The sequence below is a fragment of the Agelaius phoeniceus genome, chromosome 2 (assembly GCF_051311805.1).
Source record: "Agelaius phoeniceus isolate bAgePho1 chromosome 2, bAgePho1.hap1, whole genome shotgun sequence".
Classification (NCBI taxonomy): Eukaryota; Metazoa; Chordata; class Aves; order Passeriformes; family Icteridae; genus Agelaius; species Agelaius phoeniceus.
Window position 1 is genome coordinate 98,088,198 of NC_135266.1, and position 72,089 is coordinate 98,160,286.

General features: G+C 42.7%; 1 protein-coding gene across 1 annotated transcript; it reads right to left on the reverse strand.

Annotated features, from left to right (window-relative positions):
* Positions 1 to 11,888: 11,888 nt before the first annotated feature.
* Positions 11,889 to 42,101, reverse strand: CD96 (CD96 molecule). The gene is given in 10 exon segments (XM_054628365.2): positions 11,889 to 12,088; positions 13,109 to 13,232; positions 19,011 to 19,082; positions 19,960 to 20,004; positions 21,797 to 21,850; positions 23,020 to 23,196; positions 23,581 to 23,671; positions 25,547 to 25,602; positions 37,952 to 38,377; positions 41,937 to 42,101. Coding segments are annotated over 10 exon segments (1,212 nt in total). The 5' UTR covers positions 41,995 to 42,101; the 3' UTR covers positions 11,889 to 11,979.
* Between the last annotated feature and the right edge of the window lie 29,988 nt (positions 42,102 to 72,089).

The following is a 72,089-nucleotide window of genomic DNA, read 5'->3' on the forward strand; positions in this document are numbered from 1 at the left end:
ACTTGTCCTAAGCTCTGGGGATGCCACGGGGTGTGGTATTCCCATCGAATGCCCAGTGCCTCTGCCATCTACTTAATAATCTTTGAAGTAAAATGAGCCCCTTTATCTGAGTCTATGTAATTCACCACCCCGTATCGGGGCACAATTTCTTCCAGCAATTTCCTGGACACTGTCTGAGCCGTTGCCCTTGGACTGGGGTAAGCTTCCACCCAATGGGTGAATTTGTCCACTATTACAAGCACAAATTTGAACCTTCCCACCTTGGGTAATTCAGTAAAATCAACTTGAATTCTCTCAAAAGGTCGGTACGCAAAGGGGCAACTCCCCAGGATTGCCTGTCTTCCCTTAGTTCTGTTAATTTTCTGGCAGATCAGGCATCCCTCTACCTCTTGTTTGGCCAATTCATAAATTCCTCTGCACCCAAAAAATTTCAAAAACTGTTCAGCCAGGGCCTGAGCCCCCCAATGTGTTCGCTGGTGCAGTCTCCTCAAAATTCTCCTGGGAAAACCTTTAACGACTAGTTGTCTCCCATCCAGTAGTTTCCACTTACCTTCCTCCACTTTTCCCCCAATCTTCTCATAACTTTCAATCTCCTTTGGGGAGGGTTGAGGAGGGTCGTTGGGGACCTCAATCCCTTTGATCTCTGGTGTACTTACCAAGATCAGTGACACGGTTTTGGCCTCCTGGTCTGCCAAGTTGTTTCCCCGGGTCCGGAACTACATCCCTGCCTGATGTCCCTTCACATGGACAACTGAAATTTCCTCCAGCTCCCTTATCGCTTACAGAATTTGCCGGATCAATTCCCCGTGCATCAGTCCCCATCCCCATGTGTTGATCAGCCCCCTTTCTTCCGAATTTTCCCAAAGGTGTTAACCACCCTATAGGCATACCTAGAGTCTGTAAAATTGTTCCCTTCTTTCCCTTCAGTCCTTTCAAGGCTGTCAGAACTGCGTACAATTTGCAAGCCTGTGCTGACCAACCTGCGTTCAGGGGGCCTGCTTCTATCACTTTCCCTGTTCGCCCATGCACGACTGCATAACCTGATTTCCTTTTCCCTTCGATCACTCTGCTCGAGCCATCTACAAACCATTTTTCCCCTTCATCTAATTCCTCTTCTTCCAAATCTGCTCTTATCTTTGTCTGCAATTCGACTGCTTCCACACAATCGTGGATGAGTTTGTCCAAAGCTTCCCCAAACAAAAACTGAGCCAGGTTTTGTGCGGTTGTTGTCCACAATTCCAAGTCCTGTGAGTGAATCAAAATGGCTTCATACTTCAGCAATCTAGCATCCGTGAGCCATTTGTCTGCCCTTTGTTGTAGTATATCCCACACATTGTGTGGTGAAAATACTACCAAAAGTACTCCGAAAGTTACTTTCTTAGCTTCCTCCACCAACAATGCTACAGCTACAATCGCTTGCAAGCACGTGGGCCAGCCCCTGCTTACAGGGTCCAAAAGCCTAGACAAGTAACCAACCGGTTTCCTGACCCCTGCCCAGTCCTGCATCAGCACATCACGTGCTGTGTGATTGCTCACATCCACAAACAACTGGAATGGCCGTCTCACATTGGGGAGTCTCAGCACTGGTTCTGCTGTGAGTGCTTCCCTGACTCCCCTAAATTCTTCATCCTTTTCTGTCCATTTGATTCTGTCCGTGGTGAGTTTTTCATACAAAAACTTCACCTTCTCACTGTATCCTTCAATCCACTGCTGGCAATATCCCAACAACCCCAGGAATTGCCTTACTTCTCTTTTTGTCCATGGGGGTGGTAGGGCAATAATCCCTGCCACCCTTTCAGGATCCAACTTCTTTTTCCCTTTGGTTAACCAATGTCCCAAATATCTGACCTTGGGCTTTGTGAACTGCAGCTTTGACACAGACACCTTCAATCCTTTTTCCCCTAAAAAAGTTCAAAAGTTCAATGGTACTTGTCCTCACATCCTCCTCCCTCAGACCTGCAATCAACAAATCACCTACGTATTGTAGCAATTTTGTTCCCTCCGTTGGTACAAAATTGTAGACAGCTTTTTGAATAATTGGTTAGCTGAGAAAGGACATTTCGATGTGATACCGATGGATAAGGATAGGGGAAACAAGCTGGAGATTATGTAACCGGTGCCCAATCACTGACAAAGGTCACAGTGACCTTCTCTGAAACGGGAAGACAGGAGAGAAAATCGCTTGCCAGAAAATGTAGATATCTTAAGTAGAGAAGCTAGAAGAATGCAAACATAGAAGCAAAATAATTATTAGAAGATAGAAGTAAGTTTAGTTGATCCAAGTGTGCTTTAACCAATAATGAGCTCAGCTTTTGTAATATGTATAAGCTTCATTAACACCAATGTAAATATGTGTGAGTTTTCAATAAACTTCGAGATTTGCCATTCACGCATATCGTGTGCTGCATTTCTCCCGCCATTCACGACACAAAATGACTCAGCACTTGTTTGAGTGCTTGCCCAAAAAGGTTTGGAGAATCAATGAAGCCCTGAGGCAGCAATGTCCATCTGAGCTGCTGCTTTCTGTTTGTTTCTGGGTCTTCCCACTGGGACACAAAGTAATCTCTGCTGTCCTTCACTAAAGGACAGGTCCAGAAAGCATCTTTCAAATCGATCACACTGTACCACGTGTCCTCAGGAGAGATGTTAGTTGACAGGGTGTAAGGATTCGAGACCGTGGGGAGCAGTGTCTTTATCCTTTGATTCATAGCCCTTAGATCCTGCACTAGCCTGTAGCTACCATCTGTCTTTCGCACTGCCAAAATCGGGGTGTTGTGCTGGGACATGCACGGCTCCAGTGTTCCTTTCTTTAGCAATTCATCAATCACTGGTTTCAGTCCCGTCCTCCCTTCCATGGGGATGGGGTACTGTTTGACCCGAATGGGGTCTTCTGGCCTTTCAATTTCAATGTGGATTGGCTCTGTGTCCAATCTCCCGGTCTCCCCCTGGGCATACCACACCCTTGGATTAATTTTTTCCTCATCCTGGGTGGTGAGTTTATACAATCTCACCTTGAGCTAGGAATCTTGCACTGCTAAACCAATTTCCAATGCCACCATCAAATCCTGTCCCAGCAAATTAAAGTCTGCATCTTTTATCAATAATATATTTCCTATACACTTTTTAGTTTCTGTCTCTATTTCGACATTCTTTATGATCGGAACCTTAAAAGGTTCCCCTTTTCCTCCAATTACCATCATTGCATCATTGCTCAGAGAGCAACCTCTCTGTTGCACCGTGGTCTGCTCAGCTCCAGAATCCACTAAAAACCATATTTCCTGACTGTGGGGTCCCACTCTCAATTTTATCAAGGGCTCCCTCAGTGTTCCAGACCCCAAACTGAAAAGCCCCTGACACCCCTAATCTACCTGAAACATAGTCTGATCCTTGACCTTGTTGGGACAATTCCTCTGGATGTGCCCCTTTTGCTTGCAGTAGTAGCACTCAAAGTCCTTTTTCTGGTTGTTTGAGCCCTTTCCTTGGGAAGGGTTTTGTTTCTTTGCTGGTGCCATTTTCACCGAGTCTCTGATCTGTTCCTGTTTCTGTCCCTCCCTCACTGCAGCCACTAGCACTTTGCCTGAATCTTTTGCTTTTCTTCATCTCTTCTCATGTAGATTTTCTGGGCTTCTTGGAGCAATTCCTGCAGTTTCCTGTTCTGCCATCCATCTATCATTTCCAATTTCTTCCTTATGTCTTCCCATGATTTCGCCACAAATGGGATCTTCAGCAAGACTGCCCCAATCGGAGATTCAGGGTCTGTCCCGGAATACATTCTCAGGCTCTTTCGGAGCCTTTCCAGCCATTCCGTGGGGGTTTCGTCTTTTCCCTGACATTTCCTGAGTACTTTGCTCATATTTTGTCCCTTTGGTACTGCTTCCCTGATACCTTGTATTATCATATTTCTCAAGTTTATCATTTTCTGCCTCCTTTCCTCCATCTGGGCATTCCAAGATGGCTTTTGGTCCTGCCACTTCTGATCTCCTCGCTCCCCCTGGGGATTCCTGTGCTCCAAATCCTTGATCACAGCTTGTCTGATCATTTCCCTCTCCTTGTTGTTGAACAGTGACCTCAGGATTGCATTGAGATCCTCTTACAGGTAGGTGCTGGTTCCTAGAAATTCATCTAGCCTTTCTGCCACCCCCAAAGGATCGTCCATCAGCTTCCCCATCTCTTTCTTGAAAGCCCTCAGGTCCCCAGTGTTGATTGGCACATGTACAAAGCTGATAACTCCTGGAGCCGTCGGTACTTCCCGTAAAGGGAAGAGACCAGGCTTTTCCTCCTCATCATCACTAACTCCAGTGGTTGCCCTCCTCATTCTCTGCCTCATTCAATGGGCTGGAGGAGAGTTTGCTTTCTTTGGGGGAAATACCTGTTTCTCCTCAGTCTTGGGAAGGGTCGGTGGCTGTGGCTGCTCACATGGGAGCGAAGGCACCATTGCCTGCTCTCGTGGGAGAGAAGGCGCCGTGGCCAGCTCCGGTGGGAGTGGTGGCACCAGAGCCTGTCTCTGCGGGATCGATTCCTCTGGAGGCAGTGTGGGCACCTGAAATACCTGGTCTGGCGCAGGCTAGGGCGGAGGGACAAGGTGTGGTGGTGGAAGGTTTTCCAGCAGTTCCCATGCCTTGCCCCAGTTTGCGGAGTGTCTGAGGGCTCTGACCAAGTACAACCCTGAACAAGCATATTTCCACATCTCAGCATACTCAATTTCCTCAAAATCCTGTGGGCGGTGATCAACTACGTGGTTGTACAGGGATTCGAATGTCCATATCTCGAAAGTCCCGAACACCGGCCAAACCACATATTTCGCAATCTCCTTTCCCTCCCACTTTTCCATACAAAAATGTATCATCTTTTCCTTGGACTTTCCCACCCTCCTGGGGCTGTTGTCCCAGTGTTCTAACATCCATCCCAACGGGCTTCCCCTCCGGATTTCAGGCAGAACCCTCTTGAGATCTTGTGGAGGTTTTTCCTGGGGCTTTTTCTAGCAATTACTCTTTCTCAATCCCATTTTCCCAAAAACGCTGTTTGCTAATTTTCTCACCTTGAGTCCTTCGGCTGGGATTCTTGACGTGAGTCCCAAGCATTTCTTTGATCTCGATTTCCTAAGTCTGTGAAACACTACCAGTCTACTCAGCCACGCAGAGAACCGTTCCACAAGTCTTTTGACTGTTATCGAGCTCTCTTATCTGATTCTCCAGATCAGAAGGCGGACCGGCTCACGAAATATTTCGGGAACGTTCTTTCCCCTCCTGACCCAACCATGATCGATTCCCTGAACTCCCTATAAGTCCCAAGTCCCATGTGTGACAAGAGAAAGCGCTTGCTTCCCCCTTGACCAACCACTTCCCTTGTGGGAGAGCGGAACAGCGATTGTGGGGTCCACACTCACTTTGTGATAGAATCACGTCTCACACACGCTTGATCACAGCCCACTCAACCACACAGTACTCATGGTTCCTTTCCCGTGTGGATTCTTTGTGCACATCGATTTTCCAAGTGAAAAAAAGTACCGTGGCCTTGGAGATCCCTCTTTGGATCGTTCCGAGTTTCCAAGAGGTCTGGGGCCTGTTTTATTCCTCTTTGGCTGTGGTTCTGGCTTCGGTTCGGTGTTTGATTGGTTTTGTGAACTCCCAATCCTGTCAGGCCACTGAAATCAGTGGGGTGCCTCCTGACCAGAGACGGGTCCCCGAACCCCAAATTCAAATCACATCAGGGTCACTAGAATTGTTATAAATGATCAATCGAAAGCCAAATTCGAAAATGCAAAAAGATTTATCTTTTTCTATTACCAAAATATGGTCCTCAAAACCACCACAGCCAAAGAGCTCTAAAGCATCAGATCCCCCTCTGTTCACAAGAGCCGCTTCTAGCAAGGATGTTTTATACAGTTTATTATGCCCGAGGTGAAGGAGTCCCAGTTTCTTTTGTAACTCTGCATATTCATAGTTGGTTCTTTCACTGTGCAGAGCTGGACAATCGCTGTTTCCTGGTTGATAGCCAGCATTGATCGAATCCCAGGAAGTCACGTATTCACATGTATCTTTCTGGCAACTTCGGATCTTCGGCTCTTAGGCATCTTCCAATGACTCGGGATAGCAGTGATCATCTGATCATCGTGCTGGATGTATCTATTCATAAGCTAAATGCCAATCGTTATCTGGCCGCCTTCAGGAATTTCAGAGTTTGAATAGACGTCTGCCTCTCAGGCTGCTTGTGGTCAGAGACTCGTTTGGATTTCACAATCTTTATAAAGTACATTCTTTTATAGCATGAATTATTTCTAACATATATTACAAAGAGGAATTTTAAAGACATAATCAGATGTTCCCTGAAATCAAATACTCTTTACTGTGGACTTCCCTGAGCTTTGTCTTGTCCTTAAAAAATAATTTCAAATATAATATTATTTTATATTATTTCTATTAAAATCTCCTTAGACAGGATTAAGTAATCATTATCCCCCTACATAGCTTTTCAGGAGCTTTCCATTGGTTACTGCTCAAAAGTTAATTGCAGAGTCAGGAAGAATTGCTTCCTAACATAATAAATAAAACCAAATTTCTCCTTTGTATCCTGCTTCTTCTGGAGTCAAAGCATACACAGATCTTTCTAATGTTTGCCACTTCTGACACATGGTGGCTCTAAATCCAGCAAAGACTATGCAAAGTAACCAATACCCTGTGCTGATTAGGAGGGATAATTTCTGTGCACAGCTTTGTCAAGCAAACACAAACACTGAAACAAAGCTGAAGCAATTCTCAAGGCTTTCAACACAGCTGCACGGAGAAAAACATTCCTGAAAAGAGAAAACTCCATACATCTGTTTTAAGATGGGCGAAACAGCCCATCCCAGGAAATTCTAAGTGACAAAGCCTATTATCAGCCACTGTTATCTAATGAGTCTGGCACTGGGATGGCCAGGGAGCCCGTGCTCTCCCACAGCCTGCTCCCTGCTCCCAGGCACTGCCACACTTCTGCCTGCATTCCAATTACTGGAGCACACCATGCAAATTATAGGGGTGCTTCTTAAATAAACAAGCCAAGCTTAATTAATTTGCAGGACCAAAAAATGCCTTGTAAGTGAAGCCGCTGCACTACTGTTTAAAAAGGATGTGTGATTCAGAATGAGGCAAAAGGTAATTCAGGGCAATTAAGGCTTGGGATGGCTGTCAGATGTGCCAGGAGCAGGGCATCCTCTAAGCTCAGAGCTGTCCTCTCTGTGGTCAGAGAGGTGGAAGCCAGGCTGAAGACACCTGTCTGCTCCATGCACCCTATGGGCTTGGGGCTGGCAGCCTTTCCTGGGCCTCTGTCAGCAGGACCCAGCACCACCTGGATGCAACAGGCAGGAATTCAAACCACAGAGTGCTGGGAAGGGTCACTCACTCCACTGCAATGGCCAAGCCTTGGCACTGCTTTCACAAGGCACATTAGCAACTGCAAACAAATACTGAGAACAAATCCCTTCCTTTTGTGACTTTTCCCCCTCACCCTGCAGTATTCACCATCTCCTCAGGAGCAGATGAAAACCACTTGTGCATAAAACCAGCTAGCTGCTTAGCTTTCCAGTGTGTTGCTTTTATGGTTGTATAATGCAGGTATTATAGACCATATACAGTAGGACAAGCTAATTTCACAGTATGACATTACATGTTATTATGTGACCTCAGATTCTGACTTGAGTCTGCTTTACAGGTTTTATTATTCATGGATTTGCATTTAGCAATGTGGCTTTGGCTGGGGTAGAGTTCATTCTCTTCATAGTATCTGGTACGAGGATTTATGAACTAGTGTTTTGGATTTATGATAGAAACAATGTTGATAATGTAGAGATATTTCCATTACTGCTGAGCAGTGCTTACACAATGTCAAAGCCTTTTCTGCCTCTCACCCGACCGACCACTGAGTGAGCTGGGGCTGCTAAAGGAGTTGTAAGGTGACACAGTTGGGACAGGCAGCCCCAAGTGACCACCGTGATGTCCCACATTGTATGGTGCCATGTTGGGAATATAAAGCTGGGGAAGAAGAAGGAAGAGGGAGACATTCAGAGCAATGGCATTTTGCCTTCCCAATTCACCATTACACTTGATGGAGTCCAGCTTTCCCATAATTGACTGAACACATGCCGGCCCATAGGAAGCAGTGAATAATTCTTTGTTTCTCTTTGATGGTGTGCAGCTTTTGCTTTGCCTATTAAACTGTCTTTATTTTAGCCCAGGATTTTTCTCACTTTTATTCTTCCAGTTCTCTCTGCATCCTACTGGTAAAAGTGATCTCCCAGCTGGGGTTAAACCATGACAAACATTTAAGACTCTCTTAAAAAATCTTTACTATATCCACACAGCAAGCTTTGAACGTTTTCCACTTAGGGAAAAGTCTTTATCTAATACTCCCATAGCCACCTTCAAGCATCTGGTAACTAGATCTGGCCAAATAATTCCAGATTTGACAGAACCCAAGTCCAAGCCAATGATTCCAGCTTTCATAGTGGGGCAGCTGCTGCTAAAAATAATCACTGAATCATAGAATGGTTTGGGTTTAAAGAAATCCTGAAGTTATCATCAAGTTCCAACCCCTCTGCCATAGGCATGGACATCTTCCACTAGACAAGGTTGCTCAATGCCCCATCCAGCCTGGCCTTAAACACCTCTAGGGATGGGACAGCTGAAGTTCTGAAGTTACTACAGTTGAGTAGGGTTTTTTTGTTGTTGTTTTTGTTTGTTTGTTTGTGTTTGTTTTGTTTGTTTGGAGTTTTTTTGTTGTAATGGGTTTGGGTTTTTTTTTTCTTTAAGGCAGGGGTCAATTTTGAAGTAAATTACAATTCTTGAGTGTGAAAAATGCCAATTACTTGTTTTTAAAATGTTAAAAGTTTAATAGTAATAAAATGGTTATAAAAATAGTAATATAATTAGAGTAATAAAAATTTGAACAATTGAGATTAGGACAATATGAGACAATAAAAACAAAGAGTTACGGACAGTCTGGGTACTTCTTTCTGGGCAAAATAAGCCTGAAAAAGGACACACAAAAAAGGACACACGTTAACAGAGGATTAAACCTTAAAAGCAATAGCCCGTTGCATATTCATACATCTCATACATGATGCATAAATTCCATTCAAACAAAGCATTCAGCATTCTGTCTGGTCAGTGTCAACTTCTTCGTCTTAATCTTAACAGCGTCTTCATGACTGAGCAAGGCAGGAAGAAGTTCACTTCTTCTGATAATGGAGCAATAAATTCTCTTTCTCAGAAAGATTTATGTGTCCTGTGGCTGCTGTCTGGTGCGAGCACCTCATTCCTTTCTTTAAAAAAATATTCCACATACATAGTTTCTATTTTAACTACAAAAAGTTACATTTTAACTACAAAACTACGCTTACCATACTATTAAAATGTTAATGCAGCACTACTAATCAATACAATGTAATACATAGTAAATATCTGTGTAGAGCCATATAATATGCACATCGAGTATTTTTCACATCGAGTAAATGATATGTTCCATTCTTATCGTGGTGAGGAGCAGATAGAGGGAAACAGAAACATAAACCGTCCTACACCAAATTTACCTGCAGAAAACCAGGAAGATGGGGCTAGCACGGGGGGAATTTCCTCCCTCAGGTCCCAATCTGTTCGCTGCCCCTTTCCCTGTTCCCTCTCTAAAGCCGGCAGAGGAGGGCAGGCACCCTCGTTGTGCCCGTCCCTCCGCTCCAGGGTGGGGAGGGACACCGCCGCATTGCCGCGCTGCTGTCGGTGGGGTGGGAATGGGAAGAGACGAGAGGGGAGAACGGGGAAAGGACGGGGCAGGACGAAAGGGGAGGATGGGGCAGGAACGGGGAAGGGACGGGGCAGGAACGGGGAAGGGACGGGACAGAATGAGGGGCGGTCGCGGCCCCGCTCGCCGCCGGGCGCGGTGCTGCGACGCCACCTACTGGTGAGTGGTGGGAGCGCGGCCGCTGTGCCCGTCCGGGTGTCCTGTCGCAGGGATTTGAGAGGAAAGCCCTCGTGAGAGGCTGTGAGCGCCCCAGCCAGGGCAGCTCTCCCGGGCATCGTTATCCTGCGGAGCACCGCTTGCAGAGACTGCAGTAGCAGCCTTCGGGGATGTGCGGTAGGGGAGCGGCGCTCACTGCAGGAAGAGGTGACATCCATGAGCGCTGCTCACGGTCAGAGGGAACATCTCCAGCCAGAAGCAAACGTAGGGATCAGAATACCCGAGATAATAAAGTAGCCCCCTTTGGTCTATATGCTATGGACAGTCGTCTAATGACAAGGAGGAACGTCCTTGCTCTCCATACCCCTTGGAATATTGTTATACATCTGTTTGGTTTTTTTGATGTTGTTGTTTGTTGGTTTGTTTGTGGGTTTTTTCTAATTTGTTTTCAAGGCCAACAACCTGCCTTCTTTTGCAGTGATGGGTGACATGACAAAAGTTAAACTACTGTCCTTCTACAACACAGACAAGAAATGCTCAAATTAACATCGACCTTTCCACGCATAGGTCAGTATAGTTTTGTAGGAAAAAAAGTGTTTTCTGCTCAGCACAGATGATGGATTTAGAATTGCTTGTACTACAACATAAATAATGCAACAAAATATTCTAAAAAAAGTCTGTTAGATCATTCTTTCCAGTAAGCCATTCATTTAATCTAAACTCCTGGGAAATACAGTGCTCTGAACCCTGACACTCATTGACCAGTGTTTAGCAGTAAATAAAGCAAATCCCATTCCTAAATCAGAATATAAATTTTAAGCCTGACATAATTGAAATTTAGCTGATTTGCATTAATTACAGAAATACCTTTGCGGTAACAATACATTTCTAAACAAGCTTAGAGGGATGGTTTCTTGGCTGCCTGAAGGTACTGCAATTGCTGCCAAAAACAGAGCTCCTCCTGCAGCTCTGGTGCCTTGCACTGGTGATCACACAGCTGCTGACCTGGCTGAGAGCTGTGCAGAGGGCCAAGCCAAGCCCACCCACTGCACCATCATTTGTTCATTAGTGTCAATATGAGGAAATCTGTAGCTTGGGCAGGACAGGGGGAAGACTGGATCATCTCTTTCACAGGCTTAAGCTACCTGGGAAACTACCCCTGAGGTCTTGGAAAATGTGAAGATAGCATGTGATGGAAGCTCATTAAGACCAAAGAAAAATAAAAGTACTACATTTTTTTTCCTTCACGTATACTGTAAATATAATTCCTGAAAAGCAGACTTAAAAGTAAGTATTATTTCAAAGGCATAGTGCTTCCAAAAGGACTAGAATTTTCCATTAACTCTAGGCTTGCTTCAGTCCTTAAGACTCTGGACCAAAATTGACTTTCTTGTTACTTCACCAATGACAGCTGGGACTTCTTTGCATACACTTGCACCAGGGCTGGTGATCTTTCATCTCACCAACCACCCTCCATGATCCAGTGCTGCAATCCTGTGCCAAGTGATGCAGGGTATTTTCTGTCTGTGTATGGTGCTGATTCTTTCTTTTGGTTTCACAGTGATAGAAAATTACATGTTGGATTATATTAGTCCACAGTAAAAATAAATAATTGCAATAACAGCTTGTGTAGGTCTCAAAGTCTTGTGTTCAGCCACTGTTTGCTGTATAACTGTGATGTTCATACAGCAGAGTTGTCATCTCTATACATTGAATAGATGGACAAGCTTCAACACTCTTCAGTCAGGCTGGCAGACTCATGTGTTAATCTGCTACCATGGAAGAGATAGCAAATTCCTAGTTCATCACCCAATTCAAATTAAGCATGTGTAATCTCACAGTGACACTTACTACGAATGCAGTGCATACATAGAGATACACGGGATGAAAGAAGTGTCCCAAGAAGTGCTCAGCTTCCAAAATTAATGTCATGTAGGAGCTCTGAATTTTAATATGGGTCATTACCACCAAGCTCCTGTAACCACTGTTCCAAAGGCAGAGCCTTTTAGCTGTGCCAGTCTTCTGTGTGCTACACAAGGGGTGCAGGTGGTGTTACAGGCTTTCTAGTTCATGGCAGGATGGGGGAGTCCCATCAGACTCTACCATGGAGGTGTACTTTATTGGAGGCAGCGGTGGCTTAAAAGATGGAGGTCTGTTCATACTGAAATAGAAGAGAGAAAATGCACTATCACATGAAAGTAGCATATAAGACAGTTGTAAAATGTTCACAGGAGGAGGTGGATTGGCACTAAGTCATCATAAGAGCACCTGACATTAGCTCTTACATACTGTGACTTCCCTGAATCTGTTTTATAACCCCAGGACACCTTCTTCTATTCATTTGGCTTTCTTAGCTCCCACCTCACAGTTTTATTTCATTCATGTTTTAAAAGAACCGAACATGGTCCTGATGAACTATTCAAAATCCTTGCATGGGCCTTTTGCTCTCATAACTTTTTTTGATCAATTTATAAATAAAGGTCCCACCTCAAATTAGTTAAAAAAATAAATCCTGTTTTTATCTTTGATATACAGGATTTACAGTTGAGTTTTAAGAGGATTTTCTAGAATCATAGGTGATTAATTATAACTATGATTTTTTGAGTATTTTAATAATGTTGGTAAGATTTAAAATAATTGTCTCAGATATTGCTTTCACCAGTAGATCTTAGAGTGTTTTAGTAGAGAATCAAACTTTGGTAATAATTACATACTCAATGCTTTTTTGACTGCGATTGAGTTTTGGGTAGCCTACTTTCACATATATCATTCAAAACTCAAATAGACCTGCCCTAGAAGTACAATTTCATTAAAACATGTCCTCAAGTAACCATAGAAAATAAGAGCGCAAAAGCAGCTGGCAGGGAGGCTAATAGAAATGGGGGGCTCTGGGGACAAAAATTGACTTTTATTTTTCCCTTACACCCTGAAGCTGCACTGCAGCTCTTTTCTTAAAGTTTATTTTAAAGATAACCCACAGAATAGATGAAAGGACTGAGAACACTCTACTTTACATACTACTGTATGAGAAAAATGGCATTAATGATCCATGTACTTAAAGGTCTTGTGTGCTATGAGTCATCTCAAATGAAAAGGTATAAATCCAAACAGCTGGGTTAGAGTTGGTGCTGCCCTCTGTGCCACCCCTCCCACCCCTATGGCTCCATTCACTGGTACTCACATCTCTTTCTGGTACTGACACCATTTCCTGATGCCTAAAGCTACCAGAGTGCTGCAGAGGAGGAGCAGGACAGCTACCACTCTTGGCCAGGGGAAGCAACTGGTTTTGGTGTTCCTCCTGTCACCTGTAAGGGACACATGGAGGTCATCTGAAGGTCCTCAGAGAGGAGGGAAATCAGGGCTTGGTGTCTGGGGCTTGCTGCTCCCTGCTCTGCATAGTGCTGCTGTCAATGCAGCCACTCATCACCAGGCTGAGGTTCCCAAACTCTGAGCACTGCAGCTCTGATTTATGGACTTAGCCCACTTTTGTTCTGACTGGGTGTGTGAGCTGATTTCAGCCACCCATTGGCTCACTTGACAAGATTATTTAGGCACAGCCCAGAGAGCATTTAATCCAAAACCCATTGGCTTTCTCTGTTCCCCTGTGAGCTGCTCTGCAAGAAGCTGCATGTCACAGTGCAGACAGGCACATCTGCCAACCCCTGCCCTCCTTCCCAATGGTTTATTTTTCACACCACTGACACCAGACCCTGCCAAAACAACTGGCCAAGGGCTCAGCTGCCTTTTGAGGTGACCTCTTCTCAGCAGCACAGCATCCAGGTCCCATTCCAGCTGCCTCTCCCCACTGCAGTGCTGGGATTCCCCTTCCCTTCCCACTTCTGCACAGCCACCCTTGGGAGTGCTGACAGAGGTGCCCTCAGGTCCTGGGTATGGAGAAGAAGAAGAGAAGGAGCACAGTCCTCCTCCAGCTGCCAGAGGGTGCAGCAGTGACCTGGGTGCCAGAGAGATCCATGGGTGATACGACTCAGTGTCAACTCCCATTAAGCTAGAATCACTACCCTGTGCAAGGCTGGCCACACTGGTGTGTCACCCTGGGTCTTACCCACCATGGCAACCAGTGCTGTGGCCAGTCCACCATGCTGCATGAGCCATGAGCTTTCCTTGGGGCACAAGAGTGTTACTGGCCAAATTTTGCTGCTGGAAGAAAGCATGCACTGGAACTTTACTTGCAGATGGAATACCAAAAACCTGCGACAACCTGTAATAGTAGGATACAGAATCTGTGACTCCTCTTTTCATCTCTTTTCCCTTATTTTGGAATTTCCTGGTCAAATGGATGTGGTCCTCCAGATTTCGTGCTTCTGCAGTGGCATGCTGAAAGAAGAGGATATGTGTAGGATAACGTCTTACCAGTATTGTTCAGCAGGCTGCTCGTAGGAAAGAAGTCTTTTCCTCTGGTAACTGAAATTGTCTGATCTGTGATGCTGTAGGACAGGTTACCTATAAAGATATGGGCACAGAACATTTTTAGTTACTTGTTTTTTTTTTGGTTTTTTTTTTTGTTTTTGTTTTTTTTTTTTGTTTTGTTTTGTTTTGTTTTGTTTTTTTTTTTTTTTTTTTTTAATGAAGGTTGTTTTGAACCCTTTGTTATTCACCCAACTGAAAATTCCAAAGTCAGAAATTTCCAGGATCAGGGTGTAAAAATTCACTTGGCAAGATGTGTACATTTTTGGCCTATGACCTGGTGTTGGATGAAAAAATGTGCTTTTATCAAAAGAAATATTATAAGAAGGAAAGGGAAGGGGTAAGAGGAAGGGAAGGAGAGGAAAAGAAAAGAAAAGAAAAGAAAAGAAAAGAAAAGAAAAGAAAAGAAAAGAAAAGAAAAGAAAAGAAAAGAAAAGAAAAGAAAAGAAAAGAAAAGAAAAGAAAAGAAAAGAAAAGAAAAGAAAAGAAAGATAGTTAAGATGTTCCAGCAAGCCAGCATTGAGCAGCTTTGAGCGGCAGAGCTGTTTGGGAGAATGATAAGCTTTACCTCATTGATGGTAATGAGAAACCTAAAGAACCACAGATGATTTTTGTGTCTGACCCACAAAAATCATCTATCATCTGTTTATAGACAGTTTTTTCCCTTCCTACTGATGGTTAAGATCAGTGTCCCATAAGGGACACGTCTCTTTTTTTCTAGCCATCTCTACATTCACAGCTTCTGAAATAATAGTTAAATACTCATCTAGACAATGGCACAGCATTTCCAGAGCTCCCATGGCACTTCTGATGTAGGGATCCAGTGGTGATATTATTCAAATTTGTATAAAAAGAAATAATGACTTTCAATTGTCTTACAAACCTGTACACGATTACTTCATTAGGCTCTACTGTGGCTGTTTTGGACTCTGACTTTGATGCACACAACAAATGAAACAACAGAGGAACCTGACAGTCTCTGATATAACTGCTGATTTATAAATCCAAGACAAAAACCTAGCTTTAAATTATGTAAATGACTAGCAAGACAGAACCAAGAAAATCTCTTTATTGTGAGATGCTTGCTGGCTTTGACTGAAATTGAGAGTTCAAGTGTGTGTGTGTGTGTGTGTGTGTGTGTGTGTGTGTATGTATGTGTGCATTAAAAAGATGTAGTTTTAGGGCACTCTAAAAACTCACCGAGATTTTTGGATATTAATTCAGTTCTTTTCTACTTGCTTATTAGGTGTTTGATTTTATGTGAATAGGTATGACACATCTCACATTTGTAAAATGCATAGCATTTTACAAAGTTATATGCAAAAAAAAAAAAAAGGATATACACTTAGAAATCCGATAGGACTGTGCTGTATACATCACATTGATGAGCACTATTTATTCTTATTTACATAATGGCTTATGTTAGAGCATCCCAGGACCACAATGATAATGGTAATCACTATTGTAGGAGCCCAGTGGCCCTGGGAGGGCACAGGGATTCATGTGTTTGCCTCAGCAGACTCACTGGTGCCTGTGTGTTCTGAAACTGCCCTCAATTACAGCTGCTGGACCAAGGACCCTTCAAGGCCATTATCTCTTAGCTGCTGCTCAGGCAGGCACAGGTGTAGGGAAGCAGTGGCAGGGATATGGGGATGAGTGGAGCAACACTCAGTATCCCCTGCAAATAGTAGAGTAATTCAGCATGCTTATAGAAAAAATTGCAACCAGCAAGCTGTGCAGAATTGTGGAGCATTAGAAGCTGTCACAAGGTTGTGGTATAACTGCATGGTTGTGGGTGCTACTAAAAATGCATTCACAAAATGGAAAGCAGCTGCTACATTTGTGCCTCAGCCAAAAGACAACTCCCATGGAAATGCAAAAGCACATTGACAGGTCCTGCTTGTTCCAAAAGCAAAATGCAAACCAAGATGTTAAAAAAGGAAGTCACTTTGGGCTTTATACTGCTGAGCAGAGATTTTCTAAAGGGAAAGACTAGTGGAAAAACATTCACCCTAGGGGTTTTTTTATTGATTTATTGATCTTTAATGAGACTGTCTTTCAATGTTCTATTAGCCAGCCTTTATTACTTCACATTATCTCATTATTTCACTGCTGCTCTGCGATTTTATTTGGCTTCTCTGGCAATGTATTTCATCTATAAACTACCTTCAGCACTCACTACATTTGCCTAGCAACCATCTCAATTGCAATATTATGAAAATAAATATGTCTAATGAAACCAGGATACTCAAATGTTTTTTCATTCCTCTTTTGCCACTGCAAATCCTTGACAGCTTGGAAACCCAAGTCTTTATCTTCTAATTCAGTGGAACTCAACAGGAAAATTGCTTCTGTGAAGTATTGAAAATCTGGTACACGTTACTCCACATGACTTTGGCCTCTGCGCAGACACAAGTTTTCCATGCTTAGTAATAATTTTTGCATGGCAATGTGGTGACTCTCAACTAGCAGCTGAAAATAAGCACCACAGAACTAATGCTCTGAGAGAAGGCATCACAAATTGAGCACCTGAGGACCTTCTGCTGTGGTTTTTACAAGATACTCCAGATTACTGCAGGTTTGCAACCCAACATTTACTAAGCTGGTGCCACATTTGCACTTTGTCTTCATAACTCCTTTGTTGCAGTCCTGTGAAACAAAGGAGATGTGTTGTCTACTCATGTGCTGCTGTCAAAGCATCTCTGAATGCTGTGGCACTGGTATAGCCTTTTGCCTCTGTGGTAGAAGTTAGCACTCCTGCTGAAAAGCACAAAGCCTTGTAAAAATTGCTGTAGGGAACCATATAATTTGTTTTTCATTTCCCTCCCCCTTTCTTCCCTGTTTTCTGACTAATGAGGTCAAACAGGTGTAGCCCACTACTTGAGATGCTGGCTTCCCTCAGACAGGCATTACACAAAGCTGTGTCAGGTTTGAAAGCTTATCACAAGCTAGAAGCTCAAGAGGAGTTTTACTGAGACAGGTAAATAAACTTAGACAAACCATTTGAAGCATTTTTATATTTCAGCTTATTTTCATGTGAACCTCAGGAGCTTGAGTGTACTGGCTGGTTTTGACCTGAAACCAGTAGAGCAATGAACAAACATACATAAATCAGAATTTGGACAGGATGTCACTGGCTCCAGTGAAATAGAACTGTTTTCCGAACTAGCAAAAGGAAGTTTTGAAAAAGTTATAGTACAAGAGTCACACCTGTAATGTCTGATGCCAAATACCAACTTATTTGACATTTTCCTTTAAGCATTTTTTAATTGCTAAGGTTTCTAGAGCTCAGCTAGGTATTTATTTGATATTCAAACACAGACAGATGGTGGCTAGCACGTTGACCTTCATTTTCGCAAGAGAACTATTTCACATTTACTAAAAAGAATCCATATTTCTTAACAACTGTCTCATTTTGGAAAAATATCAAGCCATCTGAACAAACCTGCAAAGGTGAACTGCAGCTTTAACTGATTATTCAAAGCCTGAGCATCTCTGGCTCAGTGATGGAGCAGTTGTGGAAACTAAGCAAAACCAGGCTACAGTTTTAGCAGCCTTAGTTTTGCTCCCCCTCTTCCTCCTCTTGCCTATATATGTGCACTCTTCTCTCATATGCATTTTCAGCTGTCTCTTAGATTTTCACTTGCAAAATAACAGGAATGAACCAAACCAGTAGACTAAAACAGAAGGCTTGAGCTTGGTGTCCTGTCTTGACTGCAGCCCAGAGGATTTGCTCAAGAAGCTGATCTTAAGCACACTGGTGTCACCAGTGTGAGGACCAACAGTGAGCCAGACCTGAGAAGTGCTAACCCAGGGCTGTCATACCGTAACTGGCACATGTTGGGACCACTGGTTAAAAGGCAATTGCTTCCCAGGCTACTTGCAGAAGAAAAATGGCTCAGATCCTTCTTACATTGCAAGTTTGACCTTGCACCACCTCAACCAGGGAAAATGTATAATTCAGTGAGGAGAACCCTCTCTCTTCACATTGTATATTTATAGCCTTTGTTACGAATTTTTTGTTGAGATGGAAGGGCTTCCAGTCCCCTTGAACAAGCAACTTTGGTGTTCTGCTGTCAGCCAGGCAAATGTCTCTGTTTTGGGGATGGGAAAGGCAGTTTGAGAAGCAGCAAATTTTCATTTCAGCTGCAATCTGTGTTCCTGCCTTGACATATCTCAGTTAAGCCTCTGCAAGCCCCTGGGCTTTATGTTGAGGGATTCAGCTCCCAAAGAGCACTCTTTTGGGGCAGACCAAAGCCTTGTGTTTAGTATCTTCCTCCAGTGTTCTATTTAGGTATGATATTTAACTAAAAACAGTAGGTATTCTTCATAAACACTATAATAACACTAATTAACTTCTTTGTAAACACTAATAACACTCAATGTCTGTTCAGTTGCCAAAATTAATGAATGTATCCTAAAGAGAGCATTAAAAAAGATAAAATCAAGACAGTATTTTCTCATATATTTATTCCTGAACTCTGGTTACACTGACAGTGGTTAGTGTAACCAGTGGTTAGTGTGCAAAGCACTAGGAAAAGAACTTCAATGGACATTAAATGTCTTGCTTCCAAAAAAGTAAGATAGTTATTGTGTTTATGTGTCTTTCTTCTACATTGTTGAAGCAATAGAGAAAACAGTTTGATTCAATTGATTACCTTGTGTTGTGGAAGCAGGAGTCAAATTTGCTGGACTTGTGAAATCCAGAGAGGCCACAGATGTCAGCTGTGCTCTAAAGACAGTTAACATGGTATCACATTTAGTCAATAGATTCTTCAGAAAATAATGTTAATAAATTACAAAACAACCTAGATCAAAGACCTTGCAGTAGCTATTGGGTAAATGCAGACTGAGCAGCAGAAATCCTGCTGTGGGAGTTAAGGCTAAATGCTCAAAGCACATTTCACAACTCCAGTGGGGCACAACTCAAGTTCCTTGCACTTGCAAGGCAGCTGATGTTATCAATGCTGACCCTTTCCTGCTGGCTGGCTGCTGGCATTGCTTATTTGTGCTTCTGTACACAGAGTTTGTTTTGACCGCTGTGGAGTGGATTGTGCACTTAAATGTGGTGCTCCCCAGCTATGCCAGGGCCTTGCCAGAAATCATTCATGACAACAGGCCACAGCCATATCAGCCCAGGAGATCACCTGCTCTTGTGAGTTTTCCTCTCAATTGCTGAAGGTAGTTCTATGTAGTTATCCATAGCCATGGTCTGGTAAAACAGAGTTAGTTATATACCCTGCTGTTGGGTCAAGGAAAAGTGATGGCTTTAACTTTTCTATCACATGCACCTCTCTGTCCCAATAAGACAAATTTATTTACAGTTTTATAGGCAAATTATTCAATTTTATAAGAATATGTAAGAATTATATATAACATTCAGCATGCCATTTAACGTTCTGTCCTAACATGGCAGTTTTAGCAAGATTTCTTTCACATCTCTGCTTGGCTAACCTCACAGCTCACAACTTCCCAAGCAGCAGCACATTGGTACTGTCAGCACCAGAACCTTTGCCTGTCACACCTCTGACTCTGTGTGCATGACATTTAGGCAGTGGTAAAGTAGAGATCCTACGTATATTGAATAAGTAATATTTTGCCCCTTACTTGAGGCTGTCATGATAGCTGATGTAAGTGTCGAATTACGGAAGTCTATAACAAATCAAAGCAAACATTCAGCATAAGAAAGGTGTTTATTCTGCTTTAGGAAAGTGGGTAATTGAAAGGTTCAGGAGCAAGAAAGTGTATCACACCTAAATTCCAAATAATCTTTCCATGCACAACTCAGCCAAGTAGTCCAGAAAGAAACATTAAATACCTGAGGTAACTGTGCTGAGAAATCCTGGAGAAACAAAGGTTTTGGGGAAAAACTTTGGAGCCCGTGGCACCTCAGCTTAAAAACCAGAAATGAATCACATGGGTTTATTCCATAAAAAGAGGTGCACTGTATTAGCACAGATGCTGAAACAACATTTATGACCTGGTGGTGGCACCTGCCATGAGACACTTCAGAGGCTGCAACTCTGAGAGGAAATTTCAGGGACACTCTGCACTGAAAAGTGCTCACTGAGTCCTCAGAGAAGAGGAGGGGGAATTATTCCTTCTAATTAAAAACTGTTAACCACACAGGCAAGCTCAGCAGAGACACCATCTTGCCCAAGCAGCATATATGTCCTAGATGTCTGTTTTCTTTCCTATTTTTTCCCAGCAGGAGAGGTGAAGTACTTCCTCAGTAGGCCAGGAGGATGGATAATGTCCCCCCAAAAATGTCCATGAAGGAAGCGATCTATTAAAGTTCACACACTTCATTAGAAAAATATATCTGGGAAGGCAGTCAGAAAATACCTCTGTCTGGTCAGGGGCATTGGGTGGAGGGCATTGGGTGGGACTGCAGACTGGATCTTAGCATAGGCAGGTGACCATCCACTCTCCAGCTGCTTTTTTGTGCTAATACTTGTACCTCCTGTGACTGCTCCTCTTTCATTTGCATTTCAGCTGACCCTTGCCTGCACTAACAGGGATTTCACAGTAGCTGGCTGACATAAAGGACTCCTTACCAAAGATGCAACAGGCCTAAAAACCAGAGCAGTGAAGGTCTTTGAGATGTGCCTGGTTCCCAGAGGGTTCTGCAGAGTGTACAAGGCGAAGAAGGGTGGTGGCCAGATGCAAGCTGCTAGGCTTCCTTTGAGATTTCACCTTGCAGAGGCCAGCAGAGGAAAAAGTCTCCCTCTTTCAGGGTCCCCCAGTATCTGGGATGGTTTTCTGGTACCCAGTGAGGTATTGGCTGGGCCCCCAGGGCCTACTACAACCAACACTTGCCAAAGTTTTTCACAAAACCCATACTTTTTTTCTTGCCATCTACTTACAGCATTTCTCTGACAAAGTCATGTAACCCCCTGCTACATGCTGCCTCCCATGCAGAGCAGAGCAAAGCAAACTGCTCCAGGAGAGATGTTTCCAAAGGGCTTCAGCTGAGGTGTGGACTGAACATTTATCTGTCTGCAATAAACTGATAATAAGACAAACTTGCAGGGGAAGAGCAAGGATTTACGAAATTTACACAAATTAAGAAACATTATGTCAGTTCTTTAACATGGCAAAAATGTTGAGGATCTTGGCTCTGTGCTTAAACAGAAGGTAGAGCCATTAGGAGGGCTGTTATTTTTACTTATTAGTTCAGTACTCAAAGAGCTATATTCAAAGGCCAGCTGAAGCATCAGAAATAACATTAAGTGCCTCTCAAGGCTGGAGTTTAATTATGCTTGGTCTTAATTATAACAGATTACATCACCAGAATGTTGGTTAGTAGTATTTTCTCTGAAGTCAAAGCTGCAGAAAGGGGTTCCTTACTACCCATTTAGAGTAGTAAATGCTACAACAGCTTTAGGACTTTAAACAGACCTCAAACACAACCCAAGTTATTTTATTCTCTAATTTATCCTACCATCTGAAACCATGGTAGTAAAAACTTCAGCTGAGGCTTCATTAGACTTATTGTCTGTGACGGGACAAAAAAGAGAAAGATTAAAGCAGTTCTTAAAAGTAGTTATAAAGACTAAAAATTTAGTTTGGGCTTGTTTCATATTGTGCACCTTCGCAGAAGGGATAGCTGAGAATTAAAGTAATTCTTTCCTTTCTATCACATCTTAGTACTTTAACATTTTTATACAGAGTGGATCTATCTTAGCATTAGCATAGCTTCCTGGCAAGAACACAGCTTTAACTGACAGCTCTTCGATAGGAATACATTTCTAGAAAACTGCAAATTGGGGGAAATGAGTAATTTTTGAGAAAAATTGTGATTTATCTCCCTCTTCTTTGAAGCTGTGTTTACAGAGGAGTAAGCTGTGGCTTTTGCTACAGTCTTACCTTGTGGAAAAACATATCAATAGGAATATACACAGCCACAAGAGAACCCAGCTGAGCTGAAATAGTTGCCATGATAGGTGATGTGCCCCTAGATGCTGCTAAGGAGTCAGCAGCTCAGCTGTATTGTCTGTGTAGCAGCGAGCACATATAATTAAAAAAAATAAAAAAGGTATAAATATGCATTTGCATGTAAGAGGAGACATGCACAAGAGAGTGCTAAAGGAAATCTGTCTGCCCTTTTCACCAGTCACCCTGCATCCTCAGAGGTGCTGAAAACTGTACCACCAAGGATCCTGCTTTTACCAAAAAAACAGGACAGTATTTCTCCCCACTTCCCTAATCATGTAGCTAATTCTTACAGTAGAGATTATAAGGGAGTTTCTCCACTATCCACAGAGGCGCAGCCTTTTGCATGTTTTACTGAAGGTGTATAACATAACCCTGAGTCTGAGGATTTGATCTCCCAGGGAGCCATGAGTGGTCCATGAGAAACACCTAATTATAATAGTTCACTAGTGCCATGTGGCTATATTAGAGTATTTTTGGGTATGGAAAGTACAGCAAGATTCTGCCTAAACAAACAAGTGTCTTCTGTTTGTGCAGAAGTTTCTTAGCTCATTCAGAGGCTTGAGCAAATATTTGAGCCAAAAAACCTGCCAGAGAGTTCAAACTGCATGATAAACTTGTACAATAAAACTTTTATATTGTTGGCATTTCTTCAGTATTTTAAGTAACGAGTAAGTACATGTGTTTGGTGTTCTTAACATTTTAGTTGTGTCCTATTGAAGAAAAACATACCGAAGGAAATAAATATTTCTTTTGATGAAATAATCTTCATTTCATTTCCCAGGAAGGGAAACAGACACACACATGAGAATGTCTTATGTGTCTTATGGGTCCCTTGGAACATCAGTGTTGATCTCAACTCATAGAAACCTTCACTGTCTTGCAAGTCTTCTTGTACCACAGAAATTTCTTGGGGAGAGAAAAAAAAAAAAAAAAGAAAGTACCCTCTTGTTACACCAAACTCTAAGTCAGAGCTGTGCAAAATGTTGGTACTGGAAAGCAGGATCATATAGCCGCAGGTTTCTTTGCTGAGACACTGTCAAAGATTTGGCAAGAATGGTGTGGTCATGCCAAACCACAGTTCCCATCCAGGCAGGGGACTCTAGTCACAGCCTTTTGTCAGATGTTTCCTTTGAGGGGGGAAACAGCTTTGAGAGCTGTTTCCTTTGTGCTCTCCCCCTCAGACACATAGACACCTACAGGTTCCCTGGGGCAGAAGTGGATAGGAGTCATAGCTTTCCCTGGGAACCACTCCTGTAGCTGTGCTGTTTCTCTGTGGACAGGTTGCTTTACTTCCAGGCTGCTCTGTCAGGTTCGCTCTGTCCATGTACAACAGGAGGCTTGGCTTGGGAAATGCCTTCCTCACGACACAGCTCACATTAGGCTGTGGGGCAGCACAAGGCAGTTATTAGGTTAAATACACACACACACACACACACACACACACACACACACACACACACACACATATGTATGTATGTTAAGTGAGCCTCTGACATTTCACTCCTGGCTGCCAGCTTCCAAATGCCTGTATGGACAATGCTCTAGAAGGAAGCACTTGCTTTCCCTTTATTGTGTTTCTTGCCCACTTCCCTCATTTTTCTGATTGCACTGTTGAATGAGAGCCCAGGGACAGCCCTGTTGCCCTGAGTGTCAGGACTCCAACCCCCTCCAGTCCTGTGCTGTGGCTGGAGAGATATAGAGTGACCCCCACCCTCCTGCTCCCAGTGACAAACACTCACATGGAAAAACACTGGAACTAATAATGGGTGCAGTGTGTGTGATGAGAATAAGACACTTTCTGATTGCCATGAAAATCCTCTCTTCATTTGGCAGATAAAGAAGGAGACAATTCCCATGAAAAAGACTGCCTAGCCCGATATGTTGAATATAAAAAAATGGATACCTTTGTAGCAGACAGAATATGCATGACATTTCCAGAAATCACAAGGAATTGGATACTTTAGATGCAGTAGTCCTGGTTCTATGCCAATTGTTCCAAAGATCTGCGTTTGTGCTATGGTTAATTTCTCAGCAAACAATAGATGGGCAGAACTTCAAAGTCAAGGCTAGATGAAGGCTTGGGCACTAGCAGGGTGAGAGGTCTCATCCTCATGCTGCCTGGAGATTCCCAAGTATATTTATTTAGCAGGTTATTACACTGTTAAGTACTAAACACTGTTATAAGAGAAATGCCCTTGTTTTCAACAGAAGAAAAGAGCATGTGTTACTCATGCAGCACAAACCTCTCTTGCTCCCTCATTCAAAGAAAGTGGTTCCCACATTAAGTTGGAAACAAGCTTGATGTAGTGAAGCCAGCAGAAGTCAATCATTCAGTACAAAGACTGAAACTATCCAGCTGAAACTCTTTCCCTCCCATGGTAAACAGCACCTGAGCTTGTAGTGTAATGGCTTTCTCCTATTTTCCTCTTCATTATTCCCTTATTTTTCAGGCACTTTTAGGTCATAATATTTTTTCAATTCTTCCTATGAATAAATAGAATTTTGATATCCTCACTAGATATAAGCCCTGCAAAAAAAGGCATAAAAGAGAAGCAAAGAAGTCAGTGTTTGTTTGGAGGTGAAGAACAGACAGAGGCTCTTGGGGGAGTTTCTATTGCCCAGTCTTGTGATAGCAGGCACCCATTGCTTTGTTCAACAGGACAGTGCAGACAAAAGCCTACAATGTCCAACACCACACCCAGAAATAGGTCACCAGGAAAATTATACCAGTTTTCAGAACCAACTGATACATGAATTGTGTGAAGTGGGTGGTTATGGTTAGTACAAGGTTCTGCCTGCCCACGAGCTCTGTTTCCAAGGAAAACCTTCTTGATTTGAGATACTTGCCAATCAAAAGGTTTAACTTGGAGGGATGGAACAGGAAGCAAAGCACCATAGCTAATAGCCAGAGAGGCTTACTAGTCAGTCATATGAGCCATAAATATGTTTTATACCAAGCATAGCCAGTGCAATTCAGTAGGCTTTTAGGTTTTGCCATGACCAAAACTGAAACAGAGGCCCACACCATAGAGAAGTCCTTAGAAGTCCCCGGTTTGTGCTCACTGCTGTGGGGGTGGCAGTAGCTCAGAGGAAAGGGTGTGAGCACCTCGTGTTAACTCAATGCCTTGCCTGCTGCCCTGTGAGCTCAGTCAGTTTGGTGGATGCCTCCTATGCCTGATTCAGCTCAGCTTGCCTGGCCTTGCTTGGGTGGCGTGGTGGCAGTCACAGGCATCACTCTTTGTCCAAAATTGCTCACCTTCTGCGAGGTGCTGGCTGAGCTCTCCTCCAAGCTAATGAAGATCTCAAGGTAAGCTGGGAAGCAAACATAAATGTATTAGTGAAATGGACACTGCAGATCACATTAATAGCTTCTAATAACACTTAACAGCATTGTATCATAAGAAGAGTGGGAATTTGTGGAAGAATGGCTAAGTGACAGGGGCCATGTTCTGGACCAAGAATCAGGAGGATGCAGCTAATCTGGGTCCCTGCACCTGCAAAACACTGTGTCCTTGAGCATAACTGTGGTACAATAACAAGTAGTGAGAGAGACATGAGAAAAGAAAGATGTAACCCCTAGGTATGAGGAAGAGCTGATATTGTAGTATAGCCAATAGATTGCTTAGCTTGCAGAATATGTATGAGCTTATTACTTGTTGTGCATAAAAGTCTGATGCTCTCTTCAATAAACAAAGCTTGCTAAACACTCATATTGAGCATCCAAGTTTCCCTCACCACAACAAATGGCCCCTGAACGGGGACCCTACAGAGGGCTTGAACCTGCAAGCCACGGTTCGGTGCAGTATTCCGTGTCAGTCCCGACACAGCACAGGAGGCAAAAGAGCGGGCTCCGCATCCCCAAGCGACCTTAGAGAAGGGTCTCGGCTGACTAAGCGCCGCCGACATCTTGCAAGGGCTGCAACAGTGCTGACGACTAAATTAGAAGGTAATGGAGGGACAAGCAGTGTATGACCTTTTTAAATGCTTTTCACAAAAGCGGGGATTACAGGGTATCAACCTGGGAAAAGAACTCCCGGGATTGCTTGCATATGGAGTTGCAAAAGGGTGTTTGCAGATCCCAGTCAGGTCTTTGAGGAGTTAGAGTGGTGTAGGTTTGGGGATAAGTTGTGGGAAGCTGTGTTAGATGAGTGTAAAACTCCAAAAAAGTTGTCTAAAACTTGGTGGACAGTTGCTAATGCACTAAAACAGTACCAGGCAGAGCAGAAGGCTGCTCAGGCAGCCTCTGCCTGATTGGGAATGCCTGTTCCTAGTGAGAATAGTGGGGCCTCAGCATCTACATCCTCTTATCCTCTGTCCCCAGCAACTACCACGGTGTATCTGCCGGGGGGAATGGCCTCCGCAGCAACCGCCCGAGCTGCTCCTTCTGCACCTCCACTGGCAGCGAGGGATTGGCCCCCCACCTCCAGCTGGAGAGGACGGCAGGGAAAGAAAAAGGAAATGCTTGACCCCGAGGTGGTGCGAATTGCTAATGAAAGGCGTAAGGCATGGCGAGAGATTACAGGAGAGGTGGTAGTTGCAGGCGACCGAGCGGCTGCTGATGCCTTGCTTGAGGTGGCTTGTCCGGTGGTTTACGCACCAAATCCTGCTGGACACTTTGAAGCAACTATCACTACCTTAGATTGGAAATGGCTGGCACAGCTCCGTGCCACTGTAAGTGAATGTGGTATCCACGGAGAACCAACTCGTCAGATGCTCAATTATTTGTGGGGAGGGAACATACTGTTGCCATCGGATATTAAAAGCCTCATGAGGCTAGTGCTTACCCAGCATCAACAGTTGTTGTTTAATGCTCACTGGCAGGCTGCGTGCCAAGAGTCTGCGGCTACCCTGAGACAGCCAGGAGATCCGCTATATGGAGTTACTTTAGAGGAACTTATGGGGATAGGGGCATACCTAAGGACAGAGGCACAAGCACTAATCGGGCCCGAGAAGCTGAGGGAGGCTATGAGATTAGCCTGGATGGCACTCGATAGGGTGAAATCCCCAGGGGCTATTCCCTCATACATGGGAATTAAACAAGGAAGAGAAGAGCCATTTTGGTTGTTTATTGACAGAGTGGCGAATGCTATTCAGACAGCAGGGGTCCCCGAATATATGCACAGAGCACTACTAAAGCAATGTGTCCTACAAAATTGCAATCCCACCACTAGGGGTATACTTGTCACACTCCCTGGTACCGGGACTGTTGAGGAGGCTTTAGAACGAATGGCTCAGGTGCCGGTGGGGCTGCAGGCTATGTTAGTGGAAGCAGTAAGAGATTTGGGAAGTAGTTTCAGGGAGCAGGCGCAGGCGATGCAGAGTCAGGTGTTGGCTGCCCTTGCCCCCATGCAAGCGTCGGTAAATTGGCTTCAAAGAAAAGGACCATCACGATTCCGATGCTTCTGCTGCGGAACTGCTGGCCATATGCGACGGGATTGTACAATGGGAGCTGTGTGGTGCCAGCACTGCAAGTCTGATACACACAATGAGTCAGCCTGCTGGCATGTCTCAGGAAATGGGAAGCCCAGCAGGAGGGGTCACCCCGCTCTGACAAAAGTGGCGGCCCAGAGCCCAAGCGCCTTCCCAGCACAAGCACCTCCTCCCTCCGCCCCGCAACCAGCGGAAGCCTCAGTTTGGACCTGGCAACCTCAATAGACTGCACCTTAATAGACTGCAAACCGCAGTGTATCCCAATGGGGATTAAGGGCCCTGCTACAGCTGGCAGACAAACCGTGGGAGCTTTGTTGATTGGACATCTGCCAGCATGTCGGGACTTACTATTCTTGTTGGACTAATTGATGCTGATTGTACAGGTGAAATACAAATAATGGCACAAACACTATTCCCACTATTGTTTATTCCAGCCGGATCGCGAATTGCTCAATTAATCCCCTTGCCTCAATGAACCGAAGGGACTGTACCACATGGCAAGCAGCGACGTGGTGAAGGTAGTTTTGGTTCCACAGGAACAATGGCATTGTTAACAGTGGACTTAAAGCATTGTCCTAAAAAACATTTTGACGTCCAGTATCAGGGTCAAACCATCACCCTGGTTGCGCTCCTAGACACTGGCGCAGATGTCAGCATCATAGGGACGCAGAAATGGCCACTCCAGTGGCCCACCCATGTGGAAAATGCCACAGTCGCAGGAGTAGGAGGACTCAACGCTTGCACGGAAATCCCCTCTGCTGAAAATTATTATAGAGGAAAAGTCAGTCACCTGTACAGTTTCTGTAATACTGCTCCCTGAGGGTGTCCACGCCTTGCTGGGACGCAATGTGTTGGCACAGTTGGGAATGGTCCTTACCACAGATCTCCCTTTATAGGGACGGCCATTGCATGGACTTTCCCGATCCCATTCCAATGGAAAACAGAGGACCCGATGTGGGTTGAGCAATGGCCTTTAAAAGGGGAAAGTCTCATTCAGGCACACAAGCTGGTACAGGAGCAGTTTGACTAAGGACATCTCCGGTTATCTGTTAGTCCTTGGAATACTCCTATTTTTGTGATCAAAAAGAAATCTGGCAAATATCGGCTCCTGCATGATCTACATGCCGTGAATGATCAGATGCATAGTATGAGAGCCCTGCAGCCCGGACTGCCTAATCCTGCAATGTTCCCTGAAGGATGGTCCCTCCTCATTATTGATCTAAAAGACTGTTTCTTCACCATCGCCTTGCATGAGGCAGATAAGCAGTGCTTTGTTTTTACCCTGCCTGCGCTGAATCAAGAAGGGCGTGTCCAGAGATATGAGTGGACGGTACTCCCACAGGGCATGCGTTGCTCACCCACTCTTTGTCAACTGTATGTTGATGCAGCCTTGCAGCCAATTCGAAAGGCGTGGCCCGAAGTTATAATTTACCATTATATGGATGACATTCTTTTTGCTCAATCATCACTGTTCTCTCCAGAGCAAAAACAACAATTGGCTCAACAGCTCCAACAGCAAGGCCTGGTGATTGCTACAGAAAAGGTGCAGGAAACGAGCCCTTGGAAATACCTAGGGTGGAAAATCACTCACCAACATATTCAGCCTCAAAAACTCACTATTATGATTGATCTTCAAACACTTCCATGATACTAAACATGAGCTGCTGCCATCATCGAAGTAAAAGAATGGCCCATGCATTTACTGCTGACTGCAAAGATGATGTAAAATTTTGGTCCCCAGGGGCCATAATTGCGGCATCCTTTCTGGCTCCAGGGGTGGCAGCAGCAGGCACCCATGCCACCCTAAATAAGTTGGGATGCTGGCTTGAGAAGCAAACCAATGCCACTTCTATGGCGCTTTCTAGCCTTTTGCTTGATGTTGACTCTATTCACCATGCAACGCTTCAAAATAGAGCTACAATTTATTTTCTTTTGCTTGCACAAGGCCTTGGTTGTGAAGAATTTGAAGGCATGTGTTGCATGAACCTTTCTGACCATTTGCAGTCCATCCACTCCCAGCTCTCTGAGTTGCAGAGGTTAACCGGAAACCTACAGGTAGAATTGGGCTTTGGTATTGATGGATGGCTCAAATCTTTAGGCCTGGGATCATGGCTACACTCTATTGTTAAGGCTGGCATTATAGTAGGCATTATAGCTTTGTTAGTAGTATTAGTTTTGCCTTGCATATGCTTACAAAATATGGTGCAAAGGATGATATCTGCTGCATTTAATCAAACATTGCTTGTGCAAAAAGAAAACAGGGGAATTGTGGAAGAATGGCTACATGACAGGGGCCATGTTCTGGACCAAGAATCAGGAGGATGCAGCTAATCTGGGTCCCTGCACCTGCAAAACACTGTGTCCTTGAGCATAGCTGTGGTACAATAACCAGTAGTGAGAGAGACATGAGAAAAGAAAGATGTAACCCCTAAGGTATGAGGAAGAGCTGATATTGTAGTATAGCCAATAGATTGCTTAGCTTGCAGAATATGTATGAGCTTATTACTTGTTGTGCATAAAAGTCTGATGCTCTCTTCAATAAACAAAGCTTGCTAAACACTCATATTGAGCGTCCAAGTTTCCCTCACCGTGACAACAAAATCTATCTGCCAATAGTCTCCTGGTTCTATTCCTATCCAAATTCTTCCTAGCTGTGCCTGTTGCCTAGCCACTGGGTTGTTTTTCAAGCAGATATCACATTTTGACATTACTGATTTTGCCATTGTTAACATCCGTACTGAAATTAAACTCTGCTTTAGCAATTTTACCAATGCCTCTGCACCCCAATGACATTTGTTAAGTTTAATTTGTAGAACTTCTCTCATTATCAAGGGGGGTACCACTATCTGTCCTTGTGCAGTCACATACCATCTTTCTGAATTCTTTTGTGCATTTAGCAAACGTGCCAGTCTCTCATCTTCTACTGAATATTTTGGTTTTGGAGGCAAATTGAATTGGGATACATTAAGCTTTAAAGGTATCAATGCCATTGTTATTTGCACCTCTCGAGCAACCTGTCGGACTGCCCAGTCTGCCTTTCTATTTCCCTCACAGATTTTGGAGTTTCCTGATTGGTGTGCTTTACAGTGTATAATTGCCACTTGTTCAGGTTTTTATACTGCTTTTATCAATTGCAGGACTGCATTTTGATGTTCAATGTGCGTACCTTGAGAAGACAATAGTCCTCTTTCTTTCCACAGTGCTCCGTTTACATGCACCACTCCAAAAGCATATTTTGAGACAGTCCATATATTTACCTTTTTCCCTTCACTTAATTCTAGCGCCCTGGTTAAAGCAACCAGTTCTGCCTTCTGGGCAGATGTATTTGGTGGTAATGCTTTTGCCTCCACTACTGTACTGACTGTGGTTACCGCATATCCAGCGTATCTGGTTCCGTTTTCCATGAAGCTGCTCCCATCTGTAAATAGCTCCCACTCTGGCTGCTCTAGTTGGACGTCTTTCTCTTGCTGAGTAGGTGTACTCTATTACTTCTACACAGTCATGCTCTAATGGGCCTTCTTCAGTTGTGGTACCTAGGAACAAAGCTGGATTCAAAAGGTTAGCTGTTTTTAATGTGACATCATCCTGCTCAGTCAGGACTACCTGGAATTTTATCATCCTGCTTGGAGATAGCCAATGGCCTCCCTTCTGTTCTAAGATAGTGGTTACACATCTATGTGCCTTCCCATAGTAAGCTTCCTGACTTCTTGTATCAGCATCACAGTGGCTGCGACTGTCCACAGACATGAAGGCTACCCGGCACTTATGTTGTCAAGTTTTTTGGGAAAGTAGCCCACCAGTCTTTTCCAGCTTCCCAGACGTTGGGTCAGGACTCCTCGTGCTAGGCGCAGCCTTTCATGTACAAACAACTGAAAATCTTTAGACAGATCAGGTAACCCTAATGCTGGAGCAGTTGTCAGTGCTCCCTTTAATTTTAGGAAGGCTTCTTTCTGTGGCTTGCACCAGATGAATGGCTGCATCTTCTGAGCTTCATACAGGGGCTTCGCAATCAGTCCATAGTCCATGATCCACAGGCGACACCATCCTGCCATCCCGAGGAAGACTTGCAGCTCATGTAAATTCTGGGGCTCTGGAATAGCACAAATAGCTTGGATATGGTTAGTACCTAGTTTTCGTTGCCCTTGTGAAATTTCACATCCCAGGTAGATCACAGTCTGTTGGGCAATTTGTGCCTTTCTTCTGGATACTTTATAACTCCCATTCCCAGTGAATTTAAAATCTCAATGGTTACCTTTATACAGGTTGCTTTTTCTTCTGTAGCTATTAGTATATCATCAACATACTGCAACAATAGGTATTGGTCTCTTGGTACTTGCCCATTTTGAGTCCAAATCTCCAGCTCCTTTGCCAGTTGGTTGGCGGGTTCTTGTAACCTTGTGGAAGTGGTGTCCAGGTGAGCTGTGTCTTCCTTCCATTCCCTGGGTTTTCCCACTCAAAGGCAAACAGTTTCCTACTTTCTTTGTCAAGGGGTATGCAGAAAAAGGCATCTTTTAAATCAATTACAGTAAACCATTTATATATCTCTTTTACGGATGTCAGCAATGTGTAGGGATTTGTTACCACTGGAAAAATGTCCTTTGTTCTTTTATATTTTGCTCTCAAATCCTGCACTAATCTGTATTCACCATTTGGTTTCTTTACTGGAAATATTGGTGTATTAAATTCTGATTCACATTCTTCTAAAATTCGGTATTTCAAGAATTTCTCAATAACCTTTACTATTCCTTGCTGTGCTTCTGGTTTTATGAGATACTGTTTGACTTGTACAGCCCTCGCCCCTTCTTTTAACACTACATACACTATTGTGCCAATTTAGATTTCCCTGGTATATCCGTTTCCCATGCAGAGGGAATCACTGCATCTTCTACCTCCCTAGGGATAGAGGGAACAGGTTTTTCTTTGATCATTAAAATCTGTCCCGTCTTTGATTCAGGTATTTTCATTATAAGGTCTCCATTTTCAAAGGTTATTACTGCATCAAGTTTCGCTAGCAAATCTCTCCCTAAAAGCGGAATTGGACACTCAGGTACATATAGGAACTTGTGTGTTAAAACCTTGTTCCCAAAACACAAATCTAGGGGTTGCAAGAATGGCCATATTTCCTCTTTCCTGTAGCCCCGACTATTGTTGTTTCCTTGTCCCCAGTTTGTACAGAGTAAGTACCTCCTGTATCTATTAGAAATTTGACCTCCTTATGCCCTAACTGTATATTTATGACAGGTTCTTGAACCTGTTTTACAGGTTTCATGTGCTGTCAGCTGTTATATTCGCCTAAGACCATCGCCTTGGCAACGTTTTCCTGCTGGAACTGATTGCCCTGGTGAAACCGGTTGTTGTTTGGGCATTCCCTTTTCCAATGTCCCTCCTGTTTGCAATACACACATTGATTTAGGCTTAACCCTTGCATAACTGGTCTTCTACCATGGCTACCCCTGCCACGTCCCCTGAAATTTGGGTTCCCTTTTCCTTGTATTACTGCCAAAAGATTTTGCTGCTGCCTTTTACTAGCTTCTCTTTCGCGATTATTACATACCTTCCAGGCTACCTCAAGTAGTTTATCCAAATTCCTTAATTCCTCCCCTTCTCATTTTTGCAATTTCCTCCTGATATTGTCCTGTGACTGGCCCAAGAATATGAGAGCAAGCTGAACCTTTGCTTGTTCTGTGTCTATTTGGAGATCTGTATATTTCCTTGCAAGCTCCTTAAACCTCTCCAAAAACGCAGTGGGAGATTCTTTCTTTTCCTGTCGGACCTTCTTTAATTTAGACCAATTCACAGTTTTGGGCACAGCATTCTGAACTCCTATTTGGATCCACTCCTGATATTTCCGTAGTCTCCTCATATCCCAAGATAAATTAGGGTCCCATTTTGGATCCTCAATTGGGAAATTTTCATCTACAGTTCTTGTTATGAGCCTGTTTCTGATATCCTCCCTTGCCCTTTCTTTGGCTGCCTTAAGTACCATCTCTTTCTCAGTAGAATCCATCAAAGTATCTAAAATTACTTGTATGTCATCCCAGTCAGGATTCTGAGTTTTTATAACCATTTTTACTACTCATGCCACCTTATCAGGATTTTCTCTATAAGTTCCGGCTGATTGTTTCCAAATAACTAAATCTGCAGGAGAAAAAGGCACTTTTACAAACACCGGGCCTTCCACTCCTACACCCTGTCACAAGGGGGCAATCACAGTTCGCTTTTGTCTGCCCATGACCCAGGCAAGCTTTGACCAACTTCGAGTTCTGTGGGATACAGGTGTTGCTGATTCATTACTATTGCTATCTTTTTCACTTGCATCCCTCCCCCTCCTTTCTATCACAGTTAGGTTTTGCTCATCTTCCAAGGAAGAGGGATCAGGTGACGGTGGGAGAGGAGGATAAAGAGAGAAGGGTGTATTAGACGAGACAGGTTCAGGATTAGGTGAGGTAGGGGCAGACGGTGGGATAGGGACAGGTGAAGTAGGTGAGATAGGGCTAGGTCCTCTTGGTCTTATTGGAGCTACCTGTAAATCAATATCTGTATAATTTTCCCTACTCAGACTTTCTTTCAACGCTAAGTGTTCTAGACAACGTTTCTCACAAACCCCACACTTACCACTTGCAGATGCTCTAACCACCATTAATCCACATTCATCCTGCCATTCTGGCTTTCCCCATAAATAGAAAAGCAAATCAACATACGGCACCTCATCCCATTTTCCTTCTTGTTTACAAAACAACATTAACTGCGAAATAATGTTGTATTGCAGAGTCTTGTATTTTGGCCATTTTTCGCCATTCTCCAAGACGTATTCTGGCCACCATGTATTACAATAATCAATCAACTTAGCTTTACATAATTCTTCCCCAAAATTACCCTGTTTCCAATGTGCTAATAAGCACCCCAAAGGAGAAGTTTGCAGAATAGAGGCATTGCTGCCCAAAATTCCTTTAAGTTTCTCCATCCAAATACACCACAAATGCCATACCTGTAATGCTTATGGAACGGTGCCTAGGCGATACCACCAGGAATTCCTAAGCCCAACCAAGCGTAGCTTTCGCTGCATCTTATTGGCAGGCAACCAAACCAAAGTAAAAGCACCTTACCTCTCTCCCGGGGACATTGTGAGCAGCAGAGGCGGGTCGCGGTCGATGAGCCCCCCAAGAATCCCTCGGTGCCAGCTTGGAGCATGATCAAGTCGCGAACTCGCTCAGCAGCACTCACAGGGTCCCATCTGGGTCGCCAAAATGTTAGCATTCAGAAACACATAATCACAAGAGCAATTATAGGTAGGTGCTTTTTATTGAAGAGCTCTGGGTGTCAGGGGCATTCAACCTAAATCTGACTCCAATATGCATTCAGGATGAACATATTTTTATATTCTATTGTTATATAACTTTCATGTTAATTATTAAACTTACATTGTTCTATTGTATACATAGATTTCAGCCAAGCATGGCTCCTCGAGGCCCACTTTTAAATTTCTAACATAGTTTCTCATGATTCTTCTTATGATTATACAATAATTATATTTAATTACTAAACAATCATCACATCTAACAATTTTATAATTTATCATACTGCTTACGCAGGTGCAATCATCTGGCAAAACACAAAGCCTAACATTTTCAGAGTCTGTCTTTAACATTTTCCAGGGCCCCACTATCAATCCCAGAGTTCAGTCTGGAAACAGTTTCTGCCTACTCTCACAGTCACATGTCCCAGCTACTTGCTTCCCCCTCCTATCTCTGACTCCCATCTCCATTAATAGCCTGTTGGCTAAAGTCCTCTGTGTCTGTCTGTCCTATAAGGCCTGCTGCTCTGCGAGCTTTTTACAAGTTGAGTGCATCTGGATTCACTTCTCTTTGATGTAAATGAAAACTGTACTTCATCTACACTGTCACCTTTATCCATCCCATTTGCTCATAGGCTAGATTAAGGTTTTTTGCCTTCTTTTGAGTCAAAGTGGTTTATTGCAAAAGATCTGCTAACCTTAAAACACAAACCTGCAAAAGGTGGCAAACTCAATTTTTTAGTTCTTTCTAGCAAGCAATCATCAGTAGTACAGCTTGCTACATCTTGTAGTTACTGAAAAAAGCCATGGTGATGCTGATATGAACAAGGGCTGCCCAAACTGTAGACAGCAATAACAGTATTGAACCTGTCTGTATCAGCCAAGGGCAGGAGAAGAAAAGCGATGCCTGATTAGCTCAATTGCTGTACTAGAAAGACAGAAACTTTGCATGAAGAACAGAAGAAGCATGGGAGGGTTTCACAGGGCTACCAGCACGGTTTGTCCCTCCCTGCACTCCCTTTGATCCCTCTGTCCTGTGGAGCACAAGGAAATTCCAAAAGGGTAGCCTACCACAACACACCCCCATACAGCAGGCAGAGTGGCAGCTTCAGCTTTGGCACAATTATTCAGCATGTACTGTTTAAACACACCCATCCTCTGTGAGCTGGGCAGAGGTACTGGCTCTTTGCCTCTGCGTGTTCATCAGGGCAGGCAGGTGCCACAGGGTTGCTCCAGATATGTCTCCAGGATAACAGCACCAAAATTCTTGGAGTCACTGCCATGCAGGTGCCATCAGTGTTAAATGTCCCTGAGTATGAGTCTTACACAGGACCTCCTCTTGCTACAGGAGTAACACGGTCCAGCGTGGGGACTACCAGTCTGGCCTTGTGATGTAGGTAAAAGGAGAGTGGGAGCACACTGAAATGCCCCTAAAATGACCTGCACCCACCCTGATCCTAACTCTTGAATGTCTGCTGTGTCTACAGCCTTGGGCCCATGCAGAGTGAGGGCATTGGCCTTGCAGATCTGAACTGAAGCAGTGCCAGATTTGCTGTTTACTTTAATCCTTCTTGAGTTGTTAGCAGAAACCTGGGTCAGAAAGAGGATTCTGAGGTCATCAAATCCAGTTCCCCATGTGCACAACAACAGACTTGCTCAACACTCATGCCAGGTTCCATTTTCACAGCAGTTTGGGCTTTTGCCCTCACTGCTGACACTAAATAGCTGTTCCCAAAGATGCTACACTGACAGTTGCCACTGTTTTTTAATTTGTTGTCAAATCCATTCTCATCTGATTTAAATAAATTTGTTACTTTACCAGGATAATTTAAATATCCTTCTTGGAGTTCAGGCTCTCTCCAGAGGCTTACTTACCGAGAGCAGTCATACTGCTTCCCAGCTTCCTTTTGCCTGACAGAAGCAGCCAAATCCCCATTCCTGTGATTCTCCTATGCAATTCCCCACTTTGCTCCAGTGTCTTTTTGGTGGTGGTGATGCCTTAAGTTTTAACTTTTATATTTTTCAGATTCTGTGCTGCTTTAGTGTGTAGTTCTGAACTTCATATTGAGGCTTGGTAAACTCTCTTCACAGAGTAGGTAGACAAAACAATTCCTTTTCTAGCTTGGGACCAAGGACAATCAATATTAGTTTCGGGCCCAAGAGCATAAACAATGCGGGCTGAAGAGAGAAAAACAAGAAGGATGGGACTTCATAACCTAAAACTATAATTGGACAATTAACTTGAATATGCAAATGGACCAAAACTTATAAAAATGTGAGACCTCGTGACTGGTCGTCCATTTTGTGACCATTTTGGGTTCATCTTGGCTGTAGCCCTGTTTGGGTCTTATACTGCCCAAGGAATATCTTGGCACCTTGTTGAGGCCTTTTAATAAATACCTACTTTATTCTTTAACTCTGTCTATCCTCTGTTCTAGGTCAGCCTTCTCAAGGTGTCAGTGGGGGCACTCATCCTTCCATGGAGCGAACAGTCAGCATGTTCTGCCGATGCCAGCCCTCAGCCTCAATCAGACAAGGGTGTTTTCTCTTTCTGGTGCCCAGTGCTGCACACCCACAGCAGCAGCAGCACATGATTTGAAGATCCAACATCCTTAGTCCCACCATATCCTGAGCTGCTCATCCAGTCTCCTCCACAATATTTCTCCAAAATGAAAATGCAGAAACTGCCCACCTGACCACCTTTTTTTACTTTACTATCAAACTTTTTATTCTACCAAACAATTAAGGTTTCCTAATAATGAGTTGGATAAAAGAACTAAAGAGTGCCTGGTAAATAGGAAACTGTAAAAGCAACATTCAGTGGCACTACTGTGAATCCCAAACAAGTCACCATCACCAACCAAGAAGTGTTCATCTATCCTGATATTCTCCCCCACCTCATTAGGAAACAGCAAAATCTCATTTGCAATCACTTACCTTCTGCCTTGACAGTAAGTTAAATTTTTGCGGCCTTTGTCCCATATGGGTAAGTAGCAAAAGCGCATTTGTACTGCCCAGTAAGGGACACAGTAATATTTTCCAGGTGCAGCACCCACCAATTGCATTCAGACATGGCATTTGGATTGGTGGAACACAAAGACCCTATGTCGTCCCCACTGCAGCACATCCTTGTGCTGAAGGACACCGAAAAGTTGTAAGGAGCCTCAGAAAACTTGAAGTAATGGGAGCCATAGGTGGGGTGATATACAGGTATTTTGGTAGAGGGGCTGCTGTCAGTCTTGGACCACTGTGTCTGTATGATGTGGGTACTGTGCAATTTTGGGAACACGCACACCAGGGTGATGTCAGTACCTGGCAGAGCATGGACCACTTCTGTCTGGGTAATGACAACTGCAGTCTGGCCTTAAAAAAAAAAAAACAGGATCAATTTCAGCGCAAGTAATGTTTAAACAAAGCTTTTCCTAATCCATCTTTGATTTGGTGCTTTAGCCATAGACAACTATGAAGACCCTACAACTTCCAGCAAATCTCCACCAGTACAGACTGCAGAGAGAAAACTGGGAGATCAAATGCATGTGTGTCTGGAAGAAGGCAGGGAGATCCTGTCACACTTCTTGGAGAGAAATGAGAGCTCTGAAGGTCTCTGTGAAAATGAAAATCTTTCAAGTAATATAAATAAAGCAGAAGCTGGACACAGTTATTCCCCAGTTCTTTTTGCAAGAACAAATGAGTTATCCCCACTGGCTAATTCCCTGCACCATCCCCCTGCCCACTGCCTTTGTGGCTTCAGCAGAGAAAGCAATTCTCTGTGTTATTAAACAGCTCCTGCATGTCCTAAACCAGTGTCTGTCTCAGTGTCAAAGTGAGCTGCTCTGGTGTGTGTGTTTTCTTCCTCTGTTAATTTCATAAAGCAGGTGGCAGTCCTTAGTGCGCCATATAAAGGAATAATGGATCGATGAAATGAAGGGGCATTCAGCAGGAGCTGTACCATTTGGTTTAGCTGCTGTTGTAGTAGAATTGATTTATATCCCTTTCTCCCTCCTATGAGTAAGAGTCTGGCAGTCCCCAAACCCCTGAATGCAGGGCACTGACAAACTCAAGGAGATGAAGAATTTATGGAGGGGATTGTTCCAGTGAGAAAAGTAATCAATCACTTCCATAGAGCCGTACACAAAAAGTCCCCTGTACACCCGTTCTTTTCCAAAAGAATGTGCAGGTCCACAAAAAAAGAAAAAAAAGAGTTGTTGCCCCCCATTTACATTCCATTTTATCATCCTCCCTGTGTTAACATCCCTGTATATTTACTTTGGGAATTTGCCCTGCAGTCTTGCCAGCTGCAAGTGCCCACTGCTCACCTTCTTTTCTTGAAAAAGCTGGGTACCAATTCCCTTGCTTTGACATTTGCTCTGCTGTGTGGTACATGGCTCTGGGGCACCTGAGCGAGGGGGGGGCCCTGCCAGGGCTCAGGCATTCTCAATGGGGCTACAGTGTGCCCCACACTCCTCCAGCTCAGCCAGGAAGGAGCCAGGCAGGGACTGTGCACCCTCAGCTCTGGCTTGATGGAGAGAAAGCACAAGGGCAGAGTGATACATCCTCACAGAGCTGGCTCTGATTTATTACCTGTACACTGAAGGGTGACATGGACACTTGGAGACTAGATGTGTGGAGAACAGAGCTACTCAATGGCCATGGACAACATTAATCTCTGCTGTTTCATTGCTGCACATGTTCTGCTCATCTTTTATTCTAAATGATGTGATGACGTTAGAGGTTAAATAAAAATAAGCCTGAATGACAAGTCTCACAGCCTTGTGCTGTGAGAAAAATTACTAAAACTATTTTTGTCAGTGCAAGGAGCTTATTATAGGAAATGCTCTCTGATTTCACCACAAGTTTTGCAACGGTAAAAGTTAAGGGAGAAGCAAGTAGGAATCTTGCAATCAGACTTTCAAGCAAAAGACACGCAGCATTTTGTCTCTCATATTCATGCTGATGCTGCTTTAGGTCTAAGGATCATATAAAGAATGCCTATGAAGAACCACTTGAGTAATTTATATTAAGTTTAAAAAATTATATATGTAGAAACAACATTTTAATTTGCATTATATCTTAGTAGCCTAGTGCAGTAGATTATTTTAACTGAAAACATTTTGTGCAAAATTGCTCTTAACTCTTTGCTAGCATCTCAATATAAGCAATCTCATTTTATGTCGACTTTATTTTTCAAAATCAAATAGTGTCCAGTAGTGCATGCCTGTGCTCCAGCTGAAATTTCTTAGAGTAACTCCCAGACATTTAGGTGTCTGATCTCCACAAAGGGCATAGAGGCCTCCACTTTCATCTTTGAATGACTTCAGTGAGGATTTCATCTGAGAGGAAAAAACCCCTCCAATTCCTATTTTTCTGTAAATGCTATTTCTTTCTTACATGTGTGTTGTAGTTCGTGTTTGGTTTCACCCGTTCTCCCCTCCTTAGTTGGATAAGTTGGTCTGGCTCGACCACCAGTTTATGTCAATCACTGTTTTCCCCTCCTTGTTATCCCATATTTGTCTCTGTATCCCCTCCCCAAGTCTTATGTCAGTCACCGGCACCCCGCCTCCAGTTCTAGAACTTTCCAGGTTGGGTGTCGAGTGATTGGCTGAAAGGCTTGAGCCCTCCCTTCAGCTTACCCCTATTGGTTCGCACCACCCGTCAGTTTTTACTGTATTAATTTCTTCGTGTTATGATTGGTTGCTTCTTGTACCCACCCCTTTCCTTCAAAACCCGATCCCCGAAGGGGTTCGGGGCTCTCCTTCTGCGCTCTCTCCTCCTGCTCTCTTCCTCCCCAGCAGAGCTGCGGCTCCGCTCCCCTCCTTCCTCGTCACCCACCGTTCTGCTCCGACCCTGGAATAAACCAAGTTCACCCCACCTGAGCAGAGTGGAGAGTCGTCTCTTCCTTCAACCCTGCGGTGCGGCTGCATTTCTATCTTGGCTTCCCAACCCAACCCACGGTAGGCACCTGCCTCTGGCTTAGTGCTGGGGGAGTGCCTGGACGACTGAGGCTGTGGCTGGACTTACTTATCCTCAGCCGGGCTCCTTCCAAAGACAGCCACGGCAGCACATGTGTATGTTTTGAGGCTTCTATTCCTTTCTTTGCATTTTAGATTTTCTATGAACACATGTATGAATTATTTTTATTTTGAGAACCAGTTTGCCTCAGTGCAAAAAAGATCAGCCTATGCCAGATTGTGAGACGCATCCTTCACCGCCATTCAAATACATCCAGTTTTTCCCTTCTTAACTTGAAAATTGTGTATCCTACAAAATTGTTTTTCCTAGCTGGTAATAAGTATTCCTGCATTTATCATGGTCAGAATTTTGAGAGGGTGGGGGTTTGTGAACATCATACTTTTTCTTGGTTTTCCTCAGATTGCTTTTGGTTTAAATTCCCTCTGACAAAAGTACAGCCCTCCTTAGTCAGCTTTTCTGAGTGTTTTACTTGAATGACAAACTTGTTTCTCTAGATGTTAGCACATGGGGCTAGGTGGAGAAGAGGACGGGAAGAATCTGTTTAAGGGGTTTCACCTGTACAATTTACTCTTGCCTTGAAGCGTTTCAATTCTTCCTCTCTCTGCATACACAGGTATGTAAGACAGAGACAGAGAGGTATTTTTTATTGTCCCATTGAAAGCAGCTTCCCTTTTGGCCCATTTGAGAGGAGAACACAATCCTCTACTTCAAGTGAGCTCATCCCAGTGATTATTCCAGCAGGTTAGGCATATTGAATTAAGTAATCTGCTCAGCACAAGGCATTTACTCCTTACTAGCTGCACATTATAACTAGGGTTATTAGAAAGTTGTCAGGAAATAGAAAATCATTGCCAGTAGCTACAGCTCAGCCTAGTGAGACCCACTAATCCCAGCCTGCCCCTCACCACCCGCCATCATAAACTGAGTCAAGGTGTCCCCCTGACACTCTTACCTGTGACACTGGGCACTGAGAGCAAACAAAAGAGAGAGAAAAGCCACCTTGCTTTCATCTTCACTTGATGAAGTTCTGGTGAATATGTAGCTGTCTTGGTGCTCCCTCAGAAAAGGAAGTTGAAATGGCCTGCCCCATGCAGACAGGCAGATGTGCAGCACAGTCACTCAGCATGACTTCAAAGAAATGCTTCATTAAACCAAAAGCCTCAGTTTCCTGCTAGAGTGATAAAATAAGAACATTTTATGAAACTTTTAAGACAAAAGCATTACCTACATTTTAGCCCATGTTGAAAACAATTTTTTTTCTTTTGTCCTTTCAGATTAACTCAGAGTAAGCAGCTTACTGATTTACACACTCTCAAAAATATGCCAGGTACCTAAGTTTGAATATATAATTTTTGGGGATATGGTTTAGGGGTGATTATGGTGGTGCCAGGTTAGCTGTTGGAATTGGTCTTGAAAGTCTCTTCCAACACTGATGATTCTGTATGCTCTGTGTACTATAAGGTAGATAGCATAATAAAAAGCTATTTTTCTTTCTTCCTTCATTTACTTCATGTGCTAGACTCACATATACTATTTCTATACTCTCTACACTCAGTATCTTTTAAAAACACAGCAAAACATCATAAACAATCTCCAGAAACAAATACAGATATATAATAATAAGGGTTTCTACATTCACTTTTCCCCCTCCTTTTTCTTCCTAAGAAGAACACCAATTATTTTCTGCAGTTTGATGAATTGCAATATCACGTGACAATGTCCCTTGGTGTGGTTAACATCCTTCAGCTGTCAGTTTTGTTAATGGAAGCACCCTCGGGTGGCGGGGCATGATTCCTGGCAGTCCTGTCACCTGTCTTTATTGCAAGTCACCTGTACATCCTTCTGAGCTATCCTGGAAGCACACTGCATTTCCATGAGTTAGGCACAGACCTGCCAAAAAAGCATCTCATTGCAGGCAAGTCATGCAAATTTGCTGATGTTGGCAGCTTTACAGAAAGAAACAGGTTTGAGTTCTTGCTTATCACAGTTCTTTCCCCCGAGCCAAAGAGCAGTGCAGGACACCTCACGTACACAGCATGGATATGTGTTACGTGCTGGCTCTTCATAGTGTGGATGTTTGGCAGTATAGACGGGCAGGATGCTTGTTGCCCCTGATAGCTCCATCCTCTGGGGCCCAAGGACAACCTCCCATTTGCACTATGTGACAGAGCCTATTACAGCCCATTCCTTGGGGAAGAGAAAGCAAGTGTCACAGTCCCTTAAACAGGCACCTCTCTCTACCAGCTGTGCCCTCCCTCAGGAGGGAGTCCTTGATTGAGCTGAGTCCTGACATGTCTTTTCCTGACTGCCAACTTTTGCTAACCTCCAGAATGCAAGGTACATAGGAAAAGGTGAAAAAGAAGGACTCTGATTATTTTCCTATTTGATGACCTGCCAGGTGTTAACAACATCTATACCACATCCCTAATTTGTGCATATGCAAACTTTTGATTCACATTTAAATAGGCTCCAGCTGGAGCTGATAGTTCTGACTGGGCTATGTCAGGGCTCCACATCTTTTGGAGAATAAATGCTGCTGCACAGTCTTTTTGTTTGCATTGATCTTCTACCTGATGAAATGTACTAAGAGCACTTGTAGGAAATGCACTGGATGCCCAGGTTACTGCTAAAGGAATTTTCCCGGGGATGAAATCTCTGCTTGTCATTCAGAAATCTGACAGAGAAAGATCTGTCCCAGATAATCAAGAAGTCCTGAAGCTGAGGATGAACAGAATATTCAAGCCATGGTAATTGACAACCACAGAAGGGAGTAAAAATACTAAAGGGATATGTTCTGGTTTCCACTTCAGAGTAAAGACCGCAAAGAACACAGAGATTACCTGCAGATACTACAGTGCAAGAAAATCTGACTTCAGTCTAAAATTTGGATTTTCATTTATGATTGCAATTACCTTAGCTTTTCCTGCTGATCAGGTCATGTAAGCTTTGTACCATGAGAGAATGTATTTTGTCTTGAATGAGATTTTTTATTGATCTGAAACACACATCCCAAATTGAAAAGACAGCTCAAGTGCTGTGTGGCATATTCAAGACACAAAGAAATCCCTGAGCAGCTTGTTTGAGTTTCTAGATCACAGTATTTTGCCCTTAGAATTTGTTCCCCCCCCCGAAATAATATCCTAAAAATATACTGCTGCCATGTTTCATTGTGTTGGCTGAATGCAGCCACTCAGCTCTGTTGCTGTGCTTGGTGATTAAAGACAGACAAGAAAGAAACCTCCCAGCATGATGGAATTTTGTTCCATTCAGAGCTGTGTTTTGCCCCCATTCCTACCTTAAGCCCAGGTTCTGAAATAGTCATCTTGCTGCTGACATTCATGTGCGTGAACAGCATAGCCCTGCCTCTGCAAATGATGGCAAAACCCATCCTGAGACACTCCACTTATGTGCTGGCAGGGAGACATCTCTTCCCTGGAGCCAGACTTGAGGTCCGTCTCATAGCAAATTATTATGGGAGTTTCTTCGCCCTCTACCCCTTTCCTGGAAAGTTACTTACAGGCAGCTTTGCAAAGGCCACAGTTGGATGTTACACGCCAGGTTATGGATGGTGAGGATGCGAGGAGTTACTGAAACATATCCAGGGATAGTGGACCTTGTTGGCAGCTGGAAGGAGGATGTACCGTATTTGGCTTTTCCTTGGTGGAGAAGCTACAGGGATGATTGTCTGAGATCTGGGATGTGTAGGTTTTTCCTGCCATTCCAGAGACACCCAGAAATCACTACAAGGCTGGGAGGTTTCAGAGGAAAAGCTGTGCCCAAGCAAGTGACATCCCTTGTCAGTGGATGTGTGAATCACAGTGTTTTCTTTTAGTCTGGACAAGCATTTGACCTGGTTGATAGTTCCCTGTGTCCCAGGTGGTGTCAGTAACATATGGGCTCTGACTATCATCAAGGATGGGTCCTTGGCAGTGTTCTGCAGAGAGGGGCTGTGCCCACTGCCCCGAAACATCTCATGCAGCATTATTTTTTTTTTCCATTCAGGTGGGAGTAGAGGATGGCAGTGGGAGATCCTTTAATAATTTTCTGCAGATCTTCTCACCACTGGAGGAAGTATTTTAAACACTGCAAATGACTTTTGCCATGGCAATCACCTTATTATGCGTCATGCTCACAAAACCCTCCACTGCAATACATTTCTTCTGCCTCAATTACAGTAAGCTGTACCTAAGGAGCAAGCACAGCTACAGTCAGTCCCACAGAAAAAGAAATCTTGAACTTCAGAGACAAATTAAATTATTCATAAAGGGACTTTTTAGAAATGCTAGTGCATGAGCCGTTCCTGCCAGAGGTATCAATGATTACCCTTGCAGACTGGCGTCCTCTAAACATTGCTTAAAGAAAGCACAGGTCCCTGGTGAAAAAGAGAGGAAGACTTTGAAGCAGGAATTTCATTAAAGACTAAACTAACCTTACAGGTTCACTTGGCACTTGGTACAGAAACTCCCAGTTCATGACTGTATTTTTGTTTTGACCCTCTTTGAAACCTGCACTAATGACTCCACAGCCAGCAGGCCCCTTTGACCACAGCACCTCATGGGGGCTTGGATGAGTGGGTGGCATGGGCTGGGGGGGCAGCTTTGCAGGGAACAGGGCACTGAATTGGCCCTGGGACACCCACTAGGCTTTTTCAGTGACCCCCTGCTTCCTCTGTCACCCCTTCCAACTCCTAGCTCTAGTGCCTCTCTCCTGCTTGCAGCACTGCCTCTTCTGCATGTGGGGGACAAGAGGGAAGAGGGTCTCTTCCTCTGCTTCTTCCTTGTACTCCTTCTTCCTCACAGCTGCATGTGTACACCTACATCCTGTGTATGACACAATCTAGCCCCAGTTCCAGCCAGGGTCTGGAGGCAGCATGGTGAGGCATACACACTTCCCTCTCACCAGCAGTTTCTCCATCTGAAAGATGTTTAATGCTCTGAGTGAATTTTTGTTCTCTATTACACTGACAGGTCAGAGTATGGGAGAAAACCAAGAACAGCTCAGGCCTAGGTGCCTTCCTGCTACAACTTTCTAGTTACTTTTTCTAATTAGAAGGCCTAACTTACAGGTCATGTTTCAGAGAAAGAGATCATATGTTTGGGGGATAAACAGAGGAGAATGAGCTCCCTCACCTTCTCTGCCATTCTAGCCACAGGCTCCTGTGGTCCTCTGCTCCCATTTAATGCAATTTCTGACCAATGATGTTCTGTTGGGGTAAGCTGTCGAGCATTTTGTTGTGCAAAGTGCAAGTTACTGAAAAAGCAGAGTATAAAAAGCACAACCAATGAGCAAAACAAAACAAATAACAGGCACATTGACCCAACAATTATCCACTAATGAAATACCACTGTGTGAAATCCAGCTGGATATTTCCATCAAAATTAAGGACTCTACACAGCCATTACTTCTAAAATAAAAGGAAGGCACATATGAGACCAGCCCTGCTTTCTTTGGTCCATTCTCTTTTCTAGATATAGCACAAACTGTGATTCCTCACTGTTTAAAACAACATCAGCTAAGGGCTTTTTTTTGTACATATCATCTTCCAGGTTTTGTAAGAAAATGTTTCAAAGTAGATTAAGAACTGTGTAACAAAACATAATGGCACCCATAGCTTTGAAAAAGGGATTTGTTTGGAAAGGATAACCTGCTGCCAGTGCTGGGAAACACCTGCTCATGTGAGACTACATGGTTAAGATTCCACCGAAGCCTCCCAGAAGGGCCATGTCATCCCCTGGTCACTTTGGCAGCACCTTGAGAAAATTGGAGCAGCTTTTGTGAATCACTCCAGCAAGAGGAGTCTGCTTGTGAAAGAATTTTTCTCAGACACAGCTTGTGGGGCTTTATTTTGAGTGGTGCATGAGAGAGGGAGGTAATAAGGCAAGCAACAGACCACCTGGTCAGAACTGAAAAGTTTATGTTCACTTCTGAAATGATGTAAACCTAGATGGTCTGTACAGCTCATTTTACCACACAGACTATTTCCAATGTTTTGTGTTCCTCAGCTAATTTAAACTCACCCATACTATTGTATGAAAACACCTTCTTGAAGGCACACAGCCACCTGGCGAGGGCACAACATGGCACACAGGTTAGAATTCACCACTGAGGAAACACATCAAAGAGAAAAGATTAAAGATGTTAACAAATAGAAAGATTAAAGGTGTGAAAGTTAACTTCAGATGCAGTAGCAGCAACAATTTGAGGGCAGCAGAGCTATCTATATTAGAAAAGAAATAAAATAATATACAACAATAAAAGGCCAAGTTTACAGTGACACTGAGAGCCATAACTTGGATATTATTTTTTTGACAGAATATTTTGGAAGCATCAGGTGTTAATGAATTTGTTTGCATACCATATCTTTGTAGCCCGTAAGTACCTTTCACAGTATCAGCATGTCAGAAGCAACCACAGGAAAATGAGGTATTACTCCCATCACATCCATCATCTATTAAATTGTCCACTAAACCATAATTTCCTGTCTGTTTAGAAAAGTTGGTGAGGTACAAATCAAAAAAGCAAAGCAGAGGTTGTTTCTCATGTTGAGCCTGGCTCTGCAGAGAAGAAAGTATATTTCAGTGGAACCTGTGTTAGGACTCTTGTGGTGCTTTAGCCCAGAGGCTTGCATAGCAGGACGCCTCACTTTGTCCTGGGAAGAACAGGGTCATCTCCAGGAGGCTCTGCAGAGCTGAGTGCTCCTTATATGAGCACAGTGTGGGATGAAGTGTGGTAATCACATATTCTCTGAACAGAAAGAGACATAGTTCTCCCAGGATTTTCCTGGGAAACTGTGAGAAGCTGTGGGAAATTTAGAGAGAATAATTCAATTATTATCTCTCTTTCTGTAACCGTTTTTTGTAGATGTGGTTCTCCAGAGTATGCTATTCATAGTTCACCAACAGTGTGAGATTTTCACTTTGAGACCAATCAGGTCTCAGCTTAGCGAGTCAGACTATAAAAGTCACACCTTCTTCCTAGTAAAGGTTCTATTTTGCCTTCTGATGACTGGAGCCATTCATTCTATCCCTGACTCAACAGCTCAATGAGGCATTCCTGAATTAGGGCATCTCAATAGAGTTAGCAGCCTGCAGTCAGGTAGGATAAACACAGCACAGCAGCAACTAGAAGGCAAAAAGGAGAGTAGGAAACTTCTTGGGTATTTCTGCATAATAATATTTTCTACACCATAAGCAGAGTAACATGTAGCTACTGCAGATGTGAATCCTTTTGGTTCACTCTGTGTTCAAAGGCATAATGTGAACGTGCCCTGAGGAGCCCACAAGGAGTTTTTAGAGTGGCAACATGCACTGAGTCCCTCCAGAGCACTCGTGGCCAAGTAGCTGAAGAAAAGAATGGAGAATTAAGATAGGATTTAACATAAATTCCTTCTTTCAACATTCAATATGACTTACTAAACTTTCAACCACCACTAAAATTAAGAAAGACTTCTACTTTTAGGTTGATTTGTAAGGGTCACTGTCCATGTAAAATACCTGTTCAGTTTCTAGTTGAATCTACCTCCCAAAACAATACTAGCCACTGCTGCTGCTTCTTTCAGTGAAATTTCATATCTCAGATAATGAGGATTTAAAAAGTCACTGCTCACACATTTTTTGCATAAAACAGAGAAAGGACAGCCAAGTAATGAAAACCATCCCTGAGTGCCATCCCTGAACTGGAGTTTTAGTTGTGAACAAAGAGTAGGTTAGTAGTCATCACCTCTAGCCCTCCTCCCAGTCTGACCCCTTGTCCCTAATACTATTTCCCTCCTAGTCACTGATGTGTTACCTAACCATTCTCAAGAGCCTGCTTGTGACCCACTGACACACAGGCACCACTCAAATGAACACTGCTTTTCCTCTGCCTGAAATGAGGTTATGCTTTAACTTCTCCACAGCTGATTGAGCTTAGCAATGCTGCTAATGGCAATGAAATAATTTGAGACCTCTAGCAGAGCAGTTAACTTCTATTTTGCATGATTGCCTGCATTTTCAAAATGAAAATATAGTGGCTCAGTGGGTTTAACTGCCCAAGTTGATGGGTAGCTCCTGGGTGCTTCCAGACTGTGTCCCAAAAAGACACAGTAGACAAGGAAAGCCACTCATGTTACACAAGCCTTCTTTCCCAAAAGGCTGAAGCCACCTTCTGCCCCTTGGAAAATCAATCATTTCAGTAAATGAATTTCAGTCTGTTACTGTAATTGGACTAAAAGAAAGGGCAGCATCTCGCAAGTCAGTAAACTTGAGAATTGCACTGTGACAGAGCACAAATCAAATAGTCTATTTGACTAATCATAAATAAGAAAAAAACTCACTCATTACAGAACTGAATGAAGTTGACTTCTGTGAATCAGACTCTTCAGTGAACTCTTTCCTCCCCTGTCCTCTGCTCAGCTGCATGGCAGCTGCAGCACCAAATATCATGTAAACTATGGCAGCTGTCGCCATTACTGGTCATCCCTTCTCCCTATAAAATTGCAATTACTCACATAGTAAATAAAGAGCATGTGAAGGAGGAATGAAAAAAGCCCACCACAGAACAACATGAAAAGCACAAGTTTAGAAGCCACAGATCTGTTTGCAGGAGGCTGTATCAAAATTGCTTCAGGCTCCTTTCAGTGATTTACCTGCATACACCAGAGACACATTTGGCTTGCAGTGCTTCTGCCACGTCTTGGCTGTGGTCTTTCAAGATGCAAGAGCAAGTACTGAGCCTGAAGATTAGTACAGCTGACCAGCTTCTCTGAGTACAGGTACAATTTTAGAGGTCTGATTTAATATCTGGTTCAAACAGAAATGCTCATGGCTAAATTGGAAATAAAACTAATCTATCCTTATTAGATTGGGGCTGTAATCTCATAACACCCTCAGATATTGGACTTCCCTGACAAACTTCCTGCTTTGTACTGGCTCTCATTCCCAAGAAGCTGAAGAGAGTGAAGTGAATAATGAAAGAAATGTAAGTTCAAAGAAAATTCATACATGGTTCAGTGGCTTGTACAATAGAAGCCTTTAACAACGTATATACAAAACAAAAAGGGAAAGAAGCAGTCCATTCACCCAGAAGGCAAGTTTTATTATACCAGTGTGGATGCTGCCCAGATCTGAAAACACTGGGAGCAACAAGTGTATGCCTAGGGATCCTAGGGAGAATTGCTTAACTTTTCCTGAACAGAAAAAGTACATGCTCAGCTTTATGACATTGGTACACTGGTTGGCCACAGGAAAGAGCTAGGATTTTTTTTTCAGGGAAGTAATCAGCTGTTTCAAAAAGGACAAAATTTTGAACAGAACAAGTATATTACCTATCTTATTATTAGAATTATTACCTAAAAAAAAATATTGGCCAAAAATAGCTTAGGTGCAGTTAGTCTGACTTTGGCAGCACATGAAGAATTAGATCTCGTGACAGGCTCTCCAGCATGTTTTTCTGCAATGTTCCATTTTTAGTTACCATTTTCAGCAGTATTTCTTGGTGGCTGACTTTTCCTTCTCTCACCAGAATCATATTTTGCCAGCCCCTGACTTGCCCTGTGTAGAACAGCTCCAGTAGCCAGTCTGTTCCTCTGGAGAGGAGGTTCCCAGACTTGGGAGTTACCTCTGCAAGACCTAACCCACCACCCCACAAAAGGCAGGGATGACCTTCTCTTTTGTCTTATTTAATCCCCCGTACCAATTCTCAGACAAAAACTTCACTATCCATCATCTGTACAAAACAACACAAGTTCTTTGCCAACAGCAATGATTTTTCCATAGGACCTGAAGTGCACCTAAAAGCTTGACATTCACTGCTTTGCATTTTCAAGGAAGCAAGATTTAGCAACCCACATTTAAACTCCACAGAGAAGCCTGTATGTTTTTTCCTGGTTCCCCATGCTGTGTACTTTCTCTTTGGGAAACTGCCGAAGTCTGTCTCAGGAGGTTGTTTTGCTCCAAGAGACCAAAATCAATCAATCAATCAATCCGTGACTTGGTGGAGGCAGAAGAGAAGACTCTCTAGGCAGATTATAAACACAATCCCCTCAATTAACTTCTCTGGAATGGGCTAGAGGCAGTTAGATCCTCGTTAATTAACATGGATGGTCAGTGTGCATATTTTTTATGACAACTTGTATTAATTTCAAGTCCAAAGCAGAAACCCAGAGAGAGGTTAAGAAGCAGGGCCACTGCCCTGCCTGCTAGGCCATGGAACAAGCTTCATGGAGAACATTTGGCCCCTGCCATGTGTAAACAGCCACCTCCCCTGGTCAGCAATGCCAGGGCTTTTCCCAATCTCCTTGGTTTCCAGGCATTTGGGACTCTGTGCCCTGCATATCTCTCCTGAGTGCATTAAAGAGATTGCATTACCTCTGAATTATGCAGCTGGTGTTGGGGGTGCTTCTTAAAGCCACTGCTTTGCAGGCCAAGGCTGTGCTCCTTCTGTGGTTTGGGGAGAAGGGCTGGTTAGGGCACCTCTGGCCTTGTCTTTCACAGTCCCCCCCACAGCTCTCATGTATGTGAGAGAGCTCCCCTGGCATCCACAATCCCCACCCTCTGCATGGAGCATCAGTTGAGGGAATCGTGCTGTGCCTGGGTAGTTTAATCCATAACTACATAGCTCTCAGGGAATTTTAAGCACCCAGTTTTCTGGGCCTGAAGAAGCTTGCCAGAACACAGGATTTTTTTTTTTTTCTACTGGAAAGCAAGAGCAAAACTTGCCCTGAAATTGCTCTGACACCTTAATCCTGATGCAGTTTTGCTGCCATTAGGATAATCATTCTCAAAATGCCCTTCCATAATAGCCCGTTGCACTTTTAACAATAGAACTTCACCTGCCTTGTTCCAGAATTCTTCAGGATTTAGCCTTAAAATTCTGTCAGTTACAGTTAATCTTACTACAGAAACTTGTCAAGAGGATGGAAGCTACATATGGAAGTCACACTTTTTGGGTCTCAGATCCTGCACATAAAGGATCAGCAGTTTTCCCTGCTGATTCATGCCATGCCTAAGAGGTAGCTTCCTCATTTGATCCTCATGGGATCAGGCTCTCTGTATGAAAAATTAAGGCATTCATGGCTCTGTCAGAAGGGCTTAGAAAACAGAGCACTTAACACTGAGTGTAGATTGGATTTCCCTTCAAGAGTTCAAAGGGAAGAAGCTGAACTGTGGCCTAGAAAGACTGAAATTGGTTAAAAAATGTCTGGTTCTATGACACAGCACATATCCATGCTCTTTGCTCAGCTATAATTTATTAAAATTCCTTACTACCTGAACAACATTTAAGGGCAGCTAAATGAGCAGCAGCACTGGAGGCAGTACTCTGGACTGTCCTGTTGGGCAATAAAACTGTGCCAAGCAAGTGTCTGGTTTAACCTTTTTGTCAGGCCCCTGTAGCCTGTTGAAAAAATACAAGATCTTGGCAGTACTGCTGACCTCCAGAAAAAGAGCCCCAAGTAGTTCCCCAGTGAGCGGCTGGTAGATAGACCTTCTCCAGTGGCTGATTGTCATGGTTTGACACTGGCACAATGCCAGTGCCCCCATGAGAATACTCTCTTCCTGGTTTCTGCTGTGAGATGCGACCAGGAATAAACAAAGCAGGCTCCCACTTCGGAAAAAAAAAATTATTAACTAAACTATGAGGGAAAGGAAAAAAAAGTAACACACAAGGAAAATGAAAACTGCACAAATACATCTCCTCCTCCTCCCCACCAAATTCCCAATACAATACATCCCCCAGATCATCAACTCTCCGTCCGGCACCACCCTTCAGAATACTCAATCCTCAGTTCATCAAGAGAGAAGGAGTCCTTCTTGTGCCAATGGTGACCTCTTCCTTTCATGTCCAGTGCTCTCACCACTGAACACAGACCAGAGCTGCTTCTAGGGTCGACTTTTAAGGATGCTTTGTCCCACTCCAAAAAGGCAGAGTCTCAACTTTGGGACATCTGTCCCCCCCATATTTTTCACCCCTGGGGCCGAAGGGTACCCACACCGAACCCTCTTGGTCCTGAGGCATTTCCTCCCCCTAGAATGCAGTCCCTGTATCACAAGGAAACATGGCTCTGTCCATGGCTACACAAAAAGAGTCTAGCATAAGCTACTCCATCATCTCTTCCACCTGCATTCTTCTCTATTTCTCTCGTGGCCCATTTCCTCTTATCTCATCTCCATCTCTCTTCTCATTCAGCTCCAGGAGGATTAGCATTTGCAAGGTTTCCATCATCCAAGAAAAGGGTTAAAAATCTGAGGCTCTGTCTGTCCAGAACTCCCACGGCTGCCCAGCCAGGCACTTTCTCGCCACACCCCCCTTCTCCTTCTGGGCTGGCCACTATTAAATTTCAAGGTGGCACAAGCACAGGCACCAGCTCTCTCTCTGTCTCTCCTGGGGACGGGGGTGGGGGAACGGGGCGGTGGCTGCTGCCCGATGTCTCTCAGTGCTCCTCCACCCTTCCATCCTGCAGGGGCCTTCCCCTCCCTTCTGTCCAGGGCCCGGCCTACCTCACATGGCTTCCCCTCCCCCGCCCAGCCCACAGCCAGGCAGGGGAGCTCTGAACCTTTCACTGACCAGAACCCCAGAGAGCCTCCAGGGGAGAGCCCTGCTTTTAACCCCGTGTTCTCAGAGGCGTATCCAATGTCCCAATGGCCACATTAGGTGCCAATATTAAAATCTGAGCACCCATTGGCCTGACCACAGCATCCCAGAAAACATATTTCCTGTCAAACCACCACACTGATGTACTTGGCACAGCCTGAAGAGTGACTAGGAACAGCCCAGTGAGGGAAGGGAAGGGCTGGCAAGCAGCTGAAGACACCCAGATGCTCTCAGCAAGGAAGATGTGTCAGCAAGACCCACCAGTGACATGTGTGACTGGCTAGGAGCAGTGACAGCTTGAGGCCAAAACTGATTCTTGCATTCATCCATCTGGATAAATACTTGCTGCTGTTAAGTGCGCTCACCAATGGGAATAAATGATTAAAACATTTCTAATTTGCAGTGCCTTCAAATGTATTCAAGTCAGGCTCCCTTCTCCAGGGGATAAATGGCACTTATAAATCCTCAATATTTTTTCTAACTTCTGGTATCATTGCAGGGGAAAAATCAGAATATTAGCAGCCTGTTAGGTGTATGTTGCCATTTGATGAAAATTCAGAGGTATCTCTGCAGCCCCAGACCAAGCTCATCTTCCAGTGAATATGTGATTGGTATGGGTTGACAATGCAAAAAGGCAATAAGCACTTTTTATATAATCACAGGCTGGTTTGGGTTGAAAGAAACCTCCAAAAATCATCTACTCAAACCCCCTGCCCCCTACAAGGGCATTTTTTACTAGGCCAGGTTGTTCAAAGCCCTGTCCAACCAGACTTACTTCCCAGGAATGGGGCATTCTGCTACTCTTCAATCTGTCCTGCTAAGAAAAAAATCTGGAAAAAGTATTTTATTCTAATTTATCTACTTTTAAAGTTAATTATTCAATTAATGTATTATTTTTTCTTCTCCTTTTTTCTTCTCCTTTTTTCAGTGTGAAATGGTAATTCATGTTATTAATAATTTTGGTTGTTGGCCTTGTTTTAGCACCTTTTTGTTCTGCTCAATATCCCAGCTTGATAGGATTCAGCATAGGATATGTATGACCAGGGTTCTTACCTTATACTGCTGACTGCTCCCTGTGGTGATGCTTTCTTTCTTACACCTCCTTCTTCTGGTCTTTACAAAGGGTATGGTAGCACCAGCCAGATCAGAAAAGCAGGAAGCCTAATTGCTGGAGCTGTGCAACTGAAACGATGGAGTTTCCTAAGTCTGCAACTGAGATAAGAAGCTGCCTAATAAACAAACAGGATGCCTGTAGTCCGTCAGAGTAATCAAAGCCTGGATAAGACATTTGACATACTTTAAGACAAGGCTGTGCAGACTTGGAGAAGTCCAATTACAGCATCTCAACTTATATGGAATAAATTGAAGATAGGGCTGATGGTGAACAGACCTGGAATGAAAGCTGAGCACTTGGCAGAAGTCAGCGATTGACAAGGAAAAAGAATTCTCTGTGTATTCTCTGTAAGAAGAGATTCCCTGCAAACTTACTCAATTTATATAAAAGGAAAGCCCAGCTCCAGTCTTTAGACAGGCATTTCTCCAGTCCACCTGGACCCCACCAGGTGCAGTGTTGTTTCCTGCTTTTCAGCCAGTGAATCAAGAAAGCTGGGGATGACAAATACAATACTGAATCAGACCTGTGCTAAAAGACAGCTGAGTAAATTAAGAATCCTGGCTGGGGAACTGGAGGGGGCAGAAGGGGCAAGGACAGCCTGCTGAGCACTCATTATGACCAGCCTATGATTTCATGCAGGAAGCCTGGCAGAGCTCATCAAATCACCTCCGTGCTGATGGTGATTGAGGGGAGGCAGCTCCTGGGGAGAAAGCAGCAGCCGAGGCTACATAGCAGCACTTGCAAAGTCCAGCATAGCTTCCTGACAAGCAAGGTTTGAAGCATTCATAATTAGAGAGGCTGCACAGTCATAAAGCTTTTATCAATTTTAATTTCTTTTGGTGATTTAAAAAAGATGTAGACAGGCTACCCAATCTTTTTTTCTTAGTATAGAAAACTATCTGGGAAAATGGAATTTAAAACAATAATTTCCAGGAATATACCTTTAATCATAAGTGCTCTGGTGGCACAGAAAAAGGGTACAGATCTTGAGCTGCTCCGGCTGAAGCCAAAGAGCCTCCTCCCCACAGGCTCTGACGTACTTATCTGAGGCACCAGATGCATCCAACTCCTGCATGCCCAAGGTGAAGATGGGGGAAACAACATTGACACAGTCATTGTGCCCTAAAAAGGGATGTGACCAGATACCATCCCAGACCTCAACATCCCCAAAGGTACTCCCCAGCTTTATCAGGCTTGTGACTTTCCTCCCCTCTCAGCTAAAGATACACGTATATGCTACCCGTAACATTATGCAACCATGCTCAGAGCTTTAGCTACTCAAAGAAATAGACTCTTTTGAGGTGCCCCTGAGGCCAGACTCAGCTGAACCCCATGGCTCTGCCTGGCCCCACCCAAGGCAGCCATCCTACAGGTCTCTCTCCCAGCCCTTATATTTGTAATCAGTGCCTCAACGAGATGCTAATGAGTAAGACAAGCAATTCTGAAGGTTAAACATTTTTGCAGCTGGCAATGCTGTTCCTCTACAATTAAAGGCAAATGTCTCAAAGGTACATAAATCCTTGTTTGCTGCCGAGACAACTACACTTCTTGGAATGACAGGCTTAAATTTTTCAAGAGAACTCACATTGCTGTGCCTCTGTCATTTATGGGCTTTTCAGAGACATAGTAATTGTTATACTTCGGGCAAAACCGTGTAAAACAAAAACAAAACCCCAACTTATTAGGGCTAAATCATGTAAAACAAAAACAACAAAAAAAGCCTAACTTATTCATAAATCAGAAATATTTTCCTTCAAGAAGGGTAGAGTCATTAATAGCAGCAACAATGTAATATGAACTAATGACATGTTTAGTAAATGTTTTCCTGCAAAGAGACACAAAGCAGTGCCACAATCCAAGCCACTAACATTCAAGGCTTTACCTTTAAAACAGAGGCTTGGTTTACAGCTATTTTGCCTGGTGGTAATTTCTCCCACCACCTCAGCAGGGCCATCAGCTGGACACTCTTGGATTTTTGTTCACACTTAGTGCCATTCTTCAAGCTCACCTCTCCATGACTCTGGACTGTGACTGGCTGCTGCTTCTTACTTTCATTTCTCCAGTTAAGTTGTTTGGGCTCTCCTTGGGCCCATACTACTTTGAAACATGAAGTTTCTCACTGCTGGTTACCTCATAACAACCTTCTACCATTTTCAAAACTCTCCATCTTCCATTCTTTGTTTTTGCTATTGAGATGTGGGGAGTAATCTCCAGAAATTAGATTTTTTTTATTATTTTACAAAGATGTATTTGCTCTGTTCATCTAATGTAGGACTTTTTAGTATGGGAAACTTGTCTACAGATTCAGTCTTTGCAGAGGACTTAGACAAAGAACAGTTTAGCTGAACTTTGGCGCAGCAGTGTTTGTGCCCGTTTAGGGAGAGCAGGTTCTCCTGAATGACATGTACTCACCTGGGGTATTTTATTCCTATTTGTTCTGTTTCCAAGCACTGTTCTCATCCCAAAATCTACAGAAGATAAATCTAGCAAATGCTGCATCCCCTCAGTGCTTTGTAGAGGATTATCTTTAGAATCTCAACTCATCAAGGATTAGGAACTTTGTCAGGTAACCCCATCCATATCCTCGGCTCTATCCAGAGTACATCCAAACACATTGTGCTTGTTCTCTACACATAAAAAAAATTATTATTATTATTATTATTACTACTACTGCTACCACCACCACACTACTACTACTACTACTAATAATAATCTCCCAGACTGCCTTTAATGCTGGGGCATTTCCCTGGTCCATTGAGCAGTACTGTGCACAGTTAGTTATATGGGAGCAGCAGTGTGGACAGAGCAGAATCAGGGACAGCTGGAACTCCTGTGGACGTCAGGGGAGACATAGCTCCTGAAACAGTCTGTTGGCACCATGAGTTGGGGACATGGAGTAAAAGAAACCCAAACTCACACATAAATAACCTCTGGAAATGTGCCAGCAATTTCTTTGCACATAAAAATCAAAATAAGTCTTACAGAATAACCTTCCCTATCCCTTCCTCAACACTGGCCTGACTGCTGAGTGCAGTCTGTCTCAAAGCTAAAGTTTGCTGGTGCCTGTGGTTTTCCAACCACAAGGTTAGCTCATTCAGTCTTTGTCTGAGGCTTTGTCCAGAGAAAGTATCTGTGACCTGCAGCAGAAGTTGGCTTTCCCCTTTGCTGTTTATCTGGTTATTGGGAGGCTCCCTCTGAGCCCATTAGTGAATTGTTTTCCTCCTGCCTGGCATTTAGCAGTCATGTCTGCTGCTTCAATAAAGACAGTGCATTTTCAAACAGGCTTAACATTCAAATTGACTCAAATTATCTCAAGGTAGTTTACCCATAAACTGCCAAAGTAAGAGCATCAGGCTGTCCAAGTATCACTGAAGGTAAAGGAATGAAGCTATTTTGAATACACAGGAGCAAGCTGCTTGTAGGTCATGCCTTCAATTGCTTTTAGTCCAACAGTTCACCTTAAAGCAGCCACAGAGCAGAATATCACCCTCACTGCCTCCTAAAGTACTTTGCAATGAATTAGGTTTTAATATCAGAATATTACAGTTTCCAGTACCAGAAGATAATGGGTGAAACACAGGGTTTCCAAGAGACAGTGGTGTATTTTGTCTTTACGTTTGCTCTGAGCTTTGCCTTGGTGACACAATACACTGATTGCCATTACCATAAATTCAATTGTTCACGCATTTTCTCTCAATTTTCCATCCTCTGGCAATAAAGCTACATTTAGAAAGGGCTGTCTTTAGCAATTGCTTGCCATCCTTTTATTGATGGATTCTCAGAGCATCTAATTGCACTGTTTTTCTATTATCCATTTAATGGTTTTTCATTTACTCCAACACAGATGGACCAAGGAATGTTTTACCTCCATAGCTGCCACTTCCACTTTCCACTTGGGTGTAAGCTGGGGAGTGGAGGAAGAACAGTGGGGATTTTGTCCATGATTTAATTTTTAAATTAACTCTACTTTTATAGACTACATCCTTATTGCCCTGAAGAATTTTCTTATTTCTTGTCCCTCAAATATAGGAATCATGAATTTTAAACTACGTTTAGAATTCTGCTAAAATAAGTGTTGGCTGTTTAAACACCTGCTTTGTATCACAAAGAACTCAAACCAAAAATATTTATTTTGAAAATGATTTTGACCAGATTTAATTTACTAAACTTACCCTAAGACATTGATGTTACTGGTAAAATCAGGTGAATTACCATTGTTTACTGTTTGTTCCCATGTCTCTCGTTGCATCTGGTTGCCCAAATAGGATGTATCTGAATTAGGGGAGGCCCTACTGTTTCTAGAAATACTGTGGTCCATAGATATAAGTGAGATCTGCAAGGAAAAGGACTATCTTTCACAAAACCAGATGACAAAACAATTAAAAAAAACCCCACAAGAACCAGGCACACAGCTCAGCACCTGAGATTTCTAGTATGGAGTATAAAAAGCTATGAACAGTTTTAATTATGATATACAAAACATGTAAGAATAAAATGACTGTGGACAAACCACTGTTTCATTATTCTTAGCTTGTTTTATTCAGCCAAATTGCTCTGTTGTTTAATAAACACAATCTAGTCTAACAAAGCAGTATCTACTCCCTCTATGGCTTCAGCAAAATCCCACAACCTGAAGGAATAATTTTTCTTTTGTTAAGCCATTTAACATCCATCTCCCAGCATATCAACAGGCTTGGCCCTTTCATGGCTCAGAATCCTTCTTACCATTGCTTCGCTGCTCTTGCACAGAGATGACATTGCAACATCTTGAGAAAATGCCTCTCTTTTTCATCATGTTTATAGTGGGGTGTGTATTTCTTCAGGAGGCTCACCCAAAGTATTTGCTACATGAACTTCTGCACAATGAACAGTATCATAGGAGTTATTCAATGCACTTTCAGGCTAAACCTGTCTTATTAAGTGCATTTTCAAGAGGCTATTTTCTGTCATCATGAGGGGGTGTGAGCAGGAATTAGCTCCCAGGCTCCCTCAGCTGAGATATTCATTCAGGTCTGTGGGAAGCCAGGCACATGGGAGCTGTGCCATCAGCTTCTGTGGGACTTAATGCAGGCTGATGTTGGGATGAGAGAACTCAATTCTGGCCACAGAAGGGCAAATTGGCCAATGCAGGCAAAGTATTGGCTTCTCAGTTATTGAGTAGAAATGGGTATAAATTAAATCTGGCCTACTGAAGTGGTGAGTTGAAATATCTAACACCAAAAACCAGAAATTACATTTAAAAACATTTCAAAAAAAGCAATTAAATCTCACCTTAGGGTTAAACAATCACAAGTTCAATAATGTTTTAATATTGGATTAAAGTATTTTATTATCACTGTTCTGAAACTGAGAAAATCATCATCTTGTCATGAATTTACAGATAGTTTCATTCATGCAACAAAAGAAAAAACACCCGGAAAGCATGATCTCTTTGTTTGAACTCAGTCATTTATTCTGCTCAATATCATTCTGGGTTGAAATTAAGTATTTTCCTCTTCTCCACCTAAATAAAATACAATCCAACATATTATGCAGTTCTAATCTATTTTGGCCAGCTACATTTTATGCTGATAATGGAAAATTAATTTAACTATATATGCCCAGGAATATCATCACATTTTGCATGGAAGATAAAATCTCACGAGGGACTTGATTTGTGAATGTAGCTTCCAGGAAGATGTTCACTTCCAATTGCATTTTCCCCCAATAGATTCTTAATTTGCCTTGTTCTATATGGTTTCCAGTTATCATTTTGTATGGCAATAAAAATCAGTGAAGCAGCAAAAGCTTATAGGCCCCTGCCTAGGTTTGATTTGTATAATGAATGGCACAATATCCTTGGTCTGTGTAACTGAAATTCATTCATCTTCCACTTTTTGTAATGCAGTCATCATGTGCTTTATGTATTTATTGGTAAACAATCATTTTATTTGCATTTCTTGGGGAAAAGAAACATGCTATCTTCATTTTCTTGTTCCATGTATGTTTTAGATGTGTGAAATTTGTATGTAAGATCTATGTAAATCCTTTTTATTCCCACCACCTTCTGCTTTAAAGCCCAAAAGGTCCTTATAAAGCACCATTAATCTAAAAAAAAGGCTGTGGCAGAAAAGTCAGGATTTTAATACTTGAATTAATACTCATCTATAAGTGAAAAATCTGAGTAGTAAGGAAATTCAACAGCTGACATAAATATGTTTCAGACATTCTGCTTTCTCCCACAGCAGGAAAGCTACAGCTCCAACCATTTTCCTGAAGTTAAACTTTCCCCCTGTCAGGGAAAAAACATTGAAATATCATTTTTCTGAGACATTTCCTGTAAGAATTTTTTTAAAAATAATATTTGTTTAAATAAAAATTTGAGGCCTCACTTGAGAAACCTCCACTGCCTCTTGCACAAATGAAATCAGATGTTTTAATCTTACTGTCAGGAAAAATTGCTTGTGCTTCCCCCACTGCCTCTTTTTTTTTGGAAATGCTATGTTCTATATTTATATCTCTGAAGGCATCATTTTACCATTCTGCTTTCCACTATTGTCACATTTTGCTCATGGTGCAATTAAACAAAATCATATTTTCCATAAAAGATGTATTAATTCTGGCAGCGGTCATTAGACTGACAGCTTTGAAGTGTGAAATATTTGAAGTGAAGAAATATTCATTTACCCTACAAGAAACCCGGAGAAAAGCAATAACATGCCTTTATCCTAACCCTGAATGAACTGCTTCTGAAGACTGTTCAGAGTACACACAGTCTCGAGGGCCTGCTCCAGTTCATGACACCTCTCTGGGAGTGCTTGAATGGATCAATAGAATTTCCTGTACAACGAGAATTCAATAACATGTCCCTTTCTATGAGGGATGTGCCCATCTCCAAAAAACTTATTTTATGACAGCCAAATTTAAGTCACTGAAAGGTCATCACTTTAATTTTGGTCTGGATTGTACTGGGTACTTTCAAAGTCCTGTTTTTTTAAAATGTGGCATTTTACTGCACCAGATCCTTGATTTAGCACGTGAAGGTTTCAGTAGGTTTTACTCTGTGGTAAGAAAGACAATTTATTGCATTTTAGTCCTTGGTTTCAACTGGAACTCTTTCAGAGATGTCTCAGGCCAGCATTTAGACTTGGCAATCTCCTGCACTATGTCCTAACATTGGAATCTGCATCCACATCTTTCAATGTACTCTGCTTCTTAATAAATGACACTAATGAGAACTGATACCTTTGGTGCCTAAAGCCAGTGCTGAAACGTGCTGCAGGGGCAGCATAAAGAAAGTCTTGTTGATTGCTGTGTAATCCACACTGCTTGGGGGAAAGGGACATGGTGGTGAAGGGAGAGGAGACTCCCCTTTTCATAGCATCTAAACTTGCTATCAAAAAGCATTGTCTGAAGCACTGTACACCAACATTTTCCTTTACAGCAGACTGCAGCACTAGAGGGAGCATCTCTCCTACTGCTCCTTGGGGACAAAACACACGAGAACATCCCCTCTGAAAGAAACAAATAAGCAAAACCCAAAACCTAAATCTAGACACAGCCTGCTATCTCTTGACATCTTCTGACCAAACCTCCTCTCCTTCTAGCAATCTAGAGGATTGATTTATGGTGTTCAAATGCCATTCTTGACACACACAGAGCCATTGGTATTGGCACACAGTGCTATTTCAAATGGACTCTACTACTTTTGCTCTTTTAAATGCTAGTGGCTGTTGGATTTATGATCCCCTATGAGGCAATTTCAGCTGCTACACTCACAAGTGTATATGTACTGTGCTCTTTGCTTATTTACCTTTGATTTCTTGCCATTGAGCAAAAGATTTAGGAGGTTCATGAGGATCTGATTGCTACAGCAGAGTACCACACCACTGTTTTTGGATACCAGATCTCTCTCATGGGTTTCCTATTGTTTTTTGGGTGGTATTTGACTTCAGAAAGCTGGTCCCATGGTCTCCCTCCATGCCAGCAGTGATGCTCTGAGGACAGAAAAAGCTCCCGGACATTTGAGAACTGGATGCCAAGATGAAAAGTCCAGAGACACGAGACCATCATGGATAAGCTGCTTTTAAAAGCAGCCCTAGCTAGGAGCCACCCCACACTCCTTGGTCACAGTGTTTGTGACAGAGGGAACTTGCAGGGATGCAAGATGAAGTCATCAAAAATACGCTAGAGAACAATTTTTTCAGGGGCAGAGCTCTGTTCTGGTGGTTCCTCTCACAGTGACAAGATGACATGAGCACCAGTCAGCAGCTATAGGTTTGCTCCAACATGACATAGAGTTATGTTCAGTTGGATTTGGTCCAAGAGGTATGAGGACTGACGCTGGGCCAGACCATTTTTTTGCTAGCTAGTGAAGTCTGGAAAAAAATGGCTCCCCTGTTCATGCATCTCACTCACAAATGGCTGGTAAAAAAGGAACTAATTTTGCTTCATGTAAAGAAAACTATATTTAGGATGGTTTTAAATATTAAAAGAAGCTTGAGCTTGAACTAGTATATGGTATTTGTTATTAGTATAATATTAGTATATTAGTTTTTCATATATTGAAAAGTAACATTCTGTTACTTTTAAAACAAATTAAACAAATATTAGTATATTTGTTTTTCATATATTGAAAAGTAACATTCTGTTGTACAAATATTTCTCTTCCTCAGATTAAACTAAAACCTGGATTTCTTAATTACTTTGGTCATCTTTAAATTACTTGGTCAATTCAAACATTTATTTGAAACTCCTCATGAATCTTTTGCTAACATTTAATGACATTTTAAAAAAAAGTTATTTTATGTCCCAAGTGCCATAAACTCCTTCCCTTTTCTATACTTTATTTGATATTCTCATTCGAATCCTAACATCTTGTACCTACCAGATTCACTGACCAATGTGTACATAAGCAGCTATCTGTGATTTTTGGTGCAAGGAAAATAATAGCACACAATATAGGGCACTGAGAAACTGAGCACAAAAAATTTTAGGACAACAAGTGAAGAATGTATTTGAATGTTTGGGGCCTAAAAAGAGATACCTTGGACTGGGATTTTTTTTCTAGGACAGGGTTCCCTTCTCTCCTACAATTGTCATTCAAAATTACAGCATGTGGATTTATTAGTGTTGACCTTCCTTTCCCTCCTTAGCTATCAAACTTTGTTGCTTGTAACACAGAACAAGCCTCAAATGACTTACCAAAGTCTAAAAAAAGAACTGGGAGAAATGGTGAGTTGTCCCTCACCACATCCAAAAAATTGAAACCAATCATTTATTCTGAGTGATAATAACAGAGAAGCCCTTCTGAAAATTCAGGTACTTGCAGACTGCTGTAGTTCAGCATGCAGTTCTCAAGACACTCTAGCATATACTGAAATCCTGCTTTCAATAGTGTGTCAAAATAAAAAAGAATTCTCAATTAAAAAAAACCAAACACATGTTGCAGAGACGGTTAGGTAAAGTTTAACGATAGAAGATTTTTATGCCCTTTTAAGAAATGTTTCCCTAGGAAAAGGTAAGTAGTTATACACGAGAATTATTAAAATGCAGTGGGTAAGCTTGTCTCTCTCCAGTTTGCTTGTGATTTATGAGAGTCTACTCAAAACAAGAATTCAGCTTTCGCAGGCCATTTATTTACAAATTAAAATGGAAGAGATGGACATATTTAAGCTCTTTGCTGGCATCATAACCAAAAATATTGACTTTCCTCCACTTCCCTGTAACAGTGCTGACTGACTGAATATGCTGTTCAGATGTGAGATGGTTCCAAAGTAGCCATACTTCATTAAAGATGATGACAGCCACAAGGAACTAGGTTTTTGGATGATTCATTGCTTTGGAGACTGAGTGTGCAGTAGTTGACAGGGATAGCTGCCTGATGACCAGCAGAACACTGCCAATACTTTTTAAAGGAGTTTCTACAACTTCTCCCTTGACACAAGTTTCCCTTGGAACCTGTGCTCCAAAGCACAGAGCTGGGGATGCTGGTTGACATCCAGCTGAATGTGAGCCAGTATCTGCCCAGGTTTCCAAGAAGACCAATGGAACCTGGCCTCTATCAGCAGGACTGTGGCCAGCAGGACCAGGGCAGTGATTTGGCATGGGTGAGGCCACACCTTGTGTGCTGCACCTAATTCTGGGACCATCACTTACAAGAAGGACATCAACTGGGGTTGTTCAGCCTAGAGAAAACTAGGTCCAGGGGTGACCTTATCACTCTCTACAGCTACCTGGAAGGAGGGTGTTGGTCTCTTCTTCTAGAAGAAGTGACAGAACAGTAGAAAAAGGCCTCAAGTTGTGGTAGGAAGGGTTTAGATTGGATAGTAGGGAAAACTTCTTCACTGAAAATATGGAGAACATTGGAAGTGGCTGTCCAGAGATACGGTGGAATCTTCATCCCTGCAAGCATTCAGAAAAATGTCTGGATGTGGCACACAGGGATATGCTTTAGCAGTGAACAGCACAGCACTGGGTTACTGGTTGGACTGGAGGAATGTAGAAGCCTTTTCCATTCTCAGTGATGCTATGGTTCTAAAGCTGGTGACCTGAGCAAAACTATCTGATAGAACAAAATTTCTCAATGAATAGTTGGAACAGGCATGGTAGAGACTGGTTGTATGAGACCAGGTTTCACATACACTTGAAAGAGCTGTCTGTCTTTCAGGTTATCAAAGAAAGCCTTGAATTCGTCAGGTTACTATTTGGGAAAGCACGATGATGATGAAGCTTTACACCTTGGGTTCAGTCCTTTTTGTGTTTTCACATGGTTAAATGTGCACATGAAGATCCACGAATGTGTATCCAGATACAGAACATGTCCAGGGAGCAATAAACCCATGTAGGAAGTTGTGCAGCACATAGGATTAAAAGAATGGCACCTAATTATGTGATAAACTACTGACTAAATACAAATAGAGAGAAGACAGAATTTTGAAAAGCTCCAGTTGTTATTCTACAGAAGGAGGTTTTGATTCTCTCATCCCGGCATTATACATCTGTGCACTGGAGATGACCCAGTGAGTCATCTATATCACATCCTTTTCTAACTGAACCGCAGCATCCCTGACTTCTGAATGCAAAAAGAAGCCATATCCACAATAAGAACTATTAACTGTTTCCAATGAATAATTCAGCAAGCTCCAGCCATGAAACCCACAGCAAGCACTGAAGGAAGATGAAAAATTTTTGCTGCCCATCATTATGTATGTTCATGCCACAGGGATTTTTCAATTATTGAACAGTGTAGAGTTACCTTAGTTTGTAGAAAATGTCAATTTGAGTTGTGTGGCTTCTACACATTCATTTATGTTTGCCAAAAGCTGCTTAACATTAGCTTCGCTTTTTACTCCTTTGCCACATGAAGGTGCAAATCAAAAGTACTGAACAATTACTAATATTTTACAAAGCATCTTAAGTTGGATGCTTAACTGTCAAGACATTACCAATAATTTCTTCTGATGTTTTCACATCAGAAAAACCCCTGTTAACTTTATTTTTGTCCACCAACCTATTAAAAACAGCTACTAATGTTACAAAAGCTCCAGTATCACAAGTAACAAGACATGAAAGGTGAAGTAGCTACAATTAAGTTTAAAGCTTATAACTGGAATATGTTGTTGCTATAGCTTAATTAATTGTGAAATTCAACCCACAGCTTAAGAAGGAGCTGTCTTTTCAATTTACAGGGGTATGAGAACACGGCTTTGTGCAACAGTATTGTGCATGCAGATATACTGAACTTCAGTTTTGTGGTGCAAATGACTTATTTTAGCTAGTGATGAATGAAATGAGGGAGTTCCTGATGTGTGAGCTTGGAAGCATCTACCATTTCCTGGAGCATCAGCAAGAATGGAAAAACACCTTGGAAATTACTGTTATGTGTATTGTGTGGCAAGAGCCATAGTATTTAATTTAGTTGTGAGTGATGAGAAAGAAACTCAAGTTTGTTATATAATTATAATTGTGGCATAATCAAATCTGTTCCTGCTTGTATGTCCTGTGTCTTTATGTCCTTAATTCCTTGGGTTCCAGGATTTTAACAGATTCATGTTAACAGAACAGGTTAGTTTCTGCACAGAAAAAACAGTGAACTGGTAAGAGAAAAGTGGATCTGAGGTATGGTGTTGACCCAACTCCTAGTCTGTATCACAGCAACACAACTAACTGTCTCAGGAGCTATTCAGGAAGGAATTCTGGAAAATGTTATATTCCCCCAGGTAGATCCCTGCTATGGGTAGGGCAATGTCTGTGCTTCGATGCGCTGATGAATACCCGAGGTGGGAATCTGGTTGTCCCAGGGACTCTCCAGGCAGCTCCTGCTGCATAATTGAACAATTTCTTCATAGGTGAGACTCTTGGAAATAGTAGAAATGTTTTCTGCTAGTGCAGAAATGGTCACAATTGCTTGAACAGTTCGGTGCTCTGAGTGTAGTTTAGATAATAGCAATGGATAAAATGCTGATACAAAGGCCCTCCAGTGGAGAGCCCTGTTGCCATACAGACTACAAGCAACCATCCTATTCAAGTGTCCACAGCCATTACCTTTACTCAAAGGATACTCACACCTATCAATGCCATAAGTTTTCAAAATTTGTTTTGTTTTGGTCTGGTTTTTTAAGCACTCCATCCACATCTGCATCGCCTGAGTGCAATAGAATTGAACATATTTCTCTCCTCTAGATGGTTCCTCCACTGGATCAGAAAGTCTGATATGCCACAAGTCTCATATTAAACAGAGTTTTCTATTAGCCAGACAAGTCCAACAGATCGTGAAAACCACAGTTTTTTTAATAAAACAAAACTGAAAAATGTGAAGCAACAAGTTTGTTGAACCAGGACATCCCAGAAAGGTCCTTTATTTCATAACCTCTGTATCATCAACATCTACATATCATACTCCAGAGCAAGCTATGGCCAACAAGGCAATGTCAAAAATCACAAATAGAAACAGTCCTATTAATTTAAACTTAAAAATAATCTCCATAGCCTGAAATTGATCACTCTTGACATTGAATCAGCTGCTAAACATTAGGCACCAGATCTTCATGATCAGCTTCATGAGTAGAAGCCCAGAGAACAGTCCCTTTCAAAGACAATCCCCACTTTCCTAATTGTTTAATAACTGATGTGGAACAAAATGATCCCTGTAGAGCTGAACACTGTTACCTTTCTTAACCCTAAAATAAACTTTGAGGTTCTTGAAGTGATTTCATTCTCATTGAGACAAAATTAATTATTAATGTTATGACCCTCAGTGGGATCTGAGACACAGCTTTCTATTATGAAAATTTTTAACTGAGCAAAATAAACTCTAAACCACAAATACAACAAAGTTGTTCAGAAATTAAATAATTCAACAATTTTGTCTGAAAAATGCATTCTCAAATACTGAATTATTTGTATATGTGCCCATCCACACACTGTTTTAATTTTTTTTTATTTACTTGATGCTCTCTGAGTACTTTCTGCTGTAAAATAATAAGGGAAAGCCAATAAAGGAAAATTCAGAAGAAATGAACAAGTATTGTTGCATATAAGGATTTCCAATTAAACATTCTACTAATTAACACATTGCGGCAAAAACTGACAATGAAATTGGCAATTAAATATCATATGCCATTTCTGTTTCTAAATGTATGTAATAATTGTGTTTTTCCTCCCCAGTTCTGCAGTCTGTGCTATAAATATTAGAAACGCATACTCATCCCAAGACACTTGCCAGATATCACTGGATATCTCTGATGGGCATTATGAGCATCAAATCTATTGCACATACACACCAGATGCATTCTCAAAACAGGAGTGTGTGCAAGCACACATCCTGATGGGCTCTGCTGACCCAGCTTCCCTTGGTGAAATGCAGCCAGAATCTCTGCCATTTACCTTCCCCATCTGAACTCCTTCCCTACAGGGACACCTTAAGTGAGAGTTACCCCTTTAATAACTGGTTCCTTACAGCCATCACCTTAACCTGAACACAGTGAATGGAACACAGCCATCACCACAGACTTTTCTGAGAGAGGCAGAGCATGATCTCAGACCAGCATCTCAGGAAGACTAACCCAAAAATCCATTAAAAGAAGCTACAACATTAAGTTATTGCTGGGGCTGATCACAGAGCCCCTCCTCCTTCTACCTACCCTGGGGCAAGATCTAAGGTTTGCTGTGGTGGTTCTCATGCACATGCCCTGCTTTCCCTGCACAAGTGCCTCCTGGCAACCAATTCACAGGCTGCTGAAAAATAGTTATTTGATGATAGGATACAACAATCGCTCATTCTCCTTGGAGAAATGCATTTGAATGTACACTGCATCTGACATCATAACACCAATTCACAGGGAAGAATTTCCACTGGAGTTATCCACCTCTGGTAGAGTTAATTTAACTTGTGGTGTGATCCTCTCGAGACATCATTTCCTGCTATCTGCTTATGAGTGTATTTTTCAAAGGTACAAAAGGAAAAGTGCAAAGGTATCATTGAAGGGACTTATGATGAATATGAGGTCGTGAGCAATCACTGTGTCCTGCTCCTGAACTTTCTGATAATTTACCACTTCATAACTCAGAGATATTTATGACATCCCCATTACCTAAGCCCATTTTCCCACTTCTAATTTGTATAAATCAGAATGACTGTTATGCATCTGTCCTTCCATAGACATTATGACATTACTTCTAAAATGTGTTAAATAAGGTAGCTAACAAATAACAAGCTCAATCTTTAACAAGTTCAGCTGCAAATCATTGTTGTATCTTCCATGCTTCAGAAAACCGTTTGTCCTGCCTCAAGCAAGCCAGGGAGCTTGTGTTCCTGAAAGAAATCTGTTATTCTGTGTATATAAGAAGAAACACATAAACTTTTCAGATTCCAAACACCCCAACTCTGTTCTCAGCTCCTGCAGGCTTGGTAAGCCTGGTGAACCAGCTTCACCTCTCCATCCTTAAGCTTTCTACTTAGTCGCTATTCCCCCTCCATTTTTCTTCAGGACAGGATCCCTTAATCTTACCCACCAAGTCTGACAGAACTGGTTATTTTAGCTATTGATATCCCACACAAGCTTCATGTTGAAGCTACAACAAATAAAAGTGCCACTTTCAAAGCCAGCTTGGCTTCAAGCCAGCATTTCTCCTGTGGGGTCTGACACAGAGCCACAGGATAAATCAGGCTAGAGGGGAGTCCAGGTGTTTCCAGTCCAGCCTCCTGCCTGAAGTGGTGTATGTCATGGAGGGTTCAAATCCTGAACAAAAGTGAAGGAGATGCTGCAGCACTGCTGTGTGCTGGGAGAAAAAAATACATGATCCTACTGCACAGGCAACAACTTTTAACAGAGTTTTGGTCAACCTCACCCTTGACCCAACCCCTTCTAAGGCTCTGAAACAGACTTTGCATGGAGGTGCAGCTCTGGCTGAAAAGTAAATTGCTGAATGGAAATACTGTGGGCTTCAGGCTGCTGATCTGGGGAGATTTTCAGAAATTGGCTTCATGCACCTTTGAGTGGTTTTCACTACAGTTATTCATTTGGAAATTTGTGTAACAACTGCAACACTGTGCTTTTGCTATAGGTTGTCTTCTGTCACTCTTTTGTCATAAAAAATGTTGGCTCTACCATCTGACCTCACCTTTCTCTGGCTGCTGCTTGAACCTTCACTGGTACAGAGCCTTAAGGACACAATGGCTTGCCTAAAACAGCTTCTTTCCTACAGAGGCACATTAAAAAGCTCATGCATTTTACTGGGTCCTTATCATGTCCTCATGATATATTTCTCATTATTGTAACCTGAAATCTCATTTCCATGTCAATGGCTTTCAGATCTGTCTTAGTTATGAAAAAGACATAAACTGCTCTGTGATTCCAAGTGCCTTTAGGAAACATAAAGACCGAATCAGTTCAGGCTTTCATTCTCAAATGTGTCCTGCTGAGGCTTCAAATGGGTGCTGTGTGTTCTCAGACTTGGTCCTTGACCACTGCCTACATATTCTGATGCTTCAAAAGCATCACTTGATGTCTGAGCAAAGATCATGTCTGCAGGGAGAAAGCTCATACTGAGCTGATATTCAATTAGCTTTTTAATTAGGCAGACCATGAGAAAGACAAGGCCATCTTTCAGATCACTGTGTTTTTCCAACCAGGTCTGTTGGCAGCTTCCAGAAAATCCAGCCTTTGGACATGATAAAAGCAAGACTCATATGGAACAGCAGCTCCACGTAAAATGAATTCTCTTCTTTCATCAGTATCTTTGCAGCATGGCTGCAACAGAGCATTGGTATGAAAGATGGTTCAGCAAAAGCAGCAACTTTATTTGCAATAGAGAATGTGAAAGGAAGAAAGATTCATTTCAACGTTATGGTGCTAATGTGCAAAACATTTTTAAGGAATAAACACTGATTGTATTTGCAATTTCATATTTGAGTGCAATTTACTTCTGTTATTAATGGTCTAGGTAGTCACTCCTCCTGAGTCTTGACAACCATGTGTCTTAGCAACTATGACTTGCTAGATTTGTGTTCTGTACATAAAAATCTCCCCTGGGAGTCTAAACCTCTGAATATACTCTTTTACTTTTGACTCCTGAATTTTCTCTTTCTATTTATCTCTTTTTCCCTTTTGGAATGGTTGCATTTGGGAGATGCAAGTGCAAATCAGGCTTGCACCAAGCAGGTGTCATGCACTGAAGTAATCAGTTTGGTAAGACTGAACAGTGAGGTTAATAAAATTAATTAATAGCACTGAAGCAAAGAAAATGTAAAACAAGAAAAACCCATAAACCCACATAGCCATTATGTCTATCTCTCCCATTTTAGACTTATTTCTTGCCTTTGCAATTAGTACTGGATTTGCACACCTTGGTCAGATATGGTTGTGGAGAAAGAAAGAACTGAAGTTTGCATGACAATAAGGACAGGGTAAACACAGGATTCTGAATAGAGTTGGAAACACTTGCCAAACTCCAGCACAGTGCCTCTTTCTACTAGGAAATTAGGTCCAGCATGCAGTGCAATGTCTCCATTGGAAAAATATGTTTAGTCCAAACAAAAAAAAACCCAAACCAACCAAATTTGATTAAATTTTATTGAGTTCAGGTTTCTACTTACTCTGTGGCCAGAACTGAAGTGCTGTGTAATTTACATGATTTACATTAGAGAGAACTTGGTGAAATGCTGGCCAAGAAAGTTTGCAGTCATGCAAAGAAAGGCTTTTTTTTCAAGCCTCTATGTTTTCAGTTGAGCTTATTATTTAGTAGGTGCTGCAAAGAAAGGGGTTTTCCTTCTTTATCAAACACATTAAGTGAGACTGGGAGAATCCTTCCCTTGTTCTTGTTTTGCTTCACACATACACCGTAAGTCAGATCAAGAGTGTAAACAGCCCACATTGTTTCTAATGAATCCATGTGAATTTTATAATGGAACAGAAAAACTTGATTTATTAATCAGGATAA